This window comes from Dendropsophus ebraccatus, chromosome 3, assembly GCF_027789765.1.
Source record: "Dendropsophus ebraccatus isolate aDenEbr1 chromosome 3, aDenEbr1.pat, whole genome shotgun sequence".
In the NCBI taxonomy this organism is placed as follows: domain Eukaryota; kingdom Metazoa; phylum Chordata; class Amphibia; order Anura; family Hylidae; genus Dendropsophus; species Dendropsophus ebraccatus.
The window spans coordinates 149,743,963-149,816,051 of record NC_091456.1 but is presented as its reverse complement, the minus strand read 5'-3'; positions in this window follow the sequence as shown (position 1 = coordinate 149,816,051).

The window sequence follows — 72,089 nt, the reverse complement described above, 5'->3', positions numbered from 1 at the left end:
GTTTTATTTCACACAATTAGAGTAAATTTCCCTGCATAGTGGTGATTTTTACCTGCATTTTAAAAAGCTGAAAAATAAGAATGTGTAGAGAGTTTAACTGGAGATTACATTATTAAGATATTACAATAGTAGGAAGATCAAATAGATGCATTTATGACTAGGTAATATCTGGAGATACTAGAATCAGAATTTACATCTTTGCTGTGTGTGAAAAGACATCTAAAAACCAGCCACTACTTGTACCCAGAGGAGCTTGCAGTGGCTTAAACTGATAATATTAAGAAAGGTCAAGAAAAGTAATAAAACCATTTAGGAAGTATATTCTTATCTGTATCTTGGTCATGTATAATTATGTATGTAAATTGGCATGGACATACCATAAATAGAGATCAGGACAATTTTCTAAATCTAATTTGTAGCAGTATGTGGGTTAACTATTTTGACCTTATTTGCTTAATTGCAAGACCTGGCAATGATTTCCAAATGTGATACATAGGTAACAAATACGATTTGTTCTTCTTTCCGTTCTGTCTGCCTCGTTTTGGTTAAAAATCTTTGTCAGCGAGTGGAAAACATGAGCATGCACACAAAAGCATTTTTTTTTTATTTGTAAAAGAGACTCACGTTAATTTGAATCACAGCCCAGACGTTCATCTGACATGACATTTGATCAGTTCTAAAAAATAATTGCCACCCTGCCCGTCTCATTGGTTACATATATTTGCCTATCTATTTCCACTAATCCAGATAATGTACATCACCTGTCTTATTTCCATGGGTGACAAACAGACAGGGACAGAAATCTAACATTCATTGAATTAGGTAGAAAAAAAACAAAACAAAAAAACTGTAAAAAAATCACTTTTTTACATCAGTCTGAGATTCATAACGTATGAATTATTATTTTTTTTTTTGTCGATGTTGAGTTTTCTTTTGCTATTTTTCCATGGGGTGCATTTTTAATGGTAAAGTAATGTATTATTTTTTCAGCACATAAAAAACATAGTGCTTACTTACAGTACTGACATGGGGAATATATCGGTCTGATGCTGACCTTATCTGAACACTTTAAATTACATAATATTATTACATGGGTTGCAAAAATTAAGGGGATACTTGAAGGGTTTTGCCCATGAATGAAAAATATGGCCAACCTTTTCTAAATGTTACACAATTTTTATAACTTCTATTGATATTAATGGGACTACCAAAAATGGCATAGGCTTGAAAGCTATGCTAGTTTATCTCACATGCATTTTAGATTGTTTATGTTATGCAGGAGATGCATAAGATACACTTCTAATGTAACACTGAAAAAAACACAGCAAGGCCAAGCTATTTGTGCAACTCCCATTAAAGTCAATAAAAGTTAAGAAAATTAGGCAACACAACCAACTTCTGTTAGTTTTCTGCAACCGACCATCCATGCTAGTCACCAACAGGCTGGAGTTGGACGGGCAGCCATATTTTTCATTCATGGCAAACCTCAACTATTCCCTTTCAAATAGTGGCAAATTTTGTAACACGCCTGACCATCTCCACTGGCTGCAAACAAGCTGGAGATTGTCAGGCATCCATAGTTTTCATTTGTGACAAAATGCCTGTAATCTGTTTCTTTTATTAAAGGTGTATGGCCATCTTTACCTTAAGACCACAAGATTCTCCCCGAAGCTCAATCAAGCTTGCTCAACCCTAATCAGCAGGGGTCCAACCCCCAGCACCCCTTCCTGTTTGCAGGCACCCTTTAATGTTTTACCAGCATCAACTTTAAGCAGCATTGTCCTGCCCTGAATAGGACAAAGCTGCAGTGCTTTGCACCATTGCTATAAAAAGTACAGTGATACAGGTGTGAGTATGAGTAAACACTAAAGAGGCTGCAGTGCTCGCATGCAGTGCTCCCATAGCCCCTTCAAACAGCTCATTGGCAGGGATCCCAGGATTTGAACCCCCCACTGATTAAATTTTGATGGGACATATATCTATAAGGCCATGTTCACACAACATATGTTTTGTATAAACATATCATCCGAATTCAGCAGAAATTAATATCATCCGTCCGGGATGATCTTTAGTAACACCGGCCGTTCTGTGATCCGGCCACAGAACGGCCACTTTTATACTCTATGCTTCATAGCGTTAAAAAAAAAATACTGCAAATCCCTCTTGAAAAGAAAGGAAGATGCGGTAGATACCAACAGAAGTTCAAGATTTCTTCTTTACTTTTATTGAAACAATTTAACTATACATGGTGGGAGAACAGTCAGGTACACAGCAGGTGATGGCCTTTTTGTGTTGCTCAATGCTTCTTGTGGCCAGAGAAATTCAAAACGGTCGCTGCCTGCTGTGCACCTGACTGTTCGCCCCTATGTATGACTAAATTGTTTCAATAAAATTAAAGAAATCTAAAACTTCCATCAGTGAGTGCCACATCTTTCTTGCTTTTCAAGTTGAATTTGGAAACTTAAAACTGTTATCTGTCCTCTTCTCTTCCCCTATGAATGCTGGAAGAAGTCCTTTTTTATTATTATTATTATTATTATTATTATTATTATTGTTACTATTATTATTATTATTATTATTATTATTATTATTTATTTATTTATTTATTTATAGAGCGCCCCTAATTCCAGAGCGCTTTACAAGCAATAGGGGTAACAAACAAGAACAATACAAGATCAAAAACACATTACATGAAGACAAATGGCAGACTGGTTCATGGAAGAAGATGACCCTTACGCGAGGGCATACAATCTAACTAATCAAAAATAATCCTAAAATATTAAAATAGTCCCCACTTCTAAATTAAAAAAAAAAAACAATGAATTTTTTTGCACATCTTAATATAAAAGGTGTATCAAATATATGTCATTATACAGTATATTAAACACAATGAAAATTATTACTTTAGCTGGAAGATATGTATAAATAAACTGGGGATAAAGTTAAAAAAATTCACCCTGGTAAGATCTACAGTAAATAAATTGTGGCTTGCAATGAAGAGGCAAGTTCTCTTGAGGTTATCCTTACACCATCAATAGCTATCTTTCCTAATCTGGCCATAAACATGATTGTTCCACGTGGCTAAACATTTACGCTTTCTCTATGAAGAGGGAGAAGACATTGTCATGCAACTCTGACGGCAGCTTTTATGTCCAAGAACAATAGAATGTGGCAGTTTATATCCAACATACCCAACCCTTCTCCACCTGGCATCCTCCTATGGGGTAGAGTTGGGAAGCTTATAAGCATTTTAGACAGTCAACTGGTCCTACTTAAGGCTTAAGGCGCCCGCATCAGAACTCTCCCCTGCACACAATGGAGCATGCGGCCGGAGCCGCTTGCTCCATTGTGTGAACTGACAGGGTTTTCTGCGGCCTGTTAGGAATGTGACTTTGCGCTCCTCGGTCTGTGCCGGGCGGCCGAGGAAGCGCTGAATTTCTATCTGTGTTTGCATATGAATTGTGTCTGAACTGTGTTTTACTTTTCAGCCACACCTGCCTTGCCTGTTAGACTTCTGGCAGTGCAGGGGTTACTGCACTGCTAGGTCTGTTCAGCTGAGCTTGGTGCTGGGATCAGGGCTGCTCCAATCAGCTGCTGGACCTAAGCTCTGATCCTGGATAAAAAGCAGTCAGCTCCTCATTTCCTTGCTGGTTATTAGTTGTTCTGATCCCAGCTCCCCAGTTCCCTGTATTCTGCTCTATTCTTCTATTTTGTCTTACCTGGATTCTGAGCTTTTGCCTGCCCTCTGACTACCCGCTTCTTCCTGATTTGGTACTGCGTTGCTCGTTCGGTTTCTGACTCGGCTAGTTGACCTTTCTGCATTGTGTTTGTCTGTCTGTCTGCGTTTTATGTTTTGCACGTATTCAGCATAGGGATTGTCTTCGTGGTTGTCCGCGACCGCCTAGGGTCGACCGAGGCAAGTAGTCAGGTGACAGTGGGTGGGGTCAGATTCAGTGCCCACTGTCTAGTGTCTTGTCTACGCCTGCCAGTCCTGACAGAATAACCAGCCATAAAAAAAAAAAATATATATATTTTTTTGCAGTCACCTTGCATCATGGACGCCATGAAGGCTCTGGTTAACCAGATGCAAGGTCTGAACACGCTGGTTCAGAACCTTGCTGAGCGCGTCCAGGAGCAAGAGACTGCACCGCTACAGGTGACCATGACCACCCCTCTACCTCTAGAACCTCCTGTGCAGCTCCCTGAAAAGTTTAAGGGAGACAGGAGGAGTTTCCGAACATTTAGAGAGGGGTGCAAGTTGTTTTTTCGTTTGCGCCCCTGCTCCTCTGGAGGCGAGTACCAAAGGGTGGGCATTATTATGTCCCTCTTGCAGGGTCCTCCTCAGGAGTGGGCTTTTTCATTGTCCCCTGGATCCATGGAGTTGACCTCCGTGAATCAATTTTTTGCTGCCCTAGGGCTATTATATGATGACCCAGACCAGGCTGCAGTAACAGAGCATCAGCTTACTTTTTTGAGACAGGGTAAGAGACCTGTAGAAGAATATTGTGCTGAGTTCCGGCAGTGGTGTGTACCATCCGGTTGGAACGATCCAGCTCTGCGTTGCCAGTTCCAGATGGGGTTGTCGGATCAGCTTAAAGATCTATTAGTAGTGTACCCTACCCCTGATACTTTAGAGGGGACCATGACATTAGCCATACGGGTGGACAGACGACTCAGAGACAGACGCAGAGAGAAAGACACCCCTGAATCTTCTAAAACCCTGTCCTCTGCTGTTTCTACTCCTAAGTTAAGTCCTTCTGTTCCCCGATTGCAAGAGGAACCCATGCAACTCGGGGTTGCGGATGCCAAGATTAGACGGGCTTACCGCCTACAACATAATCTCTGCTTGTACTGTGGACAGGCCGGACACCGGGTGAGGGAATGTACCTCCAGACCAGAACCACCTCCGGAAAAACTCCAGCACCTGAGTGACTATCGAGGGGGTCACTCAGGTGCCCAGGTACCTCTTGAAAAGAAAAACAAATTAATGTTGCCTATTTCTTTGTTTTTGGGAGACAAATCTGTTTCTGGTTACGCTCATGTGAATTCGGGGTCCTCGGCCAACTTCATTAACTCTGCATTCTGGTCAGCTCTGGGAATATGCCCGCTTCAGCTTAGATGTCCGTTGACTATTACTGGTGCTGATTTTACACCCCTGGCCCAGGGTAAAGTCAGGTTCATTACTCCTTCTATGGAGGTGCAGGTTGGGTCAGGAGATTCTTGATTTTCTGGTCATGGATAACTTGTCTTCTGACATAATTTTGGGTTTGCCCTGGTTGGAACAACATAATCCTGTATTTGATTAGTCCACTAAGGAGTTGATTAAATGGGGTTCTAAGTGTTCTTCTCACTGTATTGCATTAAATGTCACAGACTGCTCTGCTATGGAGGGAGAGATTCCTGAGTTTGTAGCTGACTTTGCCGATGTGTTTGATGAGAAATCTGTGGAAGTTTTGCCACCGCACCGTCCGTACGATTGTGCTATTGATTTGATTCCAGGGTCCAAGTATCCTAAGGGGAGAATTTTTAATTTGTCCAGACCCGAGAGGGAGGCCATGCGAGAATACATCCAGGATAGTCTTCGCAAAGGTCATATTCGTCCCTCTTGCTCTCCATTAGGTGCTGGTTTCTTTTTTGTGGGGAAGAAAGATGGTGGACTTAGACCCTGCATAGATTACCGTGAACTTAATAAGATCACCATTAAGAACCAGCACCCCCTTCCTCTTATTCCGGATCTGTTTAATCAGATTGTGGGTGCTCAGTGGTTCTCCAAGATTGATCTTCGTGGGGCATACAATCTGATTCGAATAAGAGAAGGGGATGAATGGAAAACTGCCTTCAATACCCCTGAAGGGCATTTTGAATACCTAGTCATGCCCTTTGGGTTAAGTAACGCGCCGGCAGTTTTCAGCACTTTGTAAATGATGTCTTTCGTAAATATCTTGGTCAGTTCCTGGTAGTATACCTGGACGACATCTTAATTTTTTCACCAGATTGGTCCTCTCATGTTTGTCATGTCCGTAAGGTATTGGAGTTACTCCGACAGAATCACCTCTACGCTAAATTGTCCAAGTGCAAGTTCGGGATCCAGAAAGTCTCTTTTCTTGGTTATATTATCACCCCTAACTCTTTTTGTATGGACCCCCTTAAAGTGACCGCTATTGAGAAATGGGAACGCCCAACTAACCTCAAGGCCCTGCAACGGTTTTTGGGGTTTGCCAATTACTATAGAAAATTTATTAAGGGGTTCTCTGTCATTGCTAAACCATTAACTGATTTGACCAGAAAAGGGGCAAATCTGGTGAACTGGAGCCCAGAAGCCGTACAGGCATTTGGACAGTTGAAGAGGTGTTTCTCTGAAGCTCCAATCCTTATTCAGCCTGATCCTGAGCAACCATTTATCATTGAGGTGGATGCTTCGGAGGTAGGGGTTGGAGCAGTTCTCTCACAGGGTCCTGTGACACTGACTAACTTAAGCCCTGTAGCCTACTTTTCAAGAAAATTCTCTAAAACAGAGTGTAATTATGACATCGGCAACAGAGAACTACTGGCCATTAAGTGGGCCTCTGATGAATGGAGACATTTTCTTGAAGGGGCTAAGCATAAGATTAAGGTTTTAGCTGACCATAAGAACCTATTATACCTGGACAAGGCTAAACGCCTTACCCCCCGGCAAGCCAGGTGGGCATTATTCTTTACGCGGTTTAATTTTGAGATTACCTTTCGTCCTGGTTCTAAAAATGTCCGAGCAGATGCCCTGTCTCGCAGCTTTGATGTCAGCAGTGCCCCCAGGGAAGAACCTGAGACTATTTTAACACCAGGAGTGGTCATTGCCAGTCTCCAACCTGAACTTGCAGCTCAGGTGGTAAACTCACAGTCCCTAGCACCCAGGAATACTCCAGATGGGAAACTCTTTGTACCTCCTAATCTTAGACTCAGGGTTCTTGAAGAGACCCATTGTTCTGTATTAGCAGGTCAACCGGGCATTGCTGGCACAAAGTATTTGCTCTCACGTTGTTATTGGTGGCCTACTTGGGCCAGAGATGTTAAACTGTTTGTGATGTTAAACTGTTTGTTGAGGCCTGCGAGGTCTGTGCCAGGTCCAAGGTCCCTCGCAGATTACCCGAAGGTCTTCTACATCCTCTACCTTTGCCTGAGACCTTGGATCCACCTTTCAATGGACTTCATCACTGACTTGCCGCCATCAAAAGGAAAGACTGTCATCTGGGTTGTTGTTGATAGATTCTCCAAAATGTGCCATCTCATTCCCCTTAAAAAACTCCCTAATGCACGTACTTTAGCATTTTTGTTTATCAATCATATTCTACGGCTACATGGGGTGCCAGAGAACATTGTGTCTGATAGAGGGGTGCAGTTTGTGAATAAGTTCTGTGGTCGATTGGGCACTTTATTATCATTTTCATCTGCCTTTCACCCTCAGAGCAATGGGCAGACTGAAAGAGTGAACCAGTCATTGGAACAATTTCTCAGATGTTTTGTTTCTGGTGCCCAGGACAAATGGAAGGAGTATTTGTCCTTGGCGGAATTTGCCCTCAATAATAGGGAAAATCAATCTATCAAAATGTCGCCGTTTTTCTGTAATTATGGTTTTCATCCAAGGTATTCATCTGCGCATGCTTCTGAATCTGTAAACCCGTCAGCTGAAAAGACCTATAGTAGACTGTGCACAGTCTAGGCTCGAGCTCTTGAGAGCTTGGTTAAAGCCTAAGAATCTTCTAAAAGACAAGCCAACAAAAGACGCATATCTGGCCCAGAGTATTGTGTGGGTGACAAAGTGTGGCTTTCCACCAAAAACTTGAAGCTTAGGGTTCCGTCCGGAAAGCTAGCACCTAAATATATTGGTCCATATGCCATTACTGGAATCATTAACCCTGTTTCTTTCAGGTTACAACTGCCAAGAACCATGCGCATTCATAATGTGTTTCACAAATCTTTATTAAAGATGTATGTTACTCCGGTGTTGCCATCTACTCCCCCTGCCCCTCTGGTCGTTCAGGGGGATCTTGAGTTTGAAGTGGAAAAGATTCTGGACTCTCGTCGGGTGCAGAACTCTGTCCAATACCTCATCCATTGGAAGGGGTTCGGCCCAGAAGAGCGAACTTGGGTGGCGAGCAAAGATATTCATGCTCCTCGTCTCATACGCCAGTTCCATGCTCGCAATCCCTCTAAGCCGAGTCCTTTGAAAGAGGGTCCGGAGGCCCCTCATAAGAGGGGGGGTACTGTTAGGAATGTGACTTTGCGCTCCTCGATCTGTGCCGGGCGGCCGAGGAAGCGCTGAATTTCTGTCTGTTTGCATATGAATTGTGTCTGAACTTTGTTTTACTTTTCAGCCACACCTGCCTTGCCTGTTAGACTTCTGGCAGTGCAGGGGTTACTGCACTGCTAGGTCTGTTCAGCTGAGCTTGGTGCTGGGATCAGGGCTGCTCCAATCAGCTGCTGGACCTAAGCTCTGATCCTGGATAAAAAGCAGTCAGCTCCTCATTTCCTTGCTGGTTATTAGTTGTTCTGATCCCAGCTCCCCAGTTCCCTGTATTCTGCTCTATTCTTCTATTTTGTCTTACCTGGATTCTGAGCTTTTGCCTGCCCTCTGACTACCCGCTTCTTCCTGATTTGGTACTGCGTTGCTCGTTCGGTTTCTGACTCGGCTAGTTGACCTTTCTGCATTGTGTTTGTCTGTCTGTCTGCGTTTTATGTTTTGCACGTATTCAGCATAGGGATTGTCTTCGTGGTTGTCCGCGACCGCCTAGGGTCGACCGAGGCAAGTAGGCAGGTGACAGTGGGTGGGGTCAGATTCAAGGCCCACTGTCTAGTGTCTTGTCTACGCCTGCCAGTCCTGACACGGCCGCTATTTACTGAATAGCGGTCTCAGAAAACTGACATGTCAGTTTCTCGCGGCACCGCTAGGAACCCCCCGGCCGGAGTGTATACCATGTGTATACACTCCGGCCGGGATTCCCTTAGCCTGCAGCACAACGTAAGTTCCGTACTAATCACGGGCATTGCAACAACGTCCGTGATTAGCGCGGAACTCAAGTTGTGTGAACATAGCCTAAAAGGGTATTCCCATCTCAATTAGCAATGCTAACCTTATAGGGTTCATCAAGTTAAATATTTTTTTACAAATACATTTATTTAGCAAACTTGCCTCATTTTCCTGATATGCTGCTCCTTACCTCTCATTGTTGACAGATTGATGTCTAGGTTGCCAATCACTATTCTGCTCTAAAAGCAGTGATCTGGCCTGTATATATAGAGGGGCATTTATAAGTCCGGCGTTTTTTACGCCGGACTTATAAATGCCCCCGCAGCTCCGGCGCTATGGAGATTTATGTAGAGGCGGACTGCCTCTACATAAATCCCGTGCGCGGCGGTGCGCACCGCCGAAAACCTACGCCAGCTGAGGACTGGAGTAGGTTTTCAGCGTACATTTGGGGGGAATGGATGGTAAATGGCGCGGACTCTGAGTCCGCGCCCTCCGTTCCGCCCACTACACGCCCCCTTTCCGCCCCCCTGGCGTACTCGGCGGAAAGTGCCGATTTGCGAATATTTTATTCGCAAATCGGCCATTTGCGAATAAAAAAATACGCAAATCGGCACTTTCCGCCGAAAATCATCCGTTCGCCGGATGATACATGTGGCCCATAGTGTATATACAATGTATAATAAATATAAATATGCTTAATATATATATATATATATATATATATATATATATCAGTTATACAAAGCTTTTAGAGCAAAGTGGTGGTTGGTAACCCAGACAATGAACTGTGAACAATAGAAGGGAAATAGCAGCATATAAGGAGAAAGAGGCAAGGTTAGCTATGCTAGTTGAGATACCCCTTCAGCAGGTTCACTCGACTTTTGTCTTAAGGTCGTGTATGTGGACATTTAGTGCCCAAAACAGGGGTTTCAGTAAACATATCCTGCCTACATACACCTGTATACAGTACATTGATGTACCAAAAAGCGAAGAAGGAAATGGAGAGTATGTAATATAAAGGATAGCTCATTGGTGGGGATGGTAGGTACCTTTCCCACTGAATGGCCTTTCTTTACCAACCATCCCTGGTGGGGTTTTTCATTATAATACATACTCCCCATTTCCTTCTTATCTTTTTGGTGCATCAATGTATGGAGTGCAAGTGCATTTATCCATGTTTGGCAGATATAAGTGCCAGATCCTAAACAAGGCACTGAAAGGAACTCAAACTGGACCTATGCAGCTATAAAAATATCAGTCAATTTGATTTTAATACTTTTTTGTTAAAAGGTAACTGTAATGTTTCACAAGCAGCAGGATAGGCTGTAAAAAACACCTGCCGCACCGCTCCTGCCACACTTCCGCCACCATCCCATTGCCGGCATGCACCAGGTACGGATTACTTGCAGCAGTGCTTTTGATTGGAATCCAATCCAAAGAACTGCTGGAAGAAATTCGTACATGGTGCGTGCCACCATCAGGAGTGTTGTGGTAGGCTTTTTCACAGAGTATCCTGCCACCCGCAAAACATAATTATCCATAAATTGTCACCCTTATGAAGGTGCCCTATTCATCTGCCCTCACCTAGCCCCAGATGGCTTTAACTATAATCTCCTTCTTGATAAGGAAAATTCTCATCTGAAAGCACCAACACTTGGAAAACTTATAACCAATTAGGAGAATCTCTTCTAACATACTGAGTTAAAAAAAAACACTAATAGTTAAAAATAAACTTTTATTGTTGAACATTTTTCAATAGGTCCATAAACTTTTTGCAAAACAAATTACCATCACCCAATATAAAGCAAGTCAAACGATGGATAGTAAAGACTCTAAGGACAATAAGCAACACGTTCTAATTAAACCAGTAATGATTCTCCCCTTGAAATGCTGCTTTCTAATTTTTGCTACAAGTGAATCTGTTTTTTAGTTTTTTTTCAGTCGGTAGACACTCAAGGCCTTCATTGTTTTGATTAAGTTGTGACTGCAGTGAAGCCTGCGTTCTGTCTCCTGTGATGTATCTCTGTGTTAACAGCTCTGCTGTTAGCTATTATGTACCTATTAAGCACTGATTATCTCCTAAAAGCCAAGAACCAGTTGGTTCCACTCACTTTGACACACTTGGTGCTTTGTTTAACCTTTAAACTAGTAGGGCAATGACACTGTTGACAGAGCTGAAGAAGTGGTTGGGCAAATCGCAGGCCTACAGTAAGAAAACAGCCCAATATCACTCTCTGAGCATTCACTTTCCTTTATAATACACGGCACCCCCACTAGTAAGTATATTATGTAATAATCAATTTATGAGATATCTTTACATATATCTTTTAATTACACATAGATATCTAAAATGTTAAGTTTCATGAAAGCGTTTAAGATGTTTTCAAAAAGCTGTGTCTCGGTAAGAGTAAAATCGGACCTGTGCACTTTCTTAGTCTGTTTTAGTAAATTCTTGTGTTTACCAAACCATAGTAATTTGAATAAATTGACAACTCAGTATTACCATTCCCTTTGGCAACAGGTTGTGGCTATATATAATCTGATAATGACATTGGACAGTATCGAAGTTTTGATACGGCCAAAGTTTTCAATACTGCCAAAGTTTTCGATACTGCTAAGCGGTGGCTATTTTGCATTTTCCCCCCAGTGAAGCATTGCATGGACCATAAGAACCCATATGCTATTTGGAGCTATTGCCAATACCCAATGGGAATACAAGTAGTTATGAACATAGACATGTTATAGTTGCAGTTATTTATGGTCATTTTTAGAGATGAGCATAATTTGAACATGCTGGAGTCCATTTGTTTGGCATTTGAATGGCTGAAGAAGTTGGTGCAGCCCTAGGGAGTCAAATAAAACATGGATGCATCCAATAAAACATGGATGCGATAATTTCCCCTTCCCTCTGTCACAAGGCTCAATTAGAATCAATGGAACTATGTAGAGGGGAAGGGGTATGGTCGCACTTGGTGCGGACCAGTGCTCGGGAATAGACTGGCACCGTGTACAGAAACTGGATGGAGGTTCAAAAAAAGGACCATGCCACTGGCATCCCCCCACCACCGCTGATCCGTTAATGTAAAAAACCCAAAGCAATGTACCTGATAGTACTTTTGTTTTAAGTATTTGTACTAAACTGGTACATGCCTCATGTGTATACTTCCCAGATTTGCAATATTTTAAATACCAGCCATGTAGCAATGTTGGATACACACCCTAAATTACACTGTCCCCAGATCATGTAGAAACCCTAACTAGATCCCTCTACATTTATTTCAATCTGGTGAAAGACAGGCGTTGGGAAGAAAATAATGGATGTGTGTATGTAAAATTAATGTGTGTGTGTACCAATTGTTGCATACATGCCTGTTTGTACAAGAGGGAGGGGAAACCTGGAATAGGGAAAGTAAAAGGTAATCTCCCACAGCTGGCCTTCTGACTGCCTGCTGTAAGTTCACAAGTCAAAGCATGTTAGATTTCACTTTAAAATGTACCAGACTGCTGGATGTCATTCGAAGCCTGAGATGAAGTCCAGGTTTTACAACTCATATCCTATTGAAGTGAGGAATTTATTGTCTCACTTAGACTTAGATAATCACTGCTACAAATCAAAGCGCACATATGTGTACATAGCTTTAAAGAAGCTTTCCATAGATTTCATCTAACAATGTCAAGATTCAAGATTTGGAATGTTCATACAGAATGCTCCTCCTTAATTACCACAACTACACAGAACTACTGTACAGAAAGTATGCCGGAATATTCCATGTATTTACAGGACATTACACTGGACACTGGGGCCGTACAAGCAGCTGAGCCTTGTTACAGGCAGATATATAATGACGTTATATTGTTCCTCTATATTTGCAGTGTGGTGAAAAGATATCACTAGCAGAATACAGAACTTTATGCATAGATAAAATACCATCACCACCTATAGTTTGGGCTTACTAAACATAACTTTTATTAGGCTATGTTCACACTGCGTATGATTCCGTATGATTGGAAAAAATCGACATGCGGCCGGATGCGTACGAACCGCGAACATACGCCCGTAGTACAGTTATGCTTCCCTAGCTTGATTCGAAGCGATCTGAGGCAGGTCATTTACTTGGAAATCTTCGCCCAGCCCCGTAAACCACACTGAACCTTTTGGATCGAAAAATCAAGTTAAATTTGGCTGAAATAAGTACTTTGTATGGGACCGCATGGAAATCCACGCCCGTGAGTTTCAACATTTCCGTCCTCAAACAATGGTCTTGTTCATTTTTTCACGGCGCCGTATACGATCCGGCCGTAAGCTCATACGTAGTGTGCACTGTGCGGGCGTATATCGTATACTTTCAAGCGAACACATCAACCTCAAAACTATATGCGTATATTCGCGGTTCGCACTACGGACGGATTCATACGCAGTGTGAACATAAACTAAAAGTGTATATATCTTGTATATATCTACTAAATATGTATGTTCATTTCTATAAGTATCAACAGATGAACCATAGTCAGGCACTAATGGCAGTACTCCCCCCCCCAAAAAAAAAAAGAGTGGGCCATGTATTCATCCAAAATGCCCCCTCCCCTCCTTTATCATTTTCCTCAACAGTAGTTTCATAGCCAGTTAGGAAAACATTGCAGAAAATGTTTTTCTATCCAGTGTCTGGACCAGTCGACCTATCCCAATGATAACCCGGAAGCCTTAAACAATTAAGAACAATGTGATCTGCATTTTACTACTATGCTGGAGGGAAACTGAGCTAGATCAATGAACAAGAGGAAATGGGGCTTTATATGTATTGGAGGGTTTGCATAGGTGAGTGATTACTATTCGATCAAACAGGTATTCAATCGAATAGTACGCTATTCGAGGTATTCGACCGCGGTCAAATATCCGTGCTAAAATGCAGTAAAAATTCGATTCACCCTCCCACATCCCCTGGCGCTTTTTTCCAGCCAATAAACATGCAGGGGGTAGGGACAGGCACTAGGAGTAGGCAGAACTTTAAAAAAAACAAACTGTAACTGTGATTGGCTGGCTAAACCATGTGACCTCCTGAATAAAAGAATAGTGATTTCAGATTCGTGTCACTTGCTGGTTGGAACTAGAGAGGGACAGTTTAAAGAATTGTTTTGTTTTATATAGTTTCAGCCCTACCAACTACCTACCTACCTAACCTACCTAACTTCACCTAAAACCTTCCTCTCCCTGATTTGCGCAGTGTGCGTCCAGGGAAGGCGTTGAACCGGCCTTTATTTCTATTGTAAAAACAAATCTATATCCGGTATCTGTCCACGCTAATGTAGAGGAAATAAGTTCTCCGAGTATTTTTTCCATACAAAGCGGTTATATTGTGTTTGGAGTCGTCTATAGTTGATAGTCTGTGATAGTGGCGTAGTACTGAAAGTGGACATATATATTTATATAAGCAATATATTCATGTGCGCAATTCACATCACTGGCTGGGCAATATATAACTCTGCAAACAATTGTATTTCACAAGTGTACTGAATAAACAAGAAACAAACATACGTTAATATTACACAACATCTAATAAGTACCGCTAGACCAAAAGGTACACTTCTACTTTACATTTATGTACCCTGGCATGCTTCCCCTGCTGTCCCATATGCATTCCAGAGGTGTTGGCATCATTTCCTGAGGTTTCATTCAGCACTTGGTGACCTCCTAGTGGTCGAATCTTGATTTCCAAGTCCCAGGGATTTTTCTCCCATAGACTATAATGGGATTCAATATTCGATCAGCTCTAGTCGCACGCTCCATTGTGAGCAGCGGGGAAGTCATTGGCGGTAAAGATCATTTGGCCAGTACTGCAGTACCGACCGAGATGATCTTTTCTGACACCGGCTGTTCCGTGCCGCTGTCATAGAGAGTTTGAACATAGCCTAACGCATGAAATCATTCCCATTTCAGGCAGAACAAAAACATTTAGCAAACAAATAAAAATATATTAATTAACATTTTAATAACATTTTAATTTTCTGTGTGCTATGAGTATGGTGTCAGCATATAGTGCAGGTGTTCTATATAAGCAATACACCTCTTGAAACATAGAAACATAGAAGATTGTCGGCAGAAAAAGACCACCGGGTCCATCTAGTCTGCCCTTTTAGTATTTCCCTTCTTATTATCTTAGGATAGATCTTTGTTTATCCATGACAGGTTTACATTCAGTTATTGTAGATTTATCTACCACATCTGCTGGAAGTTTGTTCCAAGCATCTACTACTCTTTCAGTAAAGTAATATTTTCTCACCTTACTTCTGATCTTTCTTCCAACTAACCTCTCACTGTGTCCTCTTGTACAGAGTCGCTTTAAAATACAATGCAATAAAAAATGTAGCATGTTTATTGGCTGATCGCTTACCCTATGGCCCAGGGTGATATCAGCCAATAATCACCCTGCGTGATAGGGTCTTACATTGGCGGACATTTGTTATCTGTGCTTGTATTTGTCTGTTGTGAACCTTACTTTGGCACACTTTTTACTAGCATATACAAAATCTTTGGGAACCCAATGTATTATGTAAAACACTTTTTCATAACTTCAATGGATTTTAACTGCAAAACCACTAACCAAACTAAGAACAAGAGTGATGGTGTTTCTGGAAGATAACGGTAATGCTTTTCTAAGCCTGGTTAACCCCTTTAATAATGTGACGTTGCACTGTGACACAATGTAGTACATCTTTGGGTTACTGCAGACGTATAAATATATGATCATATTGGAATTTTTTTTTTTTTTTATTGAAATGTGTTTTATAACTACGAACTCTCTATAAATTAATCATCTAGAGAAAAAACAAAGATCCAATAACTACATTTCTCACCATGTTGGTTGCTGTTTTACTGCTCCATATGCTGGATGGGAATTTGTAGATGTAGCCCCATTAGCCCAAAGGCATCTCTAACCTGTGAAAAGCCTAGCGATGGAACGGCCTATTGTTCATTGACAACTTGTCAATTTACTTTCAGAGTAAGTATCTCATAAACATGGTAAGTAAGGCAGATACAACACAATTTTTCACACTTGCTGACTTTACTGCAAAATGCCTTATTTTCCATAGATGTGTGAAATGTCCCATCAGAATGGTGGCTGTGCAATGAACTCGAAAGATGTGCGGCAATAAAAAAAACATCTTAAGCTTATGTATGTACATGAAATAATAGATATTAAATATTTAAACTGCACTTTAGCGGAATAAGATAATGTATGGTTCACTTATACGGGGACTTATATCACATGGATCTGAGAAAGAAATAAAAGTAACAATGTGGAAATATATCATATGTTTTACTGGTACTTTTAATTTTTTGTAGTTCTCACATTGTTTGCCGTCCATGGGTTACTATTGTAGATAAATACAGGGATGCACTCAGTTACTCTCTTTGGAAGGCAAGAACTTTTTTTTTTTTTTTTTTTTTACATGAAATAATTACCTTAAATTACTATATACTATAACAATGGATTAGTAAATTAATATGATCCAAACAAATAGAGAATATATACATCGTAATCCATTGCTATTACAGTCATAGGCTATGTTTACACAATGTTTTTTCAGCTCTTTGTAAAATGACGTCCGTCATTTTGAGGCTAAAATAACGGACATCATTTAGCTGTCAGGCCTTGCCTTAGTGCAATGACTGGTGTTTGTACATTAAAAGAAAAAGAAAAAAAGTAACAGCTTCCAGGCGGATTCATAGTGTAAATAGCAAAAAAGTGCTTTTTATTACCTCATGGTACATACAATTCAGCAACGTTTCGACCTACATGGTCTTCCTCAAGCTGACATAACATGGTATACAACAAAGTATATATATCTCATTAGTAACCAATCATAATGGTATGTCCAATTACAAGGTATCCACCCCTTAATTCTTTATTAACCCTCTTCACACCAACATAGTGACTATGTTGGTATGAAGAGGGTTAATAAAGAATTAAGGGGTGGATACCTTGTAATTGGACATACCATTATGATTGGTTACTAATAATATATATACACTTTTTGTATACCATGTTATGTCAGCTTGAGGAAGACCATGTAGGTCGAAACGTTGCTGAATTGTATGTACCATGAGGTAATAAAAAGCACTTTTTTGCTATTTACACTATGAATCCGCCTGGAAGCTGTTACTTTTTTTCTTTTTCTTTTTATGGACTTTTGGTTCTTTTTGGATTACGGAACATGTAACTTTGCTTCACCTTATTATTAGTTACATCTTAATGATTTTGAAAGTCTTTTTTTGACAAACAGGAGTGCTTTGGTTTTTGCATAACTTTTTTGGTGTTTGTACATTATTCTAGTTTGGGATTACTAATTGGACTTCGGGTGTGGCTTAATTGAAAAGTCCATTGAATTTAAAAGTAAAAACGGAGGAAGAATGGTAACAAAAGAAAAACTAGGTGTAAACAACTAATAAAAAGTGTCCGCTGTTTGCAAAAAACGTCAGAAAATAATGATCATGTTCATTATTTTGACGTCCACAGTAGAAATATCCGTTATTCCAGTGATTTTCAACCAGTGTGCCGTGGCACACTAGTGTGCCGCGACACATGGTCGGGTGTGCCGCGGGGAAAGTTCCCCGAACTATGGTGCCCCTGTGAAACAGGAGAAAACAATGGGGGAGAGAAACCTGGGGATGGGGGAGAAACAGGGTGGAGAGAAACATGGGGATGGGGGAGAAACAGGGTGGAGAGAAACATGGGGATGGGGGAGAGAAGCAGGGGGGAGAGAAGTTTGATGGAGAGAAGCAGGGGGGAGAGAAGTATGGTGGACAGAAGCACAGGAGAGAAGCAGGGGGGAGAGAAGTATGGTGGACAGAAGCACAGGAGAGAAGCATGGGGGAGAGAGAAGCACAGGAGAGAAGCAGGGGGGAGAAGTATGGTGGAGGGAAGCACAGGAGAGAAGCAGGGGGAGAAGTATGGTGGAGAGAAGCACAGGAGAGAAGTAGGGGGGAGAAGTATGGTGGAGAGAAGCACAGGAGAGAAGCAGGGGGGAGAAGTATGGTGGAGAGAAGCACAGAAGAGAAGCAGGGGGGAGAAGTTTGGTGGAGAGAAGTAGGGGGGAGAAGTATGGTGGAGAGAAGCACAGGGGGGGAGAAGAAAACAGGCCCAGGTTTCACACTGAGTGAGTATAAATACATTTAGAATCTATATTATTAACTATATGTATACTATGTACTGTTTTAGTGTCATTTTGTGACATTTTGGTTGGTGGTGTGCCCCGGGATTTTTTAAGTATAAAAAGTGTGCCGCGGCTCAAAAAAGGTTGAAAATCACTGCGTTATTCAATACGTGGATAAAGCGGGAAGACCGCCTGGAAAACTGGGATACAGCCTATGGCTATGGCTGTGGCTGTATCCCAGTTTTCCAGGCAGTCCTCCCGCTGTATCCACCCTCTGCACGGAGGTTTAAGACAGCGGGAATCATTGCCGAGAGTCCGGGTTCGTACGAACCCGAACCTTGGCAGGTTCAGACCATCCCTAGTTGTGTGCATTGGACATTTGTCTTTCCATTTACTTTAATGCATTAACATTGCAGTCAGTTAAATCGCGGCAATAACGGACGTTTTTTAAAATATCAAAATCGGCGGCCTTTTCTCTATTTTTGAGGTTGTGTAAACATAGCCATCTACTGAATTCTTAGTAAACTATTATAAACAGCACTCAGTTTTTATTCTTTTTAGCAATAGTTACTACTGTATGTACAATCTGAAAGGCCCATTACGCTGTATGATGGCTTTCATGATAAATGATGAATCAAATAAACTTTATAATAAATGTAATTTTTTAAATAAATGTATTTTTTTTCTCCTGGGAAACCTTTTACTTTTAGGGTACAAACACACACACCGTATACGCAGCAGATACGCAGCAAATACGCAGAAGATCTGCAGCAGACTTGATGGTGCAGATTTGATGCTGTGTTCAGTTATTTAGATCTAATCCACTGCGTATTTGCTGCACATTTGCTGCGTATCGCAGCAGTAAATACGCTGCGTATACGGTGTGTGGGTTTATACCCTTACTGTTGCATTTAGATGACCCCTTTCTGAGTCTATGCTCATCTGCAGCTGTGTGATATTATCCTCCTGTATTTGAGGAGCTTTTCTTTTTTGCCTTGTTGCATGATTCGGGGATTCAAAGGACACCAAAGAGAGAATTCCTGTGCCCAGTGGCTGGTGTTAGAATATGTTTTATTAGGCCCACCAGAGAAATTATATTAAAGGCCCACCCTTCAATTATACAAAACCAATGAACATCTACTTTTAAAGCCTGTCTATCAGTCGGTGATTGCACCAGGATAGGTTGAAAAAATCCTGCAGGAACCCAGTCTCTTCTGCCGTAAGCGGGAGACTGAACTCCTGAAAGTGCTATAGACTGCATTGTATTACACTCACAATGCAGTCAAAGGCACCCCTGGGAATTCCGCATACTACCTACATATAGCATTGACCAGTATAAGAAATCTAAAGATTGCTTATAAAAGTCCCCAGGTGTAAAAAAAAAAAAAAATCCTTACAAAACGTTCAATTTTTTTAAAATTATCTTTATCCTATGAGGTGAGACCTTGCATGGAGTCCCAGACTGGGAAAGATTGACAGTCATCTTTTTTTTTTTTTTTTTTTTTTTTTCATTTTCTTTTAATTGTGCCAACAGTTGTTGCTCTTTTACCAAGATGCTTGCCTTTAGTCCTGTAGTCCATCCCAACCCTGTGCAGGTCTGCAATTTTGTTCCTGATGTCCCTAGGCAGCTCTATGGTCTTGGTTATGGTGGAGAGGTTGGAATGTGTATAACTGAGTGTGAGGACAGGTGTTTTTTTTTTTTTATACAGGCAATGAGTTCAAACAGGTGCAATTAATATAGTAATGAGTGCAGAGTAGGAGAGGCTTCCTAAAGGGTGCGTTTACACAGAAAGATTTATCTGACAGATTTTGGAAGCCAAAGCCAGGAATGGATTTAAAAAGAGGATGGATCCCAAACTTTCCTTTACGACCTGTTCCCTGTTTATAGTCTGTTCCTGGTTTTGGCTTCAAAGATCTGTCAGATAAATCTGTCTGTGTAAAAGCAGCAATAGAAAAACAGATCAGTGAGAGCCAGAATTTTAGTTAGTTGGTAGGTGATCAAATACTTCATGCAAAATACAAATACATTACTTAATAATTAAACAATATGATTTTCTGGATTTTTTTAAAAAAAAATAGATTTTGTCTCTTCCAGGTGAAGTGAACCGATGATAAAAATTACACACCTCTCCATTTTTTGTAGGTGCAAAAATTTGCTAAATCGGCAGTGCTTCAAATACTTATTTCCCTCACTTTACAAGCATCAGTGAAGGGGTTAAGAATATTTCACTATTGCAATATTTGATTCCCCATGGCCATATGGATATTGTCTTACCAGAATCTTATGTTTTGCTTTTAGGGTTTATGACATATTCAAAATTGCTGTGATTGATTTAATCTATTCATTATGTTGCTGATTATCTTCTTATTTCACCTTATTTCAGTCTTGCAATATCTACAAAAACTCCAAGGCTTGATTTGCTCAAGATACTAGTTATTTATCATTTGTTTCTATACTACAATCATAGAAGATTATATTTGAAGACATTTTCTGGGCCTTTCATCCTTGTCGTACAAAATATCCATCTGAGTTATGTTTCTCAACTAATGCAGACTTTGTTGTTAATCATTGATCCAAGCTTACAAATGTTTTCTACAAGTTTTATGACTTAAAGGGGTTATCCGTCTAAGAGCGAAAAAGTGAAATGCTAGCTGCACTTACTCTCCAAGTCCCCTGTGAGTATTTTGAGCCATCTCCTGTCTTTCTAGCTGCTACTATTCCTGAGTTACAAGTTTTTTTAAAAGTTAATCTATTGTCATGATAATTATCATGGCAATAATTAATCATCATGTCATTTTTTAAATTTAATAGACTTTTCAATGGAAGACATACGCAAAGGGCAATCAGTCCACCTGAACGAGAATAATGTACCTAGAGTCGTCATTGCACTGATGGGCGGCCAAACAGTGGAATAACAGATGTAATTTTGAACTCAAAATGATGGATGTCATTTAAAAAATGCACTGTCAATGTGTCTAGCAAAAGTATTCCTCAGCCACATGATAACTCTAGGTTGGGATACAGGTACTAGGACACTGCAGTCTATAGAGATTTATGAAGAGGTTCACATATAGGCCTTGTGCTTGCCTGTTTTAGTTGATGTAGCAAGCAAAGGATTTCAGTAGTTGTGGGGAGTAACGGGTCGCACTCTGGTTTGTAGCTGGGTGGGAATATTCGCTCAATGAATTGTTGTATCCACCATGGATGGATACAACAATTCATTAAGCAGAGGATTTCAGCCATCTTGGTTTTCAGTGGCCAACTGAAGCCATTTTTCATTTCTGCCTACATTTCCCATAAAGCCTTTAGCTATTCAGAGAGAGGGGTTGGAGTCTCATCCCTAGTTTCTCATGCGATCACCTGGTGTTCTGATAGTGGAGCCCAGCTAGGTCAGACTTTTGAGATTAGAAAAACATGGCCATGAGGACATGGTAATCTATAATCTCAAGTCAGATGTTTTATCAAGATTTTAAAGTCCCTATTACACGGAGTGATGCAAAGGAGCAAACGAGCTCTGTCAGCACTCGTTTTCTCCTCGTTCCCTGCTCGCTGACGCCACTATTATGTGCATCGGCAGCGAGCGGGTGAGTACAGGGGAGACCGTGGGGACCTGTGGGGGGGGGGGCTGCCGGGGTGATCGCTAGATCATCCGGGTAGCCCATAGCAGATAGCAGCGGTCTGCTGCCACCGCTCCTATTCCATGCATATTGTAGCTATACATGTTGAAAGACAAACGACTGTATCGATCAGCCAACAACGTTCATGTAGGCTGATAGTTGCCTTTTATTACACAAGACAATTATCAGCCATAACGGCTGATATAGGCCAAATACGGACGATAATCGTTTTGTGTAACAGGGCCTTAAGTCTTTAGGTTTTGTTCACACCCTGTATATTTAAATAAAACCTGAAAAGATTTTTTTTTTTATATTTTCAGAATGCAGTCTAACATTGTGATATATTTCTGTGTCAACACTTTGTGTGATGCACTTAGAAGATGTAGAGCAACCACTGTGATCCAATAGTATGATTGTCACTAAGAGGCCATAAGCCAGCATAGTCTACTACATGTTACCATGTGACTGGAACCCTGCTGAAACCTAATTTATGTACAGGTGTAATATTATGCAGCCACCCCCTCCTCCTATGAATAGTTGGCATGTAAGTGGTTGTCTAGCAGCATTATGCATTACAATATGCAACCTCTCCAGCATTGTGGCCTGTCTGCATCCTGCTGGGAATAGTTTTTGCCCTGGTATCAGTAAGTATGGTCCTTTTACTGTGATTTAAAGTTAATTTGATCTGATTTCCATAGCCTAATAGGAAATGTCTCAGGAGACCCCTTTAATTGTGACCTATGTATCCCAGGAGTATTGACAGTAAAGCTATTTTAGGGGCTAGAAATACACTTTCCTCTTGTGCAGTAAACCCCAGAAGATGTCTCACCGTCTACTGTGTTCATATAAAGTAGCAAACTCTTATTAAATTGAATATTTAGTACAAAACTAACCATTATTTGCTTAACAAGGAATGAAGAATGGCTTCATAGCAAGGTTATTGGCTTGAATGGCACCCAGTATGACTATAGCAGGGTACAAAGCTTTGTAAAGCAGGGTGCTCTGAATATGCATTGATATGAGAGAGCCTCTTAATAATGTGCAATGAAGTCAATCTATTGCTAGAGTGCCATCTTCTTGGAGTTTATGACCTCTGAAGACGGGGCTATAATATATATTTTATCAGTTAATCATTAAAACCCCTGATATCTTTGATCATCATGATTATTTCTCATTTGTCTCATAAAACCATCTATCAATTATTTTCTACACACAGTTGGTTTTCTAATGGAAATTCATGCTCAATGGGGGAGATTTATCAAACTTGGTGTAAAGTGAAACTGGCTCAGTTGCCCCTAGCAACCAGATTGCACCTTCCATTTTCCTGTCTGTGAGGAATAAAAGATGAAATCTGATTGGTTGCTAGGGGCAACTGAGCCAGTTTCACTTTACACCATGTTTGATAAATCTCCCCCTAATATGTTTAATTTTCTCAAAGTAATTAGTATGTGCGAATAATGGAAGGAACGTATCAGATTTCCATACTATACATATCACAGTGATCATTTTCTGAATATGACCTCTAAGGGCCAAAGAGATGCCAAAAAGTACCCCTGTTGGTATCCTTTAAGGAGCTCTTCCAGGGAAATATGATTGATGGCATATACTCAGGATAACTCAAGAACAACTAAAAGTTAGGGGGGGGGGGGGATAAAATCCAGCTGTTTATTGCCTGTACCATGCAATCAATGGGACCTGATGCAGCTGGTTCACTGTGTAATGGTGGAGCTGCAATACTGCAGCCCAGTAGCCATTCAAGTGAGCACTATGCAGTGAGCGGAGTCACTGCCGTAGGCAGGGGTGCTGGATACTGGTGTTAAACCAGCCTGCGGGCTCTGGTGTTTTGGGGCAACTTGTCACGGTGGCCTGGAGTGGCAATACCCACTCCTGGACACACAGGCACCGGACCTTTGGCAGGACTAGTGTGAGTAGCAGGGTGTAGGACAGTGATGACAGAGTCCCACTTAAAACAATGCTTAGACTTTACTTGAAAAATATCTTCAGTACAATACAAAAAATGTAACAGTGCTTTGGTACTTAGTGAAATAAACAGTAATAATCACAACAGTAGCTTGAGGTGAAGTAGAGTAGAAAAATTTGTAGCAGTAGATAGGAGCCGGATAGGAGGCCCTTGCCTAATTAGTCTCGTACTCTGCCGGGATGTGTGTAAAATGTGTGACTTGAAAACTCCTCATACTCATGTTTAGATAAATCTCTGTTATCTGACCGCCTTCTGCCTCTCAGTATCGGTGACCACCTTGCAAGGTAGCACAAGTCCCAGGCCTCTGTCTCTGGGTGAAGCTAACTAGTAGAAGCTTTCCTACATAGTCGAGCATAGTCAACAGAGAGTGTCTTACATGCATCTGTGCTCTACTGCAGATCAGTCTCACTGCCTTTTACTCTAGGGGGTAACTTTCCTGAAGTAAAGATCCACGGCGTAGGCAAGGGTTATTCCTGTAACTCCGGTTACCCCAAGGTTGGGTTCAGCAGTGCATGATTGCTGTAGTCTCTTACACTCTGGAACTAGGCTACACAGGGACTACCGCTGGACTAGAAGACCGGCTCCTAGATTTAGCTACTCTGCTCCTTAACTCAACTAACCAGGATGCCCCCTATCTTATATCAGGCCATGTGACAGGAACTGTGTGTAAGAGAGTGTGTGTACTGGCTACACCCAAGCAGAGAGTAGCATGTGTGGGGCACATCTGTCAAATATGAAAAAAAAGTAAAAAAAAAAGGCAAAAAAAATTTTGTCCACATTTAGCCACTAAAAGAGGAACGAAATGATTTCTGTTCTCCCAGAGATTTACACACCTCACTCCCTGCGACTATATATAAAGTTGACTTTCATTAAACTGTGCAGCATCTGTTCTGAAATACTAATAGACCTCACACTTCACAGCCCTCCTACGTGAACTGTTACTGAACTTACACATCAATTAACACAACACTTAAGGAGATATAATATTAACAGATAATTGTAGGTCACCTTGTTAAACGCTCTTAAATGTTTCCCGGTGCTTGTGAAGGGAAGATATTTGGCAGTCGCCGCTCCTTCTTAAGGTTTTATTGTAAAGAAAACAAGTAATGTAGATGCTGAACAAATGAGTTCATTATACGCATTAAATATGTTTAACGGAAATGATATAATAGAGATTCAGCTGTTACCAGCATAGTCCTAGACAACTGGATTGTGTTGTCAGGGCATATTTAAAACCAGTCATTAAAAAAAATACACAGACAGACTTGTGCCATAGATTTATATGCATGCCCATGTCCCTGGGTGCACTGGATGTTAATGTTTCACAAAGTCAAGAAAAGTTCAACCTGTGATCAAGGTCTCTGGATTTATTCCAGGAATATGTCATTCACAAGGATTGTGTTAAATATACAAAGGCTAAGACTTCAGTTTCTACCCATGTGCCTGTCTACTCACATGGGCTCTGAGCCGTCATCGGGGCTGGTTCACGTCATGGCTGCTTGTTGTCTGTTGCCATTACCGCATGACAGAGTTTTTTTAATTTCCTTTCAAATAGTTATTTTATCTTAGTCTACCACAGAGACACTTCATTTGAGAAGAACGATAGATAGATAGATAGATAGATAGATAGATAATTTAAAGGTCTCATTTTCTATAGCTATGATACATCTTAACACCAAATACATAGGTGTCTAGGGAGATACAGGGGTTTATTTGAAGACCTGGTTTTCTCTAATGTCTTTGCAATGCTGAGAAATCAAGGGTGTAAACCATACACAGGTGTAAACTGCCCACAGCAACGAATCACAGCCAAGCTTTCATTTTACCAGAGCTGAAAGATGAGCTGTGATTGGTTGCTAATGGTGCACTCTTTCATAATTCCTCCATCTCCATATCTGCCTGTCCTACCTCTTTACATTTTGCTAAATATAAAAACTGCATTATTAATCCCTTAAAGGGGTCGGCCACTTTATAGTAAAATTGTTCATTGTACAGTATTAGTAAGTGTACTCACTTTACTTACTGACAGCAGCTCCTTGTGTTCCCCATAGAGCTAAAATCAGACTCCTCTCCTCCAGGCTGTACTGACCTGCTCTGTGGTGTTTCTGTCCATAAGATGGCGACATGGAGGAGCATGGGACCATCCCCTGCCCCCAGTGTGCTGCACAGGCATATACAGGCTCAGTGGTGGTCACATGCTCCTCCATGCCAGCCATCTTATGGACAGAATCCCCACAGAGCAGGGCAGCCTGGAGAAGGGAAGTCCTATATTAGCTCTATGAGGTACACAGGGAGCTGCTGTCAATATATACAGTGAGTACAGTTACTTATACTGTACACTGAACTATTTTATTATAAAGTGGGCAACCCTTTTAAGGAAGCACTCGTAGAACTATTTTGCCCATACAATGCACACTCTTAATCACTATCCCTGCCTTGTCATCTGTTTCCTACCAGCACTGCTTTATTCATACAGTACATTTTATTACTGTATCTGGGTCACACGATCCCTTATCAGCCACCATCTTTGGACTCACATTTAAGGCTATGTTCATACTACGTATATGTCCAGCCACATATTTCCGCGGCTGGACATATACGTGTTAAACTCCGGCCGGGGATTTACGTAAGTTGCGTCCGACTATGTACGGTCCGCGAACTTACGCCCGTAATCTACTTACGCTTCCCGAGCGCCCTACGTAGCGATCTGACAGCGGTCTTTTACTTGAAAATCATCACCTAGCCCCGGACACCCCACAGAACCTTTTGGATTGGCAAAGAAAAGTGCAAAAATCAAGAAATCACCACTATGTACGGGACCGCATGTTACGCTACGGGCGTAAGTTACGGCATTTTCGTCCTCAAACAATGGTCTGGTTCATTTTTTACGGCACCGCGTACGATCCTGGCGTAAGTTCGTACGTAGTGTGAACTGTGCAGCCGTAGATCGTATACTTTCCATTGTACGCAAACTACGTAAATCTCCGGCCGCTTATTCACGGAACGCACTACGTCTGGAGACTTACGTAGTGTGAGCATACCCCCCAACTGCATTTTAAACCCATTAATAAATCAAGGCCAGTGTCTTTTTATCTTTGTATCCTATCAATTGAGGGTGGCTTGGGGTCAGTGCCAGTTTAAAAAAAATTCAGAATGCTTTTTTTCATGTTTTCACCCAGCCTTTTAATGCATAGACTACTGTGGATTTATTGCAAATTTTCTCCATGGACTTTAGTCAAAATGAGTTAATTTAAAGGGGTTATCCAACTTATCCAGCAAAAATATGTCTGCTTTCTTGCAGAAATACCCCCACTCTTGTCCTCAGTTTGGGTGTGGTATTGTAGTTCAGTTCCGTTGAACTGAATTAAGCTGAATTGCAATACCACACACAATCTGGGGACAAGGATGGCACTGTTTCCTTGATAGCCACTTTAACAGGAAATATGATATACAAGTATCTATTGGGAATCCTAATAATTTATAGTGTAAACAATCAGTAAAAATGTTCAAATGAAATGCACAGTTCTTATTTCTCCAGCTCATTTATCCCTAAGGATTTTCAGCTGGAATATGCCCAGAGATAGGGGCTATAATATTACTACTTCAGAATTTGATTGACACAACGGTGTCGTTGTGAGCGGGGCTAAATGGCGCTTTGCCCGTGAAGCCCCGCCCAGATAGCACAATCTGCAGGTGATAAAAGGCCACTTTTTACTGGAACAAGCACCATGACATATGATATAAAATAAGGTATGAAAACTGCAAAATTTACACTTAAAGAGGATGTACCACCAGGTACATCCTCTTTAACCTAAACCCACTGATCGAACGGCGTCGGCATGGGGAAGCCGGTGCCACGGTCTGTTTTTTGGACCGAGGCCTGGTTCCCGTGCATGGCGCTGTTTTATGCACCGGAACCGGCCGGTGCTCAAGCACTGGAGGCAGGCCGGGCCGCCCCCAGTGAGAGGGAATTCCCTCCCCTCTACGACGCGGCTTCCTTAGAATGAATGGAGCCGCGTCATACAGGGGAGGGAATTCCCTCCCACTGGGGGCGGCCCGGCTGGCCTCTAGTGCTTGAGCACGGGCTGGTTCCGGTGCATAGAACGGCGCCGTGCATAGGAACCGGGCCTCAGTCCTAAAAACGGACCGTGGCACCGGCTTACTGGTGGTACATCCTCTTTAACACCTGTGACAAAGACATAATGGTAAAAGGGGGTGACAGTGTCACTTTATGGCATTGGGTGAGCTCTCTCAGTTTGATCAAAATGTGCGCTAAAAACCTCAAAATAAATAAACACAATAAATATAGCAGGAATACAATTCTAAATATTAAAAGGGGAACTATCAACTATCACATGTGTCTTGGCATTTGCAGTGTGCAGCTGTATTTTTTGTATTCTTTTATGTAATTGCATTTGCATTGCAGCCATTTATTCAATTGTTTCAGTATCATTCATGTATAATTCCTTTGGCAGTATTCAGATTTCTTTAGGAATGAGAAATACTATTACTGTGTCAGGTTAATATCTTGATAGCTAGGGTGGTATATTATACTGTATAAACTGAAAAAATATATATATTGGAAAAAAAATAAAAATAAATATATATATATATATATATATAAAAACGTGTGTATATATATATATATATATATATATATATATATATAAAATAAATAATTAAACAAATAAATACATTAAAATTCATTATTAATCTACTGCAATTGTATATGCCTGACTGAGTGCATCAATTTTGCACTTAGCCATAGGCATGCTGTAGTCCAAAATGTTGCAAGAAAAATAGGGAACACAGACATATGTAACTTGCAATGTAAAACAGAAAAGAAAAAAATAAATAAGTGCATAAACATAAAAATAGATACTTTGTTACCAGAACACCAAGGTTGTCATTAGACAATATATTAGTTCTTATTTCCACTTTATGATCAAATTAAAGAAAAGAGGGACTGCAAGCAATATCCCAGAAACAGTTGTGCTAAAACAATAGTAAACCTGATGAACTGTATGATGCCTACTGCAGAGTCTGCGGAGATGGTGCCACATTGGTTCTTAGTTTGGTTTTCCCTTTTCCCTGCAGCAAATGAATTGATGACCATGAGTAAGGATCATGTGACTCGAAATGTTTATTCCATGAAATTGATGTTTTTATGGGCATTCTTGGATATACCTAATTGTTTTTAAGAGCATGTGAATAACTGGGTCTAGCCCCAGGTTATTTTATGGGCTACTTGCTGTGGCACTGTCACAGCTCTACACTGGGCTTCCACTAACGACAGTGCACTACATAGTAATATATAATACTCCTGTTGTGTTGAATACTTGCTGTATGTAGTATGTCTTAAACAGGTTGCCCAGACAAAAAAAATAAAAATAAAATGCTGGGCAGCAGAGCTGGTGAAAACATAATATACAAATGCCTCTAACCTGTCCTGGTCCAGTGCAGCCATTGTGCCACTGTTCCCAGTCTCCTCCTGGTCTCCTGTATCTCCTGATTCCTGTGATGTCACAGCCCCAAAGGAACTACCTGCTCAGCCAATTAGTGACTGAGATGGGACACTGCTGCAGCCACTGATTGGCCGGAATTAAAATACACAATAAATTTGTACAATGTTTTTGTTTTTTTAAAGTGTCACCGTTGTCACAAAAAACTTTTGACATGTTATAAAGACATGAATGATCACAGCAGCCCAAAAGAGAACAAAGGTGTAACCACCCCCGTGAGTACATCCAATATTCAAAGTATCACAGAAAGGGTACATCTAAAATATAACTTTTAATAAATGCAATAAAAACATACAATCTCCCCATAAAACATACAATGATGGTCAAACTGGACCTAAAAATGGAGTATAACTCCAGAAATAGGGTAACCACTCAAAAAACCATGCACATGGCAGTGCAGCCTTGCAATAGATATAGAACCATTATGCTCACCTGCTCATGATGTCTGCGGCATGGTGTTGTCATTTCAATTCTGCAATGCAGGACTAACACCCAAACTCCACTTAGTTCTCTAAATAGAAGGGAGATGATAGCCCTTTTACGCCCTGTGATGACAGTAGGCTGGCTCTCCCTGCTCGCACAGGGTTTTGACGGGGCATTATCACAAGGAAAACCACTGCCCCATAGTTTACCCCAGGGGCGGATTAACTTTACCATAGGCCCTGGGCTGTTCACCAAGCCTGGGCCCCCCCACCCCACTGTAACTTTGGCAGCACTAGTGTGGTGTTCATTGTACAGGATAGATAATGTCATGCTGCCCTGATCTGTAAAAAATTGTGGTAAAAAGGCATCAATTTTTTGCAAATCATGGCAGAACTGTTGCAAGGTACAATACACCACTAAAAGGATAAGTCTGTTTGGGTGGCCATGGGCCCCTCAAGAGCTCAGGGCCCCGGGCTACTGCCTGAAAAGGACCTATTATGATCCGCTACTGGTTTCCCCTATTATAAAACAAATCACATAAGACCCTTACAAATAGTCTCGCTCCAAAGTTAAGTCATAGAGACAAGTCAAAAGTTTTGATCTCTCCGGGTCTGAGAATTTGGACCCATACCAATCGGGAGAACTAGCGGGGAGGGGATGGGCAGCTAGAGAAAAAAAGAGTCGGGCTTTTAATGAAGCTCTATGTAGCCTGACTCTTTTTTTCTAACTCAGCGTGCTCCTCTCCCTGCTCTTTCTCCCAATGGGTACGGGTCTAAACACTCCGACCTGGACCGATCAAAACTTTTGACACGTCTCTATGACTTGTCAACATTTCCATTGTAATGACAGTGACACTTTAAGCCCAGAACAAAGACAGCAATGCGCAAGCTAAAATCCTATGTTCTTTTGCTGAATCATGAACTTTTACTAAACACTCGCAAAGCCCACTCCACACAGCAAAACCTTGCAGTTTCTGTAGCACCTAGAGCATTTTTGTTAATGGGCAGATGTAAGGACTCATTTCAATAAGGGCATATCCTATCCTAATGGCAGACTACTTATTATTTGTTATTTTACTACTTAACAATACTAGAGAACATTGAAATGAATGCCACATCATCACCTTTAGGTATTGTGTAATGATAATGTGATAGAAAATGTTCCAATTAAGACTAATTATGGGATAATAATTGTAGATTGCTAATTAAACAGATGACGTCTATGTAGGTGAATCTTAGATGGCTCTCTAATTATAATGTAAATGTTTCTATCCTGTGCGCTGAGTTATTGATGATGACTGCTATGTCAAGCAGACTAATTGAAACCATTTATTTAAAGAGCACCTGGCTGCGGAGCTTTGAAGTGCGTGGGCCTGTACAATGTCAGCTATGTCACCAAGGCAGATTTCACCGCAATGATGGAGATTAGAGCGGCTGACAATTCAGAAAAAAAAAAAAATAAGAATAATAATAGACAATAGTTCTCTCTACTTTAGCTTGCTTGTCATTTAAGCAAGGCCAGACAGATTTTACTTGTTTCCGTTATCAGTTATGTAATACCATCCTTACGCAGCTATTAAGATTTTCAAGATAAATCAATGTCTTTTGGTTCTGCAAACAGGCGGAAATGTGTGATCCACTGGAAATTTGTCTTCCTGGGCATCAAAGTCTTTTATTTTACACACACGCACAAAAATAAACAGTATAGAAATATTGTGATTCTTGTGTGGATACTGACATCGGGAGTAACTCTTTTGTTTTGGTCAGACCTACAGTATACTCACCTCAGACCTACAGTATACTCACCTCAGACCTACAGTATACTCACCTCAGACCTACAGTATACTCACCTCAGACCTACAGTATACTCACCTCAGACCTACAGTATACTCACCTTCTTTACTCCACCATTACCTCCAGTATCATGGAACTCCAGTGTTGCTGTACAGCACTTCTTAGTTTGGGGTCAGCACACAGTTTTGCTCATTCAGCTGGTAAGGGACATTCGTGTGGACTCTAATTGTCTGCAAGGCAATACAACGTTCTATTCTCCCAGTCAGGGAGATACAGTACGAGGCCATGCTCCCACGGATGGAAGCCTGCCTTGGCAAGCCCTTGTCATGATCGCAATACTCGCACCTTGAGTTTGACATTGACAAAGAGGGGCCACCCTGGTGTTTCCCTATTTATGTTCCAATACTCGCAACCGAGTGGGACTTAAGGGGCTATTTATCAGGGTGGTGTGGTGCTCTCCCTATCATGGAGGCACCCCGTGGCAACAGGCTAGAGATATCTGGCTATCCCGTGTTTTGAGACTCGCAACCGAGGCTCCACGGACTCCTGTTTTGCATATTTAAATTTTTGGGGGCATCAGTGGAGACTCTTGATTGAGTACTTCATTGGAATTTTTTTCACTGTTCTCCTTGAGTTCAGCGATAACTGTGTTTTCATGCTCCCACGTAGTAAGACACCGGCCGTTTTAACAAATATACACAGACATCCATACACATATATTTACACATATTCCTTACTACTATTTTTTTTTTTTTTTACAAAGTGGACTGGGCACAGCAGGACAGAATAGCTCCAGCCAACAGCAATGTGCAGACTCTGGAGCTGTACAAAAAGCTTCCATTAAAATTGTTTGTCATCAACTGTGATATAGCATTATGGTATAACAAACTTGTTTACTTGTTGGACACGGACACTTTAGACAACAATTCTACTAGATAGAGGTTTTAACTATTACTATTTGATCCCCCTGTTCCTGTTATGCACCTTGTTCTGCTTCTGCATCATAAAAACTAAACTAAACACTTTTATTTTTAATCCTTTGTCTCGTCTTTTGTCACTTTCAAAGAAACATATGGCTTGTGTATAGCAGTAGACTAATTTACCTTTCTGGTGCATCTTGGTTGGATTAGATATGTTGCAAGCTAACAAAGATTTTCAAGATTTTATGTTTAGAAAAAAAATATTTATGTTAAAGAGCTACGTTACATCCATTTTCTAAATCTGTGTGGAGCAAATTATTGGGAACGGTTAACAAAAAGAGCACATGGGATAACGTACAGTTAAGTCATCCCCGAGAGATTTAACTGGTCAGACAAAATTTATTTTTCGAATGAATAGAGCATGGAGCGTAAGCTGAACATTGTGCTATGTTTTAAGGTCTCTTTAACCTGTCTGTACAAATTGCATAAATCACAGCAGTAAAGTCTTTCATACCAGGGCTGCAGAGTGCTGACCAGTTTTTGACCTCTTATTCTGGGCCCCCAAATGACCCTAGTGTAGAAGTTCATGCAGTCAATAACAGGTCACTGAGGGCAGTTGTTGAGCCAGTATAATTCCAGTTTGATTGCAAGGTCAGAAATGCAGAACAGGTACATGCCCATGTGAGGAAGCACAAACTAATTTGGAGAAACATCTGGCACCAGCAACCTTTAACTTTTACCTATAAACTGGAAGATCATACACCTCTTCTTTTTTTTTTCTCTTTCATTTCAGAATCTTGGTGAATTTTCACATTCTGTATAAGGATAATGTATGTGTTATAGTGAAATGAAAAACACATTTCACTGCCTTCAGCTTGTTTCTTTTAGTATCATAAATTAGAATGAGTCTTTTTAACACTTACAGAACAAATATGCAGGTTAACAATACAGGCTTGTTTTCTTTGCATAAAACTTAAACACGGGCTCTTGGAATTAACATGTATGGCTACTTCATGTTGCCTTCATAGAGAGCCGGTACATTCCCTTTAAGATGAAAAAAATAACAAAAACAAAAAAAAAACCCAGAAGGTTAAAAGACTCCGACCTGCTATTATGTTCCCATACGGCTGGTGACGCTGAGAATGAGGTAATTTTCTTACCTTGATCCTCAGTGCTGAGTTTGTTAAACTTTGACTTTATTTTATATGCAAATGATGCAATTTGGTGCACTGGGGGTGGGACTACCTCATCATGATATAGAGGGGGCGCTTTGCAGTGATGTCACTCTCGCATTTATTACTGCAGAGCACTGGAAGACTATTCAAGGGCATGAGGTGCACCACTTCGCTACCTAAACATTTTTTTCTTACATCACCTGGTCAGTCTCAGCATGCAGATCCATTGGCGTGGTCCATTTTTTAAATTGGGCAGCACGGTGGCTCAGTGGTTAGCACTGTAGCCTTGTAGCGCTGGAGTCCTGGGCTCAAATCCCACCAAGGGCAACATCTGCATAAGTTTGGGTACTCCGGTTTCCTTTCATAATCAAAAATGTACAGATAGGTAAAGTGCTGTGGAATCTGTGTGCGCTATACAAAGAAAAGCATTATTAAATTGCCGTAGGGCTGGCTCAGTGCCCTCATTACACCAATACACCCCCCTTCCCCTTTGCTGACACATCTCCTTCAGAATCAAGTCTGGTTGCGTCACCCAGGGGAGGGGTACTGGGGGCGCTGGGCCCACCTCCAGTGCATAGAGTTGCCCGGTTTGCATGTCACAAAACCGGTGCAGATGGAAGCAAGTGGGCGGCAAAGTGAAAAATGGACAGTGATTTACACAACGGTGACGACCAGGTAATGTACATTTACTTTAACCCCTAAATAACTAGTCCAATATTTATTTTTGCATTTTAGTTTTTATCTCTTCTCCATTTAAGAACTATAGCACATTCAGGAACAAGTGCACTTTGTAAAGGCGTCTTTCAATCTAACATAACATTACATTTTGTAATTTCTAGGGGCTCTCTGTGTCTATAGAATGCACTTTGCAGTTAAACTGAGATGATATCTTTATTCTCTATGTCAGTCTAAATACAACAATAGCCATGTTATGCCTTACCTGTATGGCATGGGTTGTTTAGGGGTTAAATACATTGAAAAAAATGATGCTGAGGTTGAAGGTAAGAAAATAACCTTCATTCTCAGCATCACTGGCCTATGGGAACATAGGGGAAGATTTATCAAACTGGTTTAAAGTAGAATTGTCTTAGTTGCCCCTAGCAACCAATCAGTTTCCACTTTGCATTTCTCACAGATTCTTTGAAAAATAAAAGGTGGAATCTGATTGGTTGCTAGGGACAACTAAGACAATTCTATTTAAACCAGTTTGATAAATCTACCCCATAGTCTCCTAACCTGCTGTTAGTTTCTGACCTTTCTAACCCTTGTGACTAACTCTTACATTCTTGTACAGATTTTTTTTACATGTTTAAATCAAATATGACTATAATTATGATTAGTGATGAGCGAATGCTGTTCGATCAAATAGATATTCAAACGAATAGTAAGGTATTCGATCGTATTGAATATTATCAAATAGTTTCCCGAAAATTCGATAAATATTTGATGAGCGTTCAAATCCCCCTTCTTCCCTGTATTTTTAACCAATCAACATGCAGGGAGGCTGCCACAGCCCCTTGGTGTACGTAGCATCGCAAGAAACAAGAATAACAATGATTGCATGGCATAGTCACATGACCCAATAACATATATACGTGTGTTAATCTAGTGCTACGTGCTGCTATATCATACATTAATACAAAGGGTTGTACAAGCAGGCTGCTGTGCTACTCATAATACAGCCGTTCAGCTGTACTTATAAAATATTCATACACCCTTTAATAACCAGGTAATTCACCTGTATTACATCGACTTGTGACTTTATTACCTGCGATTTTGGGGTGTTAGATGCTTCCCTTGCTGGCCCAGTTGCATTCCAGTGGTGTTGGCATCATTTCCTGAGGTGTCATTGTGGACTTGGTGACCTCCAAGTGGTCAAATAGATGTTTTTCAATAAACGAATACTTGTTCCCATCGACTATAATGGGATTGAATATTCGATCGAATATTCGAATATCGGGAAGATATTAGAACGAATATCGAATATTCGAATATTTCACTATTCGCTCATCACTAATTATGATTACTACCATTGTAGTATCTAAATAACCACGTATTCTCAAAACATCTTGACATCGTCATCCTTTCTCACTTGCAGACTATAGTCATGAGAAAAATATAGAAGTCCAAAAATGTTTTATTCACATTGAGTTATCTATATAGGAAAAGACATTTGACAATATGATGTCATAGTGCCTGCCTGGCATATATATCCTGTGCGAATACCTTTACTATTCCAAAGTTGTATACACCTGTGGCATTCCTATATTTAAAAGGGAAACCTAGTAAAAATAATCTGAAGGTATGTCAAAGGTGCAAATAAAAGACCACTTCAGTGAATCCTATGATCTTGGACCACCACGGCTTTCCAAAGTGAAAGGGCTTCATATTATACTTAAACCCCTCTGGCACTCATCAGATTTCTGTTACTGGAAATTTGACACAACATTGTAAGCAAAGTGAAATTAGTCTGAATAGCCTTGTCCTTAGAATGTTGTATCTGATATCTGAGAAGTGCCAAAGGGAGTAAGAAGCTATATGGAGCACATTCTTTGTAGGAAATTGAAATCAGTGGTGGTCCAATACCATCACCGATTTATAAAATAGCAGAAAATTATTTTTACTCCTTTCCAGCTAATTGTTGACCTGTGCTATCCTAGCATTAAAGGATTGTAAATAGTATGCCTGAAATGGTCCCTTGTAAGAATACATGAAGTATTATAAGGCTATGTTCACCACATTATCTTATTCCGGCCATTTGACAACCGTTTTTTGAGTCCAAATAATGGCCATTGTTTCCTAACAACGATCATTATTTGTACAATCACGGCTGTTGTTATAAAATAACAGTTGTATTTGGCCTCAAAATGATGTCTGCCGTAAAGAAGCAGATGCTGGAAGGTGTGCAGACTACGGAGGACCTAGGACCTGGGCGCTGCCTCAAGGCATTACACCTATGTACATACTAGGTGACCTATCTACATACTGGGGAGCATCTGTCTGCAACTAGGGGATCTATCTACAGGACAAACTACAGGACCTATTTACATACTGGAGGGTCTAGCTATGAACTGGGAGAGATATCTACCTATTAACAAAAAGGGGGGCACCTATCTACCTACAATTTTTTGCCAAGGACACAGGAATACTTTTGAATGTCCTCACTTTTGCTTATTTAGGGTCTGGGATTGAATGATGAGCAGCATCTAGGTATACCCTTTCCCTTTGTTATATAAACATATAATCAGGGTTACCTCTCCTTTTTGATGGATGGAGGTAGTATCATTGCGTAGTTATAGTGTTGTAATAATTTTTGGATATTTTACAAAATCCACATACTGAAAGCCAGTTCTGCCTCAAAAGATAGATTCTTTACATGGCAGAAGACGGAAACGGTGATAATTGATGGAGTGGCACTTAAGCAGCATACTGAAGTGACAGACAATATCTCTCTTCACCTTGCCTTTCCTTCATGCGATTTGGTTAAGAGTGATTATATGTATATCTGCCTCGTACATGTGTTGAACTTTTTACTTGTCAGAGGAATGGCCGATAAAACTAACCAGAGGCAAGAATATTTTTAGTGACGTTGAAACTGAGGAGTTCATTGGGGTCACTTAGAAGATTTATGAGATTCAGTGCCAATATGTGATTGGGAAAGGTAACTGGGGAGAAAGCTGATATTCACAGCATCACCCTATCTCCCATAACTTCCCATAACATTTCCTTTAGCTTCCAAAGTGGCAGAGAAATTGATTGCCTGTACAGACACCAAAAGGGACATCAATAAACGGAGATAAATGGGAACACGAGGATTGTTATGCCACAAGTTTTAGTAAATGGACAGAAGGCTCAGGTTAAAATAACACAGGATAGTTATTTATATAAGCGAGTACATACAGCATTTGTCAACGGTGTTTAACTTCAGTTACCTCTGGGATAATTTATCGCTCCCTCCAGCTTTAATCCTGTGCATTTCACACTGAAAGTTAAAGCCTGATCTTCAATGCTCTCAGTATGTGCTGAATACCAAAATGACCAACCCATTGTTAACAATGGGGAAAGGGTAAGATAATGAAGAACAAAGAAAAAAAAAGGGGATGAGTCAGCATTTTAAAATATAACACTTAAAAAACTTCTCATTCTTCCCTTAACCAGTCTTTAACAAAAGACTGACATTTTTTTTTATTTACCACAATGATGGAAAATGACACATTTAAATATTTTCCCCATAACACAGAACCTAAAGATGGGAAAGCCCTGTAGTGGAGTATTTCCCTGCCCGACATCACGTGTCACTATCATGCCAGGAGCTGGTATAGTGTACCACAAAGATTCAAGCACTTTCCCTGCTCCTACTCCGTGTTATGCAGAACGTAGGAATAATAAGCCTTTAAAGGGGTACTAAAGCGGGGGGGGGGGCACTTCTTCGCTGGGACCATGGACGAGGTGGCTGAGGGAAAAGACGTCCACTTACCTCCCCAGCTCCAGCGGCGGGTCCCGCATTGCGGCCCTCCGGTGCCCGGTTACCGCCCGCTGCCTGGTGTCTGACGCGGGCCCGAAACGTGACGTCTCAGGTCCGTTAAGCCAGCAAGTGAAGGAGGTGGGATCCGTTTCAAGTCCGCTCAGATCCCACCTCCTTCACTGACTAGCTGAGCGGACCTGAGACGTCACGTCTCGGGCCCGCGTCAGACACCAGAAAGCGGCCGGGAACCGGGCACCAGAGCGCCGTGATCCAGGACCCGCCGCTGGAACCCGGGAGGTGAGTTGACGTCATTTCCCTCAGCCACCTCGTCCCCGGTCCCAGCGAAAAAGTGCCCCCCTGCTGGAGTACCCCTTCAATATGGATGAAATTCTACAATGTACAGAGACGTGCAATCAATGTCCTCATTGGTAGTTTGCATGAAAAAAAACACTGAGGCTGGTGATTGGCTCCAGTGTGTTCAGGTTTTTTTATGGCTGCAGGGAAATATGCAAGTATGAAGCAGGTACTCATAGTGTACTTTGGTTTATTAACTCCCTCTTTTTAAACCCCTTTTCTGGGTCTGACAAAAGTGATGTGGTTTCAGCACCAGGGACTTTATTGATCACAGTCACATCTCATAAAAATACCAAGTCCAACAGCACTTTAGGAGAATAGTCAATAGAGAAAAATCCTCGAAAAATCCTAGGTTTGATCAAACATACCCGAACCTTCCGCATTAGATTGCTGATGCCTTCCTGGTCCGTGGGGAAGGAGGAGAGTGCCCGGGTAGCACCTGGAATTCTGGGATTCAGCCTATTACCTAGGTTGAATTCTGGAATTCCAGGAGGTACCCGGGCACTCTCCTCTTTCCCCACAGACCGGGAAGGCATCAGCAATCTAATGCGGAAGGTTCAGGTATGTTCAAGTTTGATCGAACCTAGGATTTTCCGAGGTTCGATCAACTCTAATATCCAACAGGCAAGGTTAGAAAAGGCTTAGTTCAACCTTGTGGCAAAAAGGGAAGTCCAACAGAATCCAATGTGGTCAATAGTTTTTAAAACTGTATTACATGTCCAAGTTCAGTATGGGTTCTCCTGTGGCCTGTCCTGAACTCGGGAATGTTCGGCAGCCCCATAGATGATGGGAATGATTGGAATGCAGACCACTGTGGCAATGAAGATGCAGCGAGCGCTCCTTTCATTGTGGGAACAATTCCATCCCCGTTCTTGAGATCGTTGGGGGTCCCAAAGACATATGGATAACAAGCTGAGATTAGATTAACCCTTTAAATGACAATAACACTTTAAGGAGTCTGTATTATATTTGCAATTCCTGGCCCAACTGTTGATATGATAATCTTTGGAACTGACAGTATCATAGGGATCTATCATAGGGATATATAAAGCTCTCAATTTGGGTGAATAGACCAAAAGTTAGGATGAGACATGGACCAAAATAAAAACTCACAAAAGCCATTATACTATCTTCAAATGAAACCGGCCTAACTTGGATAGGTATATATTCTTTCCTTTTTCCAGTTATATAATCCAGGGGTGTGACTTACAGTTTTAAAAATATGTTACGGTAATTCTTCAATCCTTCTAGAATGGAACGTTAAGTGACTGTCCTTATGGTATGACAATAGTAAATTGAAAGCCAGAAATATCCACATAATAGACTATAGTAGGTATAGTGACCAAAAATATAATATTTACTATCTTTTACTAGTATTTAAACATGTATATATCATTTACTGTACACCACAGAACCTATCTACCCGAACAAAAATAACTTAAATGTATGCAAGGGAGTTAAACTTTTTACTTAAGTGAGTTCCCATGGCTTCCATTTGCTGAGAAAATGCTTTCACGTGCACTGGAAAGGAACTCTGAAGTTTAATGTAACAGGGGTATTAGGCCTTAGGGAGTATTTTATAAGCAAATAAGACTACGTGGTCTAGTGAATTTACATGGGAAAGTTCCTATCTTGTGTTTCCCTTCTAAAGGTTTTATTTAACAAATACTGATACCAACAGCTGATATTACATTAGTTATTAGACATTATAGGCTAACCAGTTCAGGACCAGTTGATTAGATCTTTTCCTCAATGACAGTTGAATTGTTCTCAGTACATGCCCTTTTTTCCTGTTCAGTTATGCAAATAATTTGTTATACCTAGTGCTGCTGAGTTTTTCTTTTTATATTAGTGTTTTTTTTTTAGCTTTTTGGAGTTATTAAAATAACCAAAACGCAAATGAGTTTTCACAATATTTTTATTCTTTAAAGTATTAAAGTCTTTGGATCCCTTAGTGCTGAACGCTAAAATAATAATTATTATTAATCATTCCATAATGGAGCAGCAATTAAAATAACTTTTGCTAAAGCTTTTCTATTATTTAACTAAGAAAGAGATAAGAAAAATCTAGAAGTAACAAAGTGGTGGTCCCAGCACTCCGCAGTGAAAAATTTCAAAAACTTTATTTCATTTCAAAGGAAAAAAAAAACTGAGGAGTGCTGGGACCACCATTTTGTTACTTCTACTTTGAATTGGCAGCTGGCCGAAGCCAGACCCATGCACCCTCCTCTTTACCTGTTGTCATCTCATAATCAAGCAGGAGGTGAGCTGACTACCACCATTTCTTCTGATAAGAAAAAGGGTAGGGGGTGGCATAAGATCAGCACAGCAGATCAGATTTTGGACAGTAGGGAGAGCATACATGTAAGGGTATGTTCACATCTAATTTTTTGTCCTCACATCAGGCTAAACATCAGGAATCAGTGCAAAAAGGATGTTGATGGGCAGCCCGGCATGCGGCAGACGGCCACATAACAGCCACATTGACTTAAATGAGCAGGACGGAGTCATTATGTGACTGTGTTCTGCCCATTTGCGGGACGTACACCGCTTTTGTGCAGTCCTGCACAAAAGCCGTTTACGTCCCACAAATGAGCAGAACACAGTCACATAATGACTCCGTCCTGCTCATTTAAGTCAATGTGGCCGTCGGTTGCATGCTGGGCTGCACGTCAATATCCTTTTTGCACTGATTCCTGACGTGTAGCCCGACGTGAGGACAAAAAAACAGATGTGAACATACCCTAAGGCAGATCAAACTTTAGATAAAAAGGAAAATTCACAACCCCCCTGTCCGGTCAGTGCTCACTTGCTCCTCATTCCCTGCTCGCTGCCGCCACTATTACACCTGCCAACAGCAAGCGGGTAAGTGCGTGCGTGCAGGGGGGGGGGGGGGAGCTGCAGGGGGGGGCCCACTCCATCTTTATTCCTCCTCTCTATTTAGCCTATGCAATCCCCTTGCCCTATATTGCCTGCCCCTCGTCCCAGTGACTTTCCATAGCCAGCCCCTTTCAGTTTCCGTATTCACCTTGTCAATCTGGAATGTAAACAGAGCCACACTGACAGGGTGAATTTCTGAAAGCCACTGCCAGGACAAAAAAACGCAGCAATAAGCAAAGTAAGCATAAATAAATTCCTATTTGTGGTTGCCTGTGCAGAAATAGAGAGCGCATACATAGGAGACATACTCAGGGAATCCCTACAGGAGAAATTGGGGATTCCCGTCTGCAGTTGCTGCATGCTGGCCAGGCAGGGTTTCAGTGTAGCAGAAAGAAAGTGTACTTGGGGCACATGCTTCCCAGGCTGTCTTACTCTGTAATCACTCTCTGCGATAACATACAAATCGCAGGGACCAAATACAGAGCGCAGACACACTGGGATTCAATACAGGAGACACTACTTATTCCAATACAGCAGTACATGCGTGCCCCGAGAAGATGCTATTGGATGTGGTGCTGCATGATGGTCAATAGCAGACAACCTGGCCACGTCACAGAGGGGGACGAGCTGAAGGTGGACAGAGGAGGGGTCGGACGCCCAGCACAGCCCAGGAAAGCCCACAACACGTAATGAGCTGGCGCGTTGACACAAAATGGCTGCTGGGCCTATGTGTCGACGCGATGAAGAAAAAGTTGAACTACAGAACTTCTGGCGGCGGGCAGGACATGTGAGAAGAGGCAGAAGAAAGCAGGACAGGTAAGAGCAACACATAACAAAGTTATATAACTTTGTAATGTGGTGCTAGATAAAATTAAAGTTGAGCGCCGCACTTCCCCTTTAAGTGAGAAAACACATTAATTCTGGTTTAGATGGGAAAAAAAACAAAAAAAACCCTGGTGAATTATAATCAATGAATCTTTTGGTTTTTTATGTGCAGCATTTAATATTTTTTATCTATTTATTTATTTTTTTTTTTTAATTGTTCTGAGATTTATTATATTTATTAACAGCCAAAAACACTATAACGTACTACAATTTACCACAATAGAGAAAAAAAAACTTGAGTAACAGTTATTCTAAAGCGGCTTGTTATAACTAGAACAAAATTCAGAAATTCTTGTATGTCCAAGGCATAAGCTGTAAAGGCAAACCAGCTCAGCTATTGTGGTGACTTGAGGGATTTGTCAGATGGCTTTGGCAGGAGTCAAGCCCCAAGGTCAAGAGGTCTTGACCTTAGTGGTGTTGAAATCACACAATGTAAGGTAAAAGAAGACAAAAAAAAAAAAGAAAGAAAAAGAAAGAAAGAAAAAAAATAATCAGCTGCCCAACACGAGAACAATGAATGAATCAGGACACAACTAATCAGTATCTGCATAATTCAGGTAAGTCATTTTATTGAGTCTGACAGGGATGTGGCAGGCTAAGAAATTGAGCTGGCTCACAATAAGAAATCCTGGCAAGAGATAAAATGAGGTATCTGCTATAATCCTGCTCCCTGTTCAGCATACAGTACAATCTACCACAATTGAGATATTATTCTTCGTATCACCAGAGCATTTTTGCAAACCTTGCTTCTATAATTTTTCCAAACATTAAACATTTGTACTGAGAATATCTGACTGGAAATCTCATTGCTGATACTGTAAGTAGATGTTCAGTTGTAATAAGCGCAGTCACCTCTGTAGCATGTCTGGCAATATATATGCTTCTCAAAGTGAAAACGGTTAGAAATAGTGATAGCTACATGAAACCAATTCTTATTAAAATGGGATTTGTTTTCTTTTCTCTTTTTGCTCTTCTGGCTTGTACTGAAATGACAAATCTGAAGCCAGAGGTCAGAAGGTGATGGTTGTCTTCAGTGAAAGCTGCTCATGCCATTCAAGTGATCAAGCCTTTTAAATTCCTCCATTTATCTTGATGTGACAAGTACTTTTTCCTTACCCATACACACCAAAAATGGTCCAATATATTTTAAAAACCAAATAAGTGATACAAATTTTCCAGCTTCATTTTCTCTTAAAACTTTCTTTTACTTTCTATTTACTTATATATTAAAAGTACCTGCTATTTTTTTATGATGCTTTCATTTATTTATTTATTTTTTAAATCTTTTTGATAATTTCGATCATTTATTCCCTGTTGTTTTTATAGCCCCAACAAATTGTGTCCACAGTATAGACGCAATACAGGCGCAAAAATAGGTCAGTGTGAAATTAGCCTCATGAGAAAAGACAGAGGTGCACAACAGGTGTCTGATTTTGTAGGTGCTTCACACAGAACACTTGACACGCTACAGGACAGCGCCAGGAGCACTCCCACTGACACAACCCCTGTGACGTTGAGAAAGGTTTTGGATTGGGCCGAAACGTCCATTTGTCTCATACTCAAATAAACCTTGTCTATGTATTGCACCTGCTAGGTGCTTAAAGGGGTTATCCATCGCTACAAAAACATGGCCACTTATCCCCCTACTGTTGTCTCCAGTTCAGGTGCGATTTGCAATTAAGCTCCATTTACTTCAATGGAACTGAGTTTCAAAACCCCACACAAACTGATTTTCTTTACTTTATGAAACTAGCCTCATGCTGACACTATATGCGAGGGAGAGTCAAAAATGATCTGAACTTTAGTTATATTCAAACTCTTAATGGATGCATTTTCTGCCTTTCTCTATCCTTCTCTTTCTCCTGCATTCTCTTCTCACCTACTCACAGCACATGTTCTAGATGCTGTAAAAGGATGTCACAAGGGGAGAGGAAGTGTAGCCACACCTTTAGTGAGTCTTACTCTGGCTTTGGTAAAGGAAGGACGCAAGCCAAAATCGTCCCTGTCGTAGCCAAGTAGTGCCCTGGTTTATGCCAGGTCCCCTGTGGAGAGTTTTTGTTGGTCTCTGTAGAGAACAGACGCACCTGAGACACCTTAGCACTTGTTTCTTGCAAGCAGTACTTCTATACACTATGCAGAGCATAACGCACACTTAGAGAGGACAAGTCAGGGATCACCTCAACCCACACCCAGAACCAGTCAAACAGTGCAGGACAGTATCCTGAAGGAAGAGGAACTGATCCGCATAGAGCAAAGTTGCTAGAAGCCTACGTACTCGTATCTCGCAGCGCAGGTGTTATCAGAGAACTCTGACCACTCTGTTTATCCCAGGTTACAAGGTCTGGGGCTTGTGTCACCCTCTAGGACAGGTCACCTGACACTGGTGAGCAATAAGTGGTGCAAAGACCAAAGAGTCAAAACACAGGCACAAGTATTCTCTCTACTATCAAGTATTCTATGTATTCTCCTTCTAAAATTCCTGCAGAGCATAGTACTACATTGTGTTGAGACTCTCTCAACATCCTCCTCTCCGCTTCTCTGGACCTCTTCTACCTTTCAGCACGCAACTCAGTCAGCACAACTGTACCTCTCTTTAAGCTCTCAGCACAGGTTGTGTCACTAAAGATTAAAGTATATTATGAAGCCAAGATCCTACTGTATATCACTGTATTAAGCCTTCCTGCACTAAATAAGAGTTTATTTATTTTTACTGGACTTAGTGGTTATTCGCAAAGCACCTACACAGCCATTGCACCTTCCTTGGGTCATCTCCTCTGTCTGTGGGTGGCGGTACCAATAGCCTGGGTAGGTCATAACTCCATTCCGGACCACCGTGATAACAGCCCAAGGGACCCCCAAACAGTCTGGCAGGTCTCTGACCACAGGGTAAAGGGTATAGCCAGCCTACCAAAAATAAAAGCAGGTGTGCCACCATACCTGTGTGCCCAACCGGCACTGGCATTATGATAACCTAACATCTGGCAGAGCTATCCCCTGACCAACCACTACTGTAGTGGAGTCAGAGTTCACCATCTGGCAAGTGATTGGTAATGCCACCACATCAGTGGCATACTACCACACCACAGCAGTCCTTTGTTTATTATAGCCTGAGGCTGTGTATGGGGCCCATATTAATCAGAGACTTTTTGCACAGTATGGAGAAAGGGAGCGATTTAAAATAGATGTAAAATATACTCTGATGTAAACTGCCCACAGCAACCAATCACAGCTCAGCTAGCAAATCTGGTAAAATGAAAGATGAGCTGTGATTCATTGCTGTGGGCAGTTTACACCACTGTATATTTTACATCCTTTAATAAATCTGGGCCAAAGTGTTTTGTTGTGAAAAGGTGTGTAAATAGATAAAGAAGTTCAAAGTTCAAGGAAGGTCGCTCAAGCATCAGCCATTAAGAAGGAGTTAGACTCACGTCAACAAAGCATTCTCAATCACCCAACAAAAAAGCTCGTTTAGTTGACCAAAAGCTGACCTTCCCATATAAGGTTCACATAATGTTGAGCAGGCCAAAAATACAAACGCAGTTTGCATAGTCATAGATGAGAAGAGAACATGGCAACCTTGTAGTTTGCAGTCAGCTCAATCTACAAGTGGCTATAGGAACCCACCAAGTTATTTGCAATAAATTAGAATATCAACAAAAATTATTTTTTTTGCAGTAATTCAATTCAAAAAGTAACCTCGTATATTCTATAGAGTCATTACATACAGAGTGAACTTTTTCAAGCATTTATTTCTGTTAAAGTTATGGTTATGGATTACAGGCAACAAAAACCCAAAAGTTAGTATTTCAGAAAATTTGAACATTATATAAAACCAACTGAAAAAAAATGTTTTTAACACAGAAATGTCGACCAAATGAAAAGTCTGTACAGTAAATGCCCTCAATACTTGGTCTGGACACCTTTTGCATGAATGACGGCATCAATGTGACATGGCATGGAGGCGATCAGCTGATGGCACTGCAGAGAGGTTATTGAGGCCCTGGTTGCTTTGATAGCGGCCTTCAGCTCTTCTGCATTGTTGGGTCTGGTGTCTTTTATCTTACTCTTGACAATACCCCATAACTTCTTTGAGGGGTTAAGGTCTGGCGAGTTTTCTGACCAATCAAGCACAGTGATGCTGTGGTTTGCAAACCAGGTATTGGTACTTTTGGCAGTGTGGACAGGTGCCAAATCCTGCTGGAAGATGAAAATTCCATCTCCAAAAATCTTGTTGGCAGCGTGAAGCATGAAGTGCTCTAAAATTTCCTGGTAGAGAGCAGCGTTGACTTTGGTGTTGATGAAACACAATGAACCTAGACCAGCAGATGACATGGCTCCCCAAACCATCACTGATTGTGGAAACTTCACTATAGACCTCAAGCAGCTTGGATTGTGTGCCTCTCCACTCTTCCTCCAGACTCTGGGACCTTGATTTCCAAATGAAATGCAAAATTTACTTTCATCTGAAATCAGCACCTTGAACCACTGATCAATAGTCCAGTTCTTTTTTTCCCTGGCACAGATAAGACGCTTCTGGTGTTGTGTTTTGGTCAGGAGTGGCTTGACACATGGAATGCAACACTTTTAGCCCATGTCCTACAGCATCTGGATGTGGTGGCTTTTAAAGCTCTGACTCCAGCAGCATTCCACTCTTTGTAAATCTCTCCCAAATTTTTGAATGCCATTTTCATTACAATCCTGTTAAGACTGCAGTTCTCCCGGTTGCTTGTGCACCTTTTTCTATCACACTTTTTTCTTCCACTCAACTTTCCATTAATATGCTTTGATACAGCACTCTGAGAACAGCCAGCTTCTTTAGCAATGAACTTTTGTGGCTTACCCTCCTTGTAGAGTGTGTAAATGACTGCCTTCGGGACATCTGTCAGGTCAGCAGTCTTCCCCTTGATTGTGTTTCATACTGAACCAGACTTAGGGACCTTTTATAACACCTAGGAAGCCACTGCAGGTGTTTTGGGTGCATTGTTCTAATTTTCTTAAATACTGACTTTTGGGTTTTTCTTGGCTGTAATCCATAATCATCAACTTTAACAGAAATAAACGCTTGAAAAAGTTCACTCTGCATGCAATGACTATAGAATAGATGAGGTCACTTTTTGAATTGAATTACTGAAAAAATAAATAAATAACTTTTTGTTGATATTCTAATTTATTGCAAACCACTGTAGCTCTATGTGCAGTCAACTGCACACATTTACATCCTTTATGACAGTATTAACCCTATGGCCATAAGTTACTAAAACAATGTCTACAGACATAGGCTACGTTCACACAACGTATAATTTCATTTAACAATGGCTGTTTTGCAACCACAACCGTTATTCAATGAAATTGACATTGATTGTAATGGAATCCCGGACGAAGTGTATATACTCTGAATACACTCCGGTGGGGATTCCTTGCAGCCACAGAAAAAACTGACATGTCAGTTTTGCGTGGCCGCTATTCACTGAATAGGGCGAACAAAACTGACAGTTCAGACAATGTAAAGTGCAGCTCCGGATGGACTTTACACTGTTGGCTATGGGTAATTGGGAGGTGGGCACACCAGAATATGCCCACATTCCAATGTCACAGAATGGCTGGTGTCTTACGTAATGTTAACACAGGCATATAATGTACAGTAAAGTGGCTTCTATTGTGCAGAAGTATGATTTTTTACCAACATACAATTGGATACATCATAACAGAATAAAACTTCCCTTCCTATTTATAAAATTGAAAAAAAAAATAATAATAATAATTATAGGACAACTGTATATGCTTTTTATGCCATATGTATGTTTCCATTTAAGGTATCCATCAAGATCACATACTGTATACAGGTGCTATACTGTTGCAGCTGTTTGAGATAAGGCACAAGCGTGGTGTGAATAGCAAATTTTACATACACCGATTCCCTATAATGCCTCGATTACCATAATCATTCCTATTATGAGGGGGAGCAGAGGTCGTGATAACACCTCTAAAGGCGTCATTGACACCTATAAAGGCTCCTAAGTGCTTGGAAATCAATCTCATGCATATTCTTATACATGAGACTGAATTTACGTCAGGTGGAATCGCTGCGTTGCTCAGTATGAAAGGTAAAATCGATGTATATAAGAGGGTCTCAGAACCACTTCTTACAGTATATATTTCCATAAACATTTATACAGCCAGGTAGTACCTAATAACGTCAATCAGGGTCTGACTCATTGCGCCAGCAAAGTTCAATGTAGCACCATTCAGGACCGCCAGCAGTCTCGTCTTGAAAGCGCAATTATAAAAAAGAAGGGAGCCATTCTTACCCATGACCTATCCATGCCCCCTCTTTTCACATGACAGTTCCATACAGGAAGTTTAAAGTGTAATGTGTACTAATATATTGTGTGTACTAAGAAGATATGCTGTACACCTATCGGGTGGTCTATGTACCACCATCATTTTTAAAGTAGCAATTATACAGCATCAGTACCACCAATACGGGGGCCGTATTAACAGCTGCTGTTGCCCTAGGCACTAAACCTGAAGATGTCCAATCCTGGGGAGCATGGGGGAGCCTGGTTTCGGCCATATGCATTTCTCTACATGTAGAAACATTGTCTGAATCACATTTTTTATAGTCTTTAACTGCTTAAAACATAAAAAAATTTCTGAATTTAAGCAATGATTAGAGCAGTATGCATACTGTCTAAAGGATTTCTCACCACAGGATTGGTAGAATGGTAGGTAATAGCCCCAGGTGTCACTTTAACACCACCACAACAGGCCTGAACAATACCGCCATACTGTGACTGGATAACACTGCCATACCAGACCTGAACAATACCACCACCATACTGTGACTGGATAACACTGCCATACCAGACCTGACCAATACCGCCATACTGTGCCTGGATAACACCAGTTTCCTTCCCCCTGCTCCCTGGTGTTGCCCCCCTGCAAGGTGCTCCCCTAGGCACCGGACCATGGGTGCCTAGTGGTATATATGGCCCTGTCAAATATACTGCCTGCAAAGGGTCCATGCACAGTATGTTATTACATATTACGGACTCCTAAGCTCAGCACAATGTAATGCTGGCTGTGGGGAATGCTGTGGCAAATCTGTGACAATATACTTAAAGGGAATCCCTGAGCTACAATTCATTGACACTGCTGACACTGGTAATAGCAGTTAGGGTAAGGAGACATTACAGCTTGCAGCAGGTCAGAAGCTCCGGAAAGCCTATAAATCCATGTAACAGAATGAAAGCGTTTTTTTTTTTTTTTTTTTTTTTTTATAAAAATGGAAGCACAGGTGTATAAATGAAAAGTACCATGTGCCTCCTTGACCTAACCTCTATCTAACAGTGTCAACACTTTGGAACATGAATTCCAGATGACAGATTGCCTTTAAGGGTATAAACCCACACACCGTATATGCAGCGTATTTACTGCTGCGATACGCAGCAAACTCGCAGCAAAATCGCAGCAGATTAGATCTAAATAACTGAACACAGCATCAAATCTGTACCAACAAATCTGCTGCGTATTTGTTGCATATCTGCTGCATATACGGTGTGTGGGTTTATACCCTTAAGATATATTTTGGAGAAAATAAATATTTTCAGATCAACTGGTGGCAGAAAGTTATAACACTACTTTTTGTTACACCTAACCGTCTTCCCACAATGTTTTCTTCACCTCCTGCATGATAGTTTTCACCAGCACTTCCTGTGATCTCTGCTGATGTTTCCTGACCTTGGCTTGTAATCTGATTTTGTACCACACTCCTGACTTTGTTTGAGCTATTTTAGGGTTCTGTCTTTGGTTCTGATTTTGTCCTATATTTGCTCACTCGGTTTGACCCCTGGCTGTTTTTCTGACTTTGCTTCTGGTTCTGATTTTGTGGCCCATACATTCCTGATTGTTGCTGACTTGGACTGCTGACTCTTTCCCCATGACTAGTCCTGCACGCAGCAGCCAAGGGATTGTTTCCCAGTTGGGGTCGGTGTCCAAATAGGCACAGTGGGCTGTCAGAGCTCACTATTCCCCTATGGACATGACTAGTCTATTCATGATTTCCAGTTCTTGACCGCTGTTTCCAGATCATGTTGGGTAATTCTTTGCAACCTGACACAATGCTCCTTGCTGCCACCACTTCTCAGAGCGGGAGAAGTTTGCTCTCAGGAATTACTACTGCTCTGGACAGTTCCTCACACAGACAGAGGCGGCAGCAAGGAACACCATGTCAGAAAGAAAAGATTAGAAGTTGATAATTACTGGAAAGTTTTGTGGGTTTTTTTCCTACACTTTTTCTACATTTTTCCCCTCCAGATTTTTTTTTTTGCTCTGATAAAAGTATCTAATGCAACTGCCTAGTGGGAGTAATCTAAGGGCCCTATTACACGGGATGATTATCGTGCAAAGAATCGTCATAACGTTCGATAATCGTTTCGTATTTATGCCGGCAACAATCAAGAAATCGTTTGTGTGTCATTGATCGCATCTTTCAAGCTGTACATAAAATCATTGTTAATAGTTCACTAATGGTTTTCTAATCGTTCGCTAAATATTCACTAATTGTACACATTGGGGAGATTTATCAAACATGGTGTAAAATGAAACTGGCTCAGTTGCTCCTAGCAACCAATCAGATTCCACTTTTCATTCCTCACAGACTCTTTTGAAAATGAAAGGTGGAATCTAATTGGTTGCCAGGGGCAACTGAGCCAGTTTCACTTTACACCATGTTTAATAAATCTCCCCCATTGTTCGTTCTTTTGCTGGGATCAGAAGGAGTAAATGTTCATACTAAAGATCGTAGTACCTTTCATAAATGACGACTAGCTTTCTGTGTGTTATGGTGAATGATTACTAAAATCTCTAGTTTATGAATGTTTATCGTTAATTGGTAATCGTTAAAAAACGCTTTGCCTAATAGGACCCTAATAAAGTAGGTACTGTAGAATTCTGTTTCTCCATATCGTCTTTGTAGACAGGTTACCAGACATCATTAGTTCTCTAGCACCTTGTGTCTGCCATATACAGAATACAATCTGCTGACTGTAATGTGATTTGCTTCTGTTGACTTTCTATTATTATTTGCAGTATACATACTGTAGGTATAGGTAAGTATGTTTACTTTGGATTCCATAGTAAAAAAACATTGCCTGTACATTTACACTCTACACACTCTTCCATTTTTATGTGGTTGAAATGACTTGTATCACTACTGGAAGCATTGTTCCTAATCATGTTGTTCATGTCATAGTTATGCAGCTTTGTATATGAAAAAGGTAAAAGGAGGAGGTTCGGACACAATAAATGTTACATCTTCTGATAAACGTGAAGCAGAGAGCGGTTCTAACAAGATCTTAGCTTCTCTGTGGCATCATTATAAATAATTCATGCATCTTAATGAATATTCCAATTTTCTACCATTTAACTCACTCTATAGGGCAGTCTTCCAAGTCTAATTTGAAAACCCTGCCGTCCTCTTCCAGACTCAATTTCCTGGTAAGATGATATGTCACATGACATGTCTCCCTTTTAGTATACCTGTGCAGTAGTTTTATGCATTTCAAAAGACTAGGTGGAATTGAGTCTCTTTATAAAGACATTTTAAGATTTTGATGTTTCAATTGGTCCTGAAAAAACATGAATAAGTAGGAAAATAGCATGAATAAAAGAAATATCAATTGTACATTTTTATCTCATTGATAGAGATGAGCGAATACGATTTGATCGAGTAGGTATTCAATCGAATATTGCGGTATTCGCAAGATTCGAAAACAATCGAGTAGTGTGTCGAATACGCGGCAAACATTCAAAAGCCCTCCCATCGCAGTTGGCGCTTTTTTCAATCCAATCACCATGCAGGGAGGCCGTGAGGGACCCTGGAAGTACAAAGTGCGAAAACGGCGTCTACACTACATGACCTTGAATCTTAAATACAAACCTCCTGCCTCTCGACCGCAGATGCGCTTTCAACCTAGTCAGGGAGAGTTCCTTGAGCAGGGAGAGGGAGGGAGGTCGAATTTGGATTTCCAAGTCCGGGAATTTTTTTCCCATAGACTATAATGGGATTTAGTATTTGTTTGAATAGTCGAATCTCGTCGAATATTTCACTACTTGCTCATCTCTACTCTATGATAGTGGTGATGATGACTGATGTAATGTGCCACCAAAGGCAATCAATGATAGTATGAATAAAATCTATCTATCTATCTATCTATCTATCTGCATATGTATAGTATATAGAGATAAGCAAACCTGAAGCACACTTGGTTTTTCCAGGACTTCTTAGGGCTGCATCCAACTTCTGCAGCCTCCAGTGGTCAAATGCTGCATGCTGGAGGTTTGCTCATCTCTAATAGTGAATCAAAAGTCTTAGGACACCCTTTATATTTCAGAACTCCAGCAATTATTGGGTGAGGGGGCTTTATTTTACTCTATATGCGGAACATGACTACAATCTTGAAAACTGCCATATTGGATCAAAGCCAAGTATTTCCAATAGGGAGGTGAACCACAAGAGATATTACCAATCTGATTGTGGCAAGTGCCTTCTGAACATATTATGGTCTTCTTTGATAAGCTACAAGACCACCTTCTGGAGCATAGCCGAAAAGATAGCATCCCTCACCCTCACCCATTTACATAGGCTAAATCTTGAATAGGCTATGTTCACACAACGTCAAAAGTAGAGAAAAGGTGGCCGTTTCTGCAATTTAAAATAACATCAGTTTATAACGCAATTTAACTGACTGCAATGGCAATACATTGAAGTCAATAAAAAGACGGAAGTCCAATGCGCACAATGATTGAATAACGGACATCAAAATAATGAACATGATCCTTATTATTGGATGTGTTTTGCAAACAGCGGACGTTTTTTATTAGTTTTTCATGCATGTTTTTTTTTTTCCACCGTTCTTTCACCGTTTTAACTATTAAATTCAATGGACTTTTCATTTTAGCTACACCCAAAGGCCAATTAGTAACCAAACTAGAATAATGTACAAACAGCCGTCATTGCACTTAGGGGAAGCCAGGCTGCTAAATGACGTCCATTATTTTAGACTCAAAATGGCGGACGTCATTTTAAACAGAGCTGAAAAACATGTTGTCTGAAAATACTGTGTCACTGTCCAATGAGAAGGAGAATTGGTGGAATGTGAGGGGACAATATATGTGACAGTAACAATCATACGCAGTACATATTTCTGTATACACTGTATATGTTTCACTAGCCTTGTCCTTGATGCTTGTATCTACTTAACAAGTTGTCTCAATATATATAGCGTTTAGTTAACTTCATAGGCTGGTTCAGTATCTGAGAGAGAAAGCCTTGATGACTGTTCTGGCCCTTTATGTTGTCTGTGCAATCTATAGGTCAGCTGAATGGCAGCTTATGTGAATTTACGTGTCCATTTTTCATCCCCCTGCCTGTTTCCTCACTGCCATGACATCTAAACAGAAGGTGAAAACATTTCCCTTTTGTGGTAAACTAATTTAATTTGCACCTTTCACCTTGGCCTGTTATGTGTTAGCCTGTCTGCCTGTGCTCTCTTCACCCATTTCTATTTTCTCATGGGAAACCATACTGAGCTGTTAACAGGAATAATGTTGCTTGGTTCTTTACAATTACCCAGTGTAATTTAATTACCAACATAAAAAAGCCATAGAACAAAAAAAAAAGAAATTAATTTTTTCGTCTTCTGTTACAATTTCTACTGTGCCAGACACTGATCTTCATTCCGGTTACTTAAACAATGCTCTAATAATATAAATTGATGGATTTTATTCTCCCTTTCCTAACTTACAGGCAGATGTACATCAAAGTAATATCTCTTTACAGTAAAAAAAAAATAAAAAAATAAAAAAATTTGGACTTTTGGACTGACTGCAGACATGGCACATTTTTTGGACACCTTAAGCTACTGCTGCTCATTATTGCCTCCGGCACTAAAGACGGGAGGTATAGGAGAGGGAGATAAGGAAATAATGATGAAAAGTGGGCCAATTTAGAAGAGGTTAGGATATAGTTTGTATAGTAACTAGTTTATAAAGTATAAATTTAATATATATTGAAATTTAATTCTACACCCAGTAACATAATAAAAAGGAATTTTAGTATTTAAAAATTGTAAATTGTACTAGCATTGTATAAGTATACTTTTATTTCTATCTGTTTCATACAAAATACTATGTCAATGTGTGTCAAAATCACTTCAGCATGGTGTCCGGCTGCATCAGCATGCTATTTGGGAATTTACTAAAAACTTTGCAGCGTTAATTATATACCTTTTTATTAACTCTTACTCTCTACAAACTAACAAATAGTTATATACAGTAGCTTTTGATGCCCCATTCAGCTAGGGTATATACTTTATCTACAGCCCTAAATTAAATATGACATAGCACAAGTATTAAAGCACATAGTAGTAAAGAAATTAGGTTGACACAGAGGGGCTGTTAGGCCTCACTCCCATGTTCCATGTTTCACGGATGAGATGGATGTGGAAGGCCTGTAATTATCCCCCCCCCCGGGCCACGCATAATCACATTGTTTCCCCGCTCCCAGCATGATGCTGTGCCACTACAGGCCTTCCAATGCTTATGTCGTCCGTGAAACATGGAACGTAGACCTACTGTCAGTAGACCAAAGGTCGCAGGTTCTAAAAGTGATAACGGTGCTTAATCTGTCCTTCACTCCAATCATTCAATCCATCTCACATTCTTGTCACCTGCGCCTAAAACACATCTCTAAAATCCGTCCCTTCCTTACTGCTGTCCTTCACTCCTCATTTTTCACTCGATACATACAGTACATGTGTATGTTTGAATTTTGTCTTTGTATGTACCCCCAGAATTGTGAAGTGCGGCAGAATATGTTGGCGCTACATAAAAAAATATATATTATTTTTATTATTATTATTGACAGTTATGTAAATATTTAAGGTATATAAATTAAATTATATGCACACTCAGACTAGGAAGTCTGTCAATCAGTGAGTAGGACCACTTGTTGGGCTGCTACATCCAAAATATGCAGGGGTTAAGGTGCATAAATTATAAATTATACAGAACCTTTTCCCACTAATATATACTTTGGTCTACTCAGTTTTCCTTGCTCTATAACATGATTCATACAGATTGGATTGCATTTTCAGCATGATGGCTTCCCTTTAACTCAAAAGTTGTTTGATGAAGAGCTGGGACTTTGGAGTTTGTTTGGGATATTAGGTAAAGGAGTATTCTGGAGAGATTAAAATCTGGTGTTTAATGGACTATTAAACAAGCTATACTCCAGGGATGGGGAACCTTGGGCCCTCCAGCTGTGGCAAAACTACAATTTCCATCATGCCTGGACAGCCAAAGCAGTAATTTTGCAACAGCTGGAGGGCCAGGGTTCCCCATCGTTGCTATACTTATTTGTCTCATTCTCCCAAAAGGCAGCTCCCGGTCAGTGGTTCCCTTGGCTTTTTTTCTGATTGCTGTGATGTCCATGCAGGAACTGCCCCAAAAAGCCATTCAATGGTCAATATGCTAAAGAAGAGCCTGTGGAGCCTCATTGAAGAGTCTCGAAACACAGGACTAGCCAGATATCCCTCCGGGAAGGACCCAGCCAAGGGGTGGCTCCTGTAAGGAAACCACCAAAACCACCATATTAAGTTGCCCTATAAGTCAATGTCATTCAATGGTTAAATAATAGACCTACCTCTTCACATTTTGAGCCTAGGAGCCCAGCAGGTGGTCCTATTCATTAATACCATATCTACCATAGAACACCCAAGATACTAGATGTTACCTAGTAAACTACACTAACTAGAAATATTATAGCAATTCTAAAATTAACCCCCAAATCACTCAGAGTAAAAAAAAATAATGTGTGATGTAACCCTTAAATAAAAAAGGTGGTGGGAAAAAAAATGTGAGAAGTGCCAGATATTTTAGGTCATGTTCTCATTGGTTGAATAGTCTCGACCTTCATCAAAATTTGTATTGAAGGATACGCTAAAAACAAAGCTACGGGGCTGATGTTCCATATTAATTAGTGCCATCCAATATGGAATTTCACTAATTTAAAATGAAATATTTATTAGGTATTAGTTTTACATTTCCATTACACTTCACTGTGTGTTTCAGCAGGTGGTGAATTGATGATAGGGTAGAATGTTGACAGTGTAGGAAGACATACAAGTGCACTTGAGGATGCGCTACACACGTATAGTACACAATATTAGGCAATTACGGAAGCTATCCAAATAATAAAGGCTATGCAATCAGAAAAATAATTTGGTTAAAATATGTAAACTGCAGGAGTATCAGCCTGTTTTCTATGCAAATTGTTCTAATCTGTAAGGTCTAATGATCGAGACGTGTGGAAAAAAAACAAATATATAATTTTAGCAAGTATTAGTAAATCCATTTAGGACCTCTTCAGAAGCATTAAAAGCAATTAGTGATTAAATAGAAATTGTACTAATTGCTTATATTGCTATTTGTTTGAGGAAAAAGTGCCACTTGTGTGCTTGACAAATTGTTTATAATCATTATCATTGTGCAGGTGTAGAGCTGCAAAATTTGCAGTATGTAATATCATACCAGACAAAGTAAATGCAATTCTTTCCTAACAATGGAGTGCAATCGCATACTGTAAGTAAATGAAAAGTGGGACAAAGGAGGAAGGAGAGATGAAGAAAATTGAGGTCCATCAAAAGCTCATAAAATGCCTTTTGTATATATATATATATATATATATATATATATATATATATATATATATATATATATATTTATTTCCAATGTTTAGTGTCTGTAGCTCTTGAGAATTGATTGATTGAAACAGTTGATTCTAAAATAAAAAATGAATTGAAGGGATTTTATGCTTCAATTTTTTCTTATTCACTAAAGACAATTATGACATAATATTAACCCCTTCACACCCACAATACATTTGTATACAGTACGTTCCCGCTGCCGATGCCCTGCGCAGCAGGAGTGTATATAAACGTTCCTGACTTCAGGGGCTTTTTATGTGCAGTGAGAGCGGTCCCGCACACATCAGTGTGCCTGGGTCCGAGGATAATGACAGGCAGCTGTTTTACAGTAAGTGTAAAAAAAAGTGTAAATAAAAAAAATAAAAAATTTTAAGTAAAGTATTAAAAAACCCTTATAACCCCCCTCCCCCAGTAAAAGCTTAAAATACCTCCGTGCCCATTAGAAAAATATGTAAAATAAATAAACAAACATATTACATATTGTAGTGTGCAGAATTTTTTTAAATGATATATCAGGAAAAATGTATACATTTTTCTTTTACACCAATATGATACTAATAACAGCTAGAGATCATTGCGCAAAAAATGACACCCAAAACAGCCCTGTAGGTGGAAAAATAAAAGCACTAGAAGGCTCTTAAAAGGCGGGAAGGAACATTTAATTTGGTCCGGACATCCTGGCATCAATTACCTCGGCCATGAAGGGGTTATTATAACTCCCATATAATGAAAGCAGAGAGAAAGAGAGGGCTGCATACATTTTCTGTTCTCTACTTCATCCAATGTAAGGCTATGTTTACACAACATCAAAAATATTAAAAAGGCGGCCGATTTTCATATTTAAAATAACGTCAGTTTTTGCAGAGATTTAACTGACTGCAATGCAATGCATTGAAGTCAATGGGAAGACAGACGTCCAATGCACACAGCGTATTGCATAACGGGCGTTTTTGCCGCGGGCGTCAAAATAATGAACATGATCATTATTTTCAGACGTCTTTTGCAAACAGCGTACGTTTTTCATTTGTAGTTCGCACACAGTTTTCCTTTTGTCACCGTTCTGTCTCCGTTTTTACAATTAAATTCAATGGACTTTTTAATTAAGCCACATCCAAAGTCCAATTAGTAACCCCAAACTAGAATAATGTACAAACACCCGTCAGTGCACTAAGGGGAGGTCAGGCTGCTAAATAACGTCCGTTATTTTAGACTCAAAATGACGGACGTAATTTTAAGCGGAGATGAAAAGACGTTATGTGAACATAGCCTAATGGTGATTATCAGGGAACCCCATTGTTAAAGGGATTTCTCAGTGTCTGGGATTTTTTTAATGGGCCAGGCTGAGACAAAAACAAAGCAAAACAAAACAAAATAAAGTATTACTCGCCCAATCTCCCACTTCTGTCATTGTGATGCTCCCCAGGACCCTACTGCTCACTACTTCTTGATTCCCATATAAACACTAGTGATGAGCGAACATCCCGATGTTCAGTTCAGGTCCCGAACATAAACCACAGATCTATAGATTTGTAAACTCCTGTGAGCAGGACCCTTGTGCCTTGTGTTTGATTTGATGATTACATGTGTATCTCTAAGATCTGATATTGTGTATGTTTGTACCCCCAGAATTGTAAAGTACTGCTGAATATGTAGGTGCTATAAATGAAATTATTATTATTGTTATTATTATTATTATTATTATTATTATTATTAGGTTGGGGCTACATAACGACTATGGGTATGGCATGTGTTGTGCAGCCAAAAGATCCCCATGTCACATTCCAGCATCATGCTCCACCCAAAAATAGGAAGCCAACCTCCCTGATATTGCAGTGGCACTAGGAATGTTGTAGATTATACAGGAGTTAGTCTCCATGATACTAACTTCACACAATAAACTTTATATCAGTGAATTTTGGTGTTCTAATTAGGGATGGTCCGAACCCGGATTAACCCGAATGCTCGGCATCGGATTCCCGCTGTCTGCCCGCTCTGTGCAGCGGGCGGATCCAGCGGCAGGACTGCTTGGAAAAATGGGATACAGCCTATGGCTATGGCTGTATCCCATTTTTCCAGGCGGTCCTCCCGCTGGATCTGCCCACTCCACGGAGCGGGCAGACAGCGGGAATCATTACCGAGGGTTCGTACGAACCCGATCCGAACTCGGTTCAGACCATCCCTAGTTCTAATGCTTAACATTTATTGTGCATCCAAACCAGACAAATTTCATTTTGTGTTGGGATTCACAAGACATTACTAAAGAAGAAGCATTCGATCTTAGGGTGCCTTCACACCTACCGGATCCGCAGCGGATTTTCTGCTGCGGATCCGCAGCGGATCCGCAGCAGATTTGACTAAATGAATGAACACAGCATTAAATCCTCACTGTAAAATCCACTGCGGATCCGCTGCGGATCCGGTGTGTGTGAAAGCACCCTTACAGTGGATTTTTGCTTCATGGCTTTGCTGCTGTGGCATTTTATTATATTCTTACGTTATCCAGTTGTGCATAAGTGCAGAAGGATTTACAATAAAGGGGTACTCCAAAGAAAAAAAAAGTTTTCAAATCAACTGGTATAAAGTTATACAGATTAAAAAAAAAAAAAAAAAAAGACTCGTCTTCGAGTACTTCCAGACACCCAGCAAGTGCACCATGGCTTGGTTCCTTTTTTAAGGTGGTCGCTTAACTAGCTTAGAAAAAACAGGTCTGCTCTCCTCTCTCTCTAAAACTAGAGCTTGGAACAGGAATAACATATCCTGCTTGGCCTGAAGCCAGGCACTAACTAAGGGAAGCTGTTACTATCAAGAAGGAAGTGTATAGGTAGCTAGACCTAAATGTTAGCTGCAGCTGTGCTGTGAGAGAGTGACATCTAAAGGTTGGAGTAAGGAACAGCGGCCATCCTGTGCCATTCTGTGACAATAGAGAGATACAGTTTTACTAAGGTGTAAGAAGAAAAAAGAAAACACATAGTGCGACACTTCACAAAGATAGAATACTACAGGCATAGGCAGAGATTAAAACTGGCAAAAAGGCACAAAAGCTCCACTATATCACATACAATATTAACCTACCCCAAAGTGCAAAAAAACAGCAACATGTACTTGTGAAGTGGTGTTTTTCACTTTATTTAGTTACATTTTTTACTATGTAAACAACATATGTAAACAAGCAAGATAAAACTGGAACACAGAAATGCCCAATGACATGGTGAGGGGCAGGTATACTCTTCATTTTTCAATCCGGAATAAGTAAACCTTGCCATTACACAAACATCAATATAACTGCCAGATCCACTCACCCATGGCCAGGGTACTTAGCTACATGATCGGGTTATTTTCCGTATATAAAAATGATGCCCATCTTTCCGGACAGCAGACATTTTAGCACTAAACAACGACTGATATTTTATAATAACAGCCATCCTTGCAGAAAATGGCCGTTATTATTTAATAATGGCTGTTATTTTGCACTAAAATGATGGCTGTCTGGAAAGAAGACCTTCATTTTACATTGTGAGAAAATAGCCTTAGACTATGTTCACACCATCAAAATTACAGCCATCACTTAACCCTCTGAGGACAGAGCCCAAAATGACCCAGTGGACCGCACCGATTTTAATTTTTGCGTTTGCACTTTAATTTTTCTATCTACAGGGCGATGTAACGGCTTGTTTTTTTCAGGAATAGGTATACTTTGTAATGGTATCTTTCATTCTACCATAACGTATGATGGAACCCCAAAAATATTATTTATGAAAATATAAATTGGTGAAATTGGAAAAAAAAATGTAACATGGTAACCTTTGGGGGGTTCCTGTGTCTACTGTGTCTACATAATGCACTGTACAGTAAAAGTGACATGATACTATTATTCTATAGGTGAGCCCGAACACAACCATATGCAGGTTTACACAGATTCTCTAATGTTATATATACTTTTTTTTTTTATGAAATCCTTTTTTTGCAATTAATTATTAATTACGCTTTAATTATTAATTATTAATTACGCTTATAACGGTTTAAGTTTTTCACCTCTGGGGCTGCATGGGACGTAATTTTATGTGCCATGATCTCTACTTTTTATTATTACCATATTTGTTAAGCTCGGATGTTGTGATCACTTTTTATTATTTTTTTCAAATATATAATGTAACATAGAATCGGTAATCCTGTCGCTACTTTCCCTCTTTTCGTTTACGTTGTTCAATATACGCGATGGCGATTCTTATATTTTAATATATCAGACAATTACACATGCTACGGTTTATAATATGTTTATTTATTTTTATATGTTTTATTTATATAATGGGATAGGGGGTGATTTGAGTCTTTATTGGGGAAGGGGCTTTGGGGTATTTTTTTTAAAAACATTCACTATTATTATTATTATTATTAGTAGTAGTAGTAGTAGTAGTATTTTTTTACACATTTTAAGTCCCCCTGTTTTTTTTTTACATGCGATCTTTAGATTACACACACTGTACAATGCTATGCCATATTCATAGCATTTATCAGTGGTATAGGCACTCTGCTGATTGAGCCTGCCTGTGGCAGACTCAATCAGCTGAGCACCGATCGGACCGCACAGGAAGGTAAGAGACCTCTGGCAGCCCATGAAAGTGATCGGGACCCCTGCAGTCACACTGCGGGGGTCCCGATCGGTAAGTGACAGGAGCTGCTCCGCGATCATGCAGCCTGCCATTTACGGTGAGGGCCCCCCCCTGCTATGAAGTGTGCTCCGCTCCAGAGTGCGCTTCATAGCTCCCTAGACACCCAGGTCATACATGTTAGTCTGGTCTGGTGGCAGATTTCCAGGACGTACATGTAAGTCCAGGGTCTTCTAGGGGTTAACGACAAATAAAGGCTATTGTTTTCCAAATAACAGCCGTTGATATAAGATAATAGCAGTTATTTGATGGATGAGAAAAGTCCAATAAAAATGGCCTACAACAATGTTCACACAATGAATTACTTCTTCAGCTACCAGTAATCAAATGCAGTGTTCGGGTTCCGATCAACCCGAGTGTGCCCGAGGTTCACTCATCTCTATAAGCTATCCTTATTTGACCTTTGTAGGTTCAGTAGGGGATACTATTTCTCTAGGGGTTGATTTTTTATTTATTTATTTTTTTATAATAAGACTTCTGTCTTATTAGCCATATTAGTCCACAAAATAAAAATCACTTCTTACTTTCAAAATCTGGTGGGTATGAACCTGCTCAGCTCAGTGGAGACTCACCAGGTTGTGGCCTATGGTAGCTGGCTGCTGCCATGCAGTAGAAGGACACTGAAGACACTGGAAGGCAATAGATACGAACAATAAGCTCTACTCAAAATGTCCTACCACCATCATGGCTTTTGAGCATCACAGCCACTTTCACCATTATATTTGCTGCCAACAGTGAGGAAACGCCTCTCCATTGCATGGAAGACATGGATTAGGCAGTAATCATAATTTTAATAATTTTTATTTATATAGCGCCAACAGATTCCGCAGCACTTTACAATTCTGGGGGTACATACATAGACAAAAATAGACATTACAGAGATATACATATAATTATCCATACATGAGGAGTGAGGTCCCTGCTCGCATACATGAGCTTACATACTATGCCTTTTACAAATGTAAAGGTGGTCACACATATTAGATAAAAAATAGGTTGATGGTTAAACAATTCTTGTTTACAGTAAGAGGGTTTCATTGTTTATTGTCTATCCTTCCCTGAATATAACTGATTATAGATCAACGCTGTAATCCAGTGATCTGTCCACATTTATTTTCTTCAATTCATAAATTCCTAGAAAAACATCTTTATTATTTTCAGCTATTATAACAGAAGCCTTTCCAATTTTTCTTTAGTCAGTACAGTCCATTTTGCTCACCTTCTCCAAGTTTTGCAGCATTTAATACATCTGTTTCATATTCATGTGTAAAGAAAAATTAGTTGTTCTTGTTTTTATATTTAGATGTACATGTACGTACTCTCGTTGCATATTATACATTGTGAACTATATGCTTTCATCAATGACTCTATAATGGTGAAGCAAAGCAAAATGCCTTCTGATTTTAAACCATCACAGACAATAAACTGCTAATGATAATTTACATTATACTGTTCTGTCATTTCAAATATCAAATGGGAATCTCTCACTAGCAATGAAAGCTAATTAGCATAAAGTTATTTCTATTTCTATGTATACAAAGTGCACTTTACATTAACTGACAGAATATTGCTTTACACCATGAGGGAAATGTTTTCCAGCATTATGTTTTTCTGACACATTCACATTCACATTAAAGGACAAAGACCGGACGTAGCTTTATGTCATAAAATGAATATTTTTTTATGCCTCTATGTGGCCATGGTGGCTGTAATAAAATAAAACAATGCATACTTACCTTCCTCAGTCCTCTGGCGCCACCACCACCATTGTTAAGAGTTCCAGTCCCACATCTGGTCAGTACTTCCTGTTCCAGGTCTTAACCATTAAGCCATTTACTGGTTTCAGTGGTAGACATAATTTTTGAAAATATCTGAATCTGGTTTGCAGGAGATATACAGGATACAGTCACTGATTTGGAGTACTTGGTAGAAAGACTTTGCAGCATAGAGAGAAGGGTGACTACATGAGGACCACTGTCCAGGAAGTATTATACTCTGCTGGTGAGGGTCTTTAGAGCGTTGGTTGGGTTGCAGACTTAAAAAAGAAGCAACCAATACTTATGGAGAATCTGACCTTGCTGTCACATGACAACCATAGGGCAGATGCAGGAGCACTTGGAATAAGCCGGAAGCAGGGGGACCCATTGGCTAGATGCAACTTCTCCTACCTCTGACTGGACATGTCTAGTACCTCTGCAGTTCCAAGGACTTTCAGCATGGACAGGCTGGTTCCTTAGAAGTAGTCACATCCTTTGTGATTAAGCAGTGCATACTTGGACAACAGCAGTACAATAGCTTAGGGTCAGGAACATCATGGGCTCTTGCCAGCAGCCAGCCCCCTAGAGAAAACGCTCTGGCTCTGGATACAGCTGGTAAACATACACAGGAACACTGGAACTGACTGAAGACTGGAACCTCTTAGCCTACACTAAATATCCTTTTTATACTAAGGAAGCGTTTTCCATTGGTGGAGGAGGCCCTAGGGGATTGGCCGAGGGGACAAATAAGTTACAAGTGAGTTACTTTCAGGGCCATTATAAGCTAAGAAAAGGAAGGTATCCAAGATAGACTGGTTTCAACAAGCAAGTTGAAGGGCTAGCCCCAGGGCCGGATTAAGGTTGGTGGAGGCCCCGGGTGAAATAAAAAATAAAAATAAACTATACATATGGCAGCTTACTGTAGGCGACTTAGCACAGACCCCTCCTCGCTCCTGGCTGTATGGCTCAGCATTCTCCTCTGTTATGCACGTGATGGTCACTAGAGGCTGCAGTGCAGAGGAAGATGCCAGGTCTAGAGACAGGTGCAGGGAGGGCTGACTGATAGGGTGTGTTCTCACATTGTGTTAATAACACAATGTGAGAACCCAGCACTTGACAAAATACCGAAAAAAAAAATGTAATTCAGTAACTCACAGGTGACGTCTTCTTTGATCTGAGGCGATCGCTCTCTGTTTCCTTTCCATCTTGCCCAGACCTTCATGATGATTTCTTCAAGCTACAATTCATCTCTTCAGAACCTGTCAGACAAACATCTTAGACTCCGCACATTTCCAGCAACTTCCCTCCCTTTTTCCCACCTATAGGCTTTCATACAGTAGTAACTCCGCTGTTTGGTGTCATGTGCAGTAAAGTAAGGAGGTTTGTGGGTCCCGTTCTGTGCCCCCCATATAGTAATAATGTCCCCATGCTGTGCCCTCCATATAGTAAAAATGCCCTCTGTCCCCATAGTAATGCCCCCTGCCATGGCCCCATAGTAATGTCCCCTGCTCTGCCCCCATAGTAATGTCCCCTGCTCTGCCCCCATAGTAATGTCTCCTGCTCTGCCCCATAGAAATGCCCCCTTCTCTGTCCCCATAGAAATGCCCCCTGCTCAGCGCCTATAGTAATGCCCCCTGCCTCCATAGAAATGCCCCCTGCTCAGCCCCTATAGTAATGCCCCCTGCCCCCATAGAAATGCCCCCTGCTCTCAACACAAGAAAATAAAAAAATAAAATCATACTCACTAATTCGGATGGGGGACGGGTCCTCTTTTCCCTTGTGTGCGCCTTGTGGATCCACCAGCAGGCGTGATGACGTCATCGCTCTGCGTCTGCTGGTGAGATCGGATCCACGCAGGGATGAGACTAGAATGAAGTTGCTAGAAGGAGTTCCTCCCCCTGGAGTCTGTAATCTAGCTTCTTCACCTTAGAGCAATGGAGTTGCTAGAAGGAGTTGCCAGACATTATTACAATCCAGAGGCATTATATGAGGTATACCGGGGGGAACTACAACTCCCATCATGGCCAGCCTGTTATTATAGGAGATCAGAGGACATTACAGGAGAAGTTATAATAGGACTACAACTCCCAGCATGTACAGCCTGTTATTATGGGAGATTAGAGGACATTACAGGAGGCGGTATGAGGACTACAACTTCCAGCATGGCCAGCCTATTATTATGGGAGATCAGATGACATTACAGGAGGCGGTATGAGGACTACAACTTCCAGCATGGCCAGCCTGTTATTATGGGAAATCAAAGGACATTACAGGAGGAGGTATAAGAGGACTACAACTCCCAGCGTGTCCAGACTGTTATTATGGGAGATCAGAGGACATTACAGGAGGAGATATAAGAAGAGGACTACAACTCCCAGCATGGCCAGACTGTTATTATGGGAGATCAGAGGACATTACAGGAGGAGATGTAATAGGACTACAACTGCCAGTATGTCCAGCCTGTTATTATGGGAGATCAGAGGACATTACAGGAGGAGGTATAAGAGGAGGACTACAACTCCCAGCATACACAGGGGAGGTATAAGTGAGCCCCGCCCCCTCAAGTCACATGACAATGATCTCAGGTACTTCATCCACCAGCATCCTCCCGTTCTCATCCCTGCCCCTTATGACGTCACCACAGGTCCTTCCCCATCACTCTGCTACAGACACAGCAGGTCCTTTACACCTCCTTCTAGCAATTCTAGGGAGGGAGGGCCCCCCCAGACTCAGGGTCGGCAGCACCCGCCCCTGGGGGCCCGAGTAAGCCATGTGCTGATGCCGGCCCTGATATACACCAGCCTGAACCCGGAACTCTGCTTTCAGGTTCGGGCTGGTGGGGGCCCCTGTATGGTGGGGGCCCCGGGGCACGTGCCCCTTGTGCCCTCCCTTTAATCCGGCCCTGGCTAGCCCATAAAAGAATACAGACAGTAAAGTGTACCCTTTGCAAAATCCTTTAGCACACTCTACCTGTCAGAGAATATAATACACAATTCAACAGTACAAAATAACACACACAATCCCTTAGTGTATTAACCCCTTTACAACATCGGGCGTAAGTATACGCCCCCAGAGGGTGGGCTTTAACACAAACGGGCGTATACTTATGCCCTATGTTTCCCCGATCGCTGTGTGTTCACACACAGCGGTCGGGGAAGATGGCCTGCTATAATGTATAGCAGGCCATCTCTGCTCGTCGGCACAGGGGTGATTAACCCCTCCCGTGCCGACGATCCCTGCTATAGGCTGATCAATACAGATCAGCATATAGCAGCTGAAAACAGCTTTCCGGGTCATCGGTGACCCGGTGACCCGGAAAGCAATGGCGATTGGTGCTGTCCGAGATAGCACCAATCGCCATTAGTGTCCCCACTTAAGATGGCGCCGGTGCCACCCCCACGATCGCCGTGATAGGCCGGCCAGTACCGGCCGGCCCATCACGGCGATCATACTGTAAAAAAACAGTTTTGCCGGGTTCTGCACCCCTCAGCTAGGTAGCTGAGGGGTACAGAACAGGTGTGTGTGGTGCAGGTGTACCATACTCACCTGATCTGGGCGTCCAGAGCGACGATCTGCGGTCCGCGCCGTCCTTGCGTCATCGTCGGGTCACTTCCGGGTTCGGTCGTCCAGCGTCTGAAATCTTCGGAAACACTCTACTGCCCCCTAGCGGCTGATCAGTGAATATCAGTCACTGATCAGTTGCTTTGGGTTAAAAAGATTTTTTTTTTTTCCAATTTTTTTTCCTTTTTTTGTGCCCTAACGTTGCTGAGTGCTGATCAGCATCGCACGTAAGTGTGCCGCTAATCAGCAACTCCTCCTTTTTGGCATAGGGGCATTTTTCCCCCCCCTATATCCTACCGCCACTGTCTGCTGATAAGTGCCGCACATAAGTGCGGCATTTATCAGCAACTCCTTTCTTGGCGTAGGGATATTTTTTCTTACTGTCAAAAAAACACGTAAAAAACACTACACTACACCACACTACATGGAATAAAGTTTTACACTACACATTTACATAACCCATATACCAATCCCCGTATAAAGATGGCCCCCAGGGTCTTTTCGGTGTCGGACACATACGTTATTATTGCCTCCAAGATCCTTCTTTCCTCCATTCATCCTCATCATCATCATCATCCAGTGACGTGTCTGGGGGTAGCGTAGCGTACGCTGCTCCCCAGACAAGTCTTTTCCACCAGTACCGTCCCAATAACAGATCATGGTATGGTGTGAAATTCTACAAACTCTGTGCGAGTACCTCAGGGTACACTTACAGATTTAGGGTACGTGCACACTGCGGAATGGCGAAGGATAACCCTTCATACATTCCGCAGCTGACACCCGCCGGCGGACTGATGCAGGCGTGCGTCTCCACCCATGTCATAGACTCCATCCTATGCACGGGCGGATTCCGTTGTCCGTCCAAAGAATGAACACGTTCATTCTTTGGACAGAGCGCAGAATCCGCCCGTGCATAGAATGGAGTGTGACACGAGAGGAGACGTATGCGCCTCCATCAGTCCGTCGGTGGGTGCCAGCTGCGGAATGCACAAAGGGTTATCCTTCGCCATTCCGCAGTGTGCACGTACCCTTAGAGTGTATGAAGGAAGGGACACCCGAATCTAGCCCCCAGATGTCCCTCCCCATCCTCGGAGTTAGTGGGGAGATCATTCGGGAACTGATCTTCCCACTGCTGGGTAAAGGTTACCACCCGTACGGGGATAACTTTTATACCAGCACCCCTTCTTCCGGTCCCTCGCTGCCTGAGCTACTGTAGCTTGCGGCACAAACCGAACATATCAGAAGCAGTAATAGAGCCCTAATATTTAGCAGCCATGGAGCGGACCCAGCGCTTCTGGATATGAAGTACCCTGTATCGCACCAGGGCAACATTCTCCAGGTGACGTCCCCCACACTGGAAAACAGGAGACCCCAGAAGAAGTGCAGAGTGTGGCGTAACAGGGGGATCAGGAAGGACACCATTTTCCAGTGTGCCACCTGTCCTGATCACCCCGGCCTCTGCATACTGGATCGCTTCAAGGCGTACTACACGTCATTGGAGTTCTACATTTTTTAAATTCTGTCCCTTATTCCTATTTCAGGGGTCACGTTGATCCAGGGATTATTCTGATTGCCATTTTGGAGTTGGGAAGGAATTTTTCCCCTGTGAAAAGGCTACTGTGGTCTGCCTCATGAGGGTTTTTTGCCTTCCTCTGGATCAGCACAGGTTGAATCTGATGGACACCTGTCATTTTCAACCTTATAAACTAATAATTGGCCTAATACCCCCAAATAAATTAGAATTGTCCCTTTTCCCCAGCTAAATAGGTATTGCTGCCATTCCCATTAGAGGATACCATGATGCAATTACAAAGCCTCTGTGCTGCCAGGACAGTAGAAACCCCCCACAAAAGACCTCATTATGGAAACTACACCCCATAAGGAATCTAACGAGGGGGGCAGTGGGGATATGGCCCCCTGGTGACGGCCACATTTAGTACATGAAAATAAAAAAAAATTAAAAAATTTTTGCGGCACATGTTCCACATATCTGCCCGTCACCAGTGGGGTCCATATGCTTATTGAACCCCTTGTTAGATTCTTTGAGGGGTGTAGTTTCCAGAATGGGGTCACTTGTGGGGGGTTTCCAGTGTTTTGGCAGCACGAGGGCTCTGTAAATGCGACATGACCCTTGAAATCCATTCCAGTAAAATCCAGGCCAATCCAGGCCAATTGGCGCTCCTTCCCTTTGGAGACTCGTCCTGCGCCCGCTTGGCACTTTATGTCCACATGTGGGGTATTTCTGTACTCTTGAGAAACTGCGCTACACGTTTTTTTTTTTTTTTTTTTTTTTTTTTATCCCCTTGTAAAAATGAATGCTAGAACAACATTTTAGTGTAAAAAATAGAATTTTTCCTTTTTTACACCACATTGTTCTGAAAATCTGTGAAGCACCTGTGGGGTCCAAATGCTCACCGCACCCCTTGTTACATTCCTTGAGGGGTGTAGTTTTCTAAATGGTGTCCCTTTAGGGGTGTTTTTTAGGTTTTGGCACCCCAGAGCCTCTGCCAACCTGAAGTGGTACAGTCAAATATGACCAAATATAACGGAGGCGTTGAAATTCACTAGGCGCTCCCTTATATCTGAGGCTTGTGGTTGCGTCAAATAGCGCAATAGGGCCACATATGGGGTATTTCTATAAACTGCAGAAACGGAGCAATCAATATTGGGGTGCATTTCTCTGCTAATAGGTTTATCATTATGAAAGATATTGGATTACAATAAAATCTTAAAAAATAAAAATTTTCAAATTTCTTACACACTTAGGGGGACATGTATCAAGCAGTGTACCTTGTGCTCCTTAGTATTTTTTGGCGTATGTGTGATGTGCACAGCCCTTCGTCAGATTTACTAAACAGTGTAGCTCGGTGTATGTGTGAATATGACAGCTTACTCCAGTTTTTTGCCTTCTTGACATTTGTGGGCGTGGTTATCCGTAAGAATATTCTCAGCCGGGATTTATCATGTGAGAATTTTGAAATTTTCGCATTTTCGTTCGCATCTGTACTCCAGTCCCAGGGTAGCGGAACTTTTTTAACCAGGGTCAATTCATGAATACCTGCAGTAAAATGCACAGCGCCAGGGAAGCTATAGCAGGTGATTTATGAAGCAACATGTGAATGTTCATAAATACCTTACTAGGCTGCAAACATATAAGCCAGTGCACAGTGCTAAAAATATTCGCAAAAAAAGGTGCAAATGATAAATGTCGCCCTTAGCTTTTATTTCTGTGACTCCCCTAAAGGGTAAAAAAAACTTTCTGGATGTGCTTTTGCAGAGTTTGGGGGGTGTAGTTTCTTAAATGGGGTGCTTTGTGGGGCTTTCTAACATACAGTCCCCTCAAATACACTTTAACACCTGAACAGGTCCCTAAAAATATCTGATTTTGAAATTTTACAGAAAATTTGGAAAGTTGCTGCGAATGTTTTAAGCTTCCTATTGTCTAAAAAAATTAAATATACTTTAATATTAGACAGTAGACATGTTGCTTATGCTATTTAATATATAATTTATGTGGCATAACCATTTTCTGTATAAGCAGAAAGGTTTCAAAGTTGGAAAAATGCATTTTTTCACAATTTTTCACGTTATTTTGGTGTTTTTCATAAAGATTCGTTATGAGTATCGACTCCATTTTACCAGAAATGTAAAGTAACATATGTCACGAGAAAACAATCTCAGAATCATCCGAATAGGTAAAAGTATCCCGAAGTTATTAATAAATAAAGTGACACAGGTCATATTCATAAAATTTGTCTCTGTCCTTAAGGCCATTTCAGGCTCTGTCCTTAAGGGGTTATTAAAAGTTATACATTGCCACCCTACATATCAGTACATTTAAAAGCATGTGCAACTAATTTTCACATCACTTCCGATGTCTATATCTTGCACTTGAAAATAAAAAAAGGAAACACAGTGGAGCTGCATGTGCAGGTGGATTAACCCTGTGAGATGTGTATGTGCAAACTACACAAATGCACACTCACCTGGTTAGGTTGTATGTATTAGACACAACTCTAATGTAGTCTTATAGGTGTATAAGGAAGGCTGTTGCCTTCCACCTTCCAATTTTCCTGGCTGTGGGATCAGAACCAAAGTCCAGATAACCTTGCAACAATGGTGGATTTCTTGGCGCTCAAACCTCCGAGCTCAGGCACTGTCACTCCACTTCAATCAAGAGGAAGAGATTCCCGGTATTATTGCCAAACAGACGTATTCTTTATTGTAGTGATATGCTTTTCAAGGGTTAACCACCCTTTTCATCTGCCATTTGTCTATAAAATGGCCTACATGGAGGAGCATGTGATCATGTGATCCAGCGTTCTCCTTTGGCAAATGCAGACAAATTCAGTGGTGGACACTGGGGGTGTGGCATGGTCACATGCTCCTCCATGTCGGCCATCTTATGGACAGACTCACCACAAAGCAGGGCAGCACAGCCTGGAGGGAACCTAATTTTAGCTCTATAAGGAACGCAGGGAGCGTCTGTCATAAGTGCTATGAGTACACTTAGTAATACTGTACAATGAACTATTTACTATAAAGTAGCCAACCCCTTTAAATAACTGAAGAAAGAGGACTAAAGAGAGCTGTATTTTTTATCCATATTGGCCCCATAGTCTCTATGGTGTTAGGCGCTTGGCTACTATGCAGGGAAAATCACGACATGCTATTTACAATGTTTCTTTTGATAAAACAATACAACATAAACAGATGTCAACAGGGGAGGGAAGCATCAGTCATACACCACAAGCAAATGGTGGCGACACATGCGCCGCAGCACAAGAACAAGGCCAGGACAAGGCCTTAGGGATTGGTGAAGCACTCACTGCTTATGTTACGCCTGTGCACTCAGGATCTAGGCTGCATGAACACCAAAGTAGGAGGGTGCTGCAACCTCACTTACACTCATCCAGCAGAAGGGAGTGGAGAAAATGCCGAACTACTCACTTCCACAGGAGGATCTCCGCAGTTCTCTTGTCTTGCAAGACGCTCTCAGACCAAGTTACTTGTAATCCAAAGTTTCTCTCTATAATGGAATTATTTATACTTCTTATCTTTCATTGCATCCACTTATGATTTAGCTTAAAAGATGGATGCCATATGCTGATCAAATATACAAGTGTGCTTGAGGTCTAACATTAAAATTAGGCAAAATTCTAA